Source organism: Leptopilina heterotoma, unplaced genomic scaffold, assembly GCF_015476425.1.
Source record: "Leptopilina heterotoma isolate Lh14 unplaced genomic scaffold, ASM1547642v1 Lhet_38, whole genome shotgun sequence".
In the NCBI taxonomy this organism is placed as follows: domain Eukaryota; kingdom Metazoa; phylum Arthropoda; class Insecta; order Hymenoptera; family Figitidae; genus Leptopilina; species Leptopilina heterotoma.
The window spans coordinates 2,829,144-2,901,232 of record NW_025111054.1 but is presented as its reverse complement, the minus strand read 5'-3'; the positions used below and the strand labels follow the sequence as shown (position 1 = coordinate 2,901,232).

The window sequence follows — 72,089 nt, the reverse complement described above, 5'->3', positions numbered from 1 at the left end:
AAGAAATGAAAAATAAAATATGTTTATATTTATATAATGTAACTATACCTAATATTAACAATATTACTTTATTTCACAATACATTGATTCGAAATAAATTCGAACTCGAATCGCCTTTAGATTCGACTCGACTCGAAGTAATTTTATCGGATTCGACTCGAGACCTAAATTCCTGATTCGCACATCCCTATTAAAATTGTTTAATAAAATTCAACCTTCGCAAAAAATTTTTTTTTTAAATAATCGAAATTTGTTTACAATTTTTTTTGCAAAAATTCAATTATTATCAATATAATTTCACTTGAGACCTGAAAACCCGGGAAAGCCAGAAACAACTGGGGAATAATTTTCTGTTAAATTTATGTAAAATTCCCTCTCTCCTTTTTATAAAATAGAAAAAAAATTCTCTTTATGTTTCTTATTTTGATACTGCGATCTTCACTAAAACTAAATCTAATTAAAATATTGATATTTAAAGTTAAATGGACCCCTTTAAGCTAAACCCTAACTGTTCTTTAATCGATCAGGTCATATAATAATAGGATTTTATTTTACATACACAAAATAGGAACATTCGATAAACATTATTGTCAAATATTCATAGACAATAGAATGAGAAACTAAACTCGCGCTTGAGTGCGTGTTATTTTGACTAATTTAATAAATATAATTTAATGATAATAATATAATATAATTTAATATTTGTGCAACAAAATCCTTTGGATTCTTGATTCGAATTGAGCCCTTATTTTATAGTAATTAACCATTTCTTTCCAGTTTCCTAATCAAATTTTGCCCCTGGAAACCGGCACCTCGTAGGACGGACGAAGAGGACTGCTGGCGTCATGACCCGCGTCTCGTACGGGAGAGTCATCCCAAACTTTATTCCCGAACCCGCTGGTATCAGGAGTATTGCTGGGACGAACCCAGCCAGCAATACTTGTGCCGCGGTTTCTGGGCTCCGGTGAGTTGTAGAAAGATTTATATTTTGTTCAGTACCGAAATGGAAACCAGTGAGTAAAGCAATTCTCCTGGTTTAGTTCAGTTATTTGATGTTTCCTATTCTCTCGTTTTCTTTTAGCGGGATTTCGTGGGCCTATCTGAAATTAACGGAGGTCAAGGCTTTACAAAAATGATTAAAGGACTTTGGCGACCGGGTAGGCGTAATGTTTTCTGGTAAGTGTGTAAAAATTGGTCCATTACCCCGATCTTATGAAGTCAAAAAAAAAACTAATTTAATATTTCCCTTATTTAGTTCCAAACACGCGCTTCCCGATGTTCCTCCGAGTACAGGCTTCCAATCCTTAGAGAGGATGTTGCGTTTGACATTCCGACAGGCGTTTTTCCGGGATAGCGAGGGGTTGACCCATGGGCAGAATCGGTGGGTGCTGGTAAGTGTGGTTGAAAACAAAATCCTTTTATAGCGCGTTACGCGACTTGGTCGTTCTTTTTTATTCTTTTAGTGGATTAACTTCACTGTTAAATTTTTTTTTTAAATTTTATACAAAAATGCTTGAAGCAATTATCACATATAATTTCTGAAAGCTGCAACACACAATTTTAAACACGCGTTTGGAAAGTATTTCATATACAATATTTGTAAATTCTCAATCACTTCTTGTATGAAAGTATTGCAAATTTACAATCTTCTTTAACAGTGTTGTTATAATCCACATTCACATGTAAAATATACCCATTATTATTTTGTCTTTCTAGTCCTTTAATATTGAACCGGAGGAGCAGTGGCAGGAAGTAGATTCAAAGGGTATGCTCCGAAATGGACAATGGACCAAAGGAGGAGACGATTAGGTGTTGGAGCCCGAGCTTTCATCCCCTCTCTATTATTATATATATACTCCTTTTTTTTTAAATCAAATTATGTGTGTTTTTCTTTTTCTCTCGTAGAGAATAACTGAGACTACTTTTTTTCAACAAAAAAACTCTTACGCTCCTTTCTAAATAAAAAATATCCTTTCCATTATTTGTCGCTTATTTTTTTTTAAACCTTTCTTGTAAAATTTTCTTATTTCCTTTTCTTAACTGCCCTGATTCAGGATAATCACTTAGCGGCACCGTGACACAATTACGTGAGTAAAACATAATTTATATACGCAGGGCTCGAACTAGTGTAAGTATTTATATTACGGACCATTTACGGACCAATTGTTGACAAAATATAACTAATCAGAGTAAAATAAGAGAAAGTTTTACTTAAAATATAAATTAACCTTTTCTTTTTTTTTACTATAAAACATGAAGACGATCTAGTGATAAAATTATTATTTTCAAGAAAACCTTTTTAACTCAAACTCTTCTTAGAATCGATTATTTCTATAATTTTCGGAAAAGTTCTCTAACAATTTTTAAATCCATTTGCCTACAATATTTGGGTTTACGAAATTTTAATTACTCGGAAATCCCTCAGTCAAACATACACTAGAAAATACAATTTCAAATAATATAAACAAATTCGCAATAATAAAATTCTCTTTTTTTTTAAGTTAACTTCACAGAATTGTCAGTTAAAGCTTAGAAAATTCAAACCTTCAAAGATCCTGATCCGAAACCCTTTCAAGGTTCAACCATTTCAAAAATTATTATAACAAAATATTTATATATTTTTTTTTACGAAATTCATTTTTAAATTAATTTTTTTTTAATTGTAATAATATTGCGTTACTAATAAGAATTTTATCATTTACCCAAGTAATTAAATCCCTGCGAAAACCCACCATTTATGAAAATAACCGAATGATTGCGGAGAGATAACAAATTTGTAAATAATGAGATCTCTGGAAAATAAGAAAATTTTTTTTTTTAATGTAATGGAAAAATTTTTTTTTTTTTAAAGAATGTAAAAAAAAAATTTCTTTCTTTCCGAACATAATTAAATTTTCGCCAAGAATTTTGTTATTTTTTTTTGAAAATTCCAACAATCATCTTGTAATTTCTCTAAAATTATTAGCTTATATCGTACAATTTACGTACGTTCCGGACCCCTTTTCAATCAAATTACAGGCAAACACTCTGAACAAGGTGCTAGATATGGCAAATGACCTATCTTAGTACACTGTTCACTGTTCGGATTCAAACCACAACGATTTTCTTATTGTATAATTAATGCGCATGGTTATTAAGAGAACGGAAAACTCAACAGCTGTGCTGCGAGAGCCGCCACCGGTCAGGTGCCGACCCAAAACTCCCATAGCTCATGGGTGAACGCCTGTGTATTGTAAATACACACACGTTCACCATTGTTGACTATATGGTAGAAAGGATAGTTTGGCGATTTTGAGGGCGGCCCAAACGGCTGGATAGTCGGTAAGTCCGTGTAAGCCTCCCTCATGAAAATTCTTCCTTTTTTTTAAGGATTAAGTCAGACACGTCCTGACGGCACTGGTGTCGTTGGCGTCTCTCACAGCAACTACATTTGTTATCATGAACGCAAAATATTGTTTGGTACCTATATACTATGTATATGTCATGTATATGTAGTATGTTGATCATGAACCCTAAATATTTGTTCGTTAGTTAGTTGCGGCAAAATAAATTGACAATATTCCTTCTCTCTTTCCTTGAGAGTGAAAGAACAATAGAAATGTGCTGAGAATTGTCGGTGACTGGGTACTGACCCAAAACTCCCATAGCTCATGGGTGAATGCTTGTATATTGTAAGGTACACACATTCACATTCACATTCACTGACTATATGGTAGAAAGGATAGCTTGACGATTTTGAGGGCGGCCCAAACGGCTGCATAGTCGGTAAGTCCGTGTAAGCCTCCCTCATGAAAATTCTTCTCTTTTTGCTTAAAAAAAGGATTAAGCCGAACACGTCCCGACGGTACTGACATCACCGACACTTCTCATCACAAATTACGGATTTCTTTAGATACCTTATATTTATTTGCTAAATAATTACTAATTTTAGTAGTCTAATATTAATGGCTAGTGGCTAATTTTGACAAAAATTATTTAAAATGTTTTTTTTTAAATATTGATAACAAAAAATTTTCTTTTTACGTAAAATTCAACTAAGGTCGGCGAAAGCTTGATAGTTTTGAAACTTAATGAATGAATATGATAATCATAATATAAAGAATATTATTATTATTTTTTTAATAATGGTTAAGAAAATCGAGACTCTACTTGCCAGTTGCGTTTCATATGGGTGGCACCTTTCTTCTGATGATCTTCAGGGTTGTCCCTTTTGAATGACGTTTCTTTGGTGTTGAAAAAGGTTGGTGGTCGTAAAAATTTTCTTTTTCTTTCGGCGTTGTCTTCGGTTGGAGATGGAAAGGTCCAAGATTCTGATCCTTCGATTAGTCATCTGATCTTCCGTTGCTGAGGTTCTTCGAATTTTGCAGACTTTTTCTTTGTTTGGTTGATTGGGCTACCTGAGGCCAATGCTTCTTTTGTTTTTGCTTCTATCTCCCCTTGGACGGATGTAGGTCTGGCTGAAGATGCGGCGATCTCTGTGTATGCTGGCTCGTCTCTTTTCTGCTGGTGAACTGCGGGGCTGGATTTTTCTTGTGTCGACGTTGGTAGTTTAAAATTCTTACTTTTTGCTTTAACGCGGCATTTCCGGGTGAGGTTGGTTATTCCTGATTTGCATGGTATGCGACAAACATACAGTGTGAAAATCATGAACAACAGTATCAATCCTCCATATGATCCATACATCAATATGTGATGTTCTCCTCTTAGGTGACGTTGAAAAGACAGCTCTTGTAGTTGTTGTTCTAAATCATCTAGAGTCTGGAATTGGCTTCGAAGGTGGAGAATTTGGATTCGATTCCGGAACTGAAGTCAACAAGAAGCGCTGTTCCTTCTAACAGGTGACCGTATTTTGCTAATAATGGTGATAGTATGGTTAGGTTTAGATGTAAGGGAAGTGTTCCGGTTGTGGGCACCCTTTTGTTTTTGCCTCATAACATTTGTCCATGTGCATATTATACAAATATATGTGTACGAATTTAAAGCTAGAGGTCTAAGGTGACTGTCAGTGAAGGAATTAAATTGATTCCTTTAAATAAAAAAGTTTTATTAGAAATTTAGTGAAATGGGAATTTTTTGACAAAAAAAATTTTGTACCCGGTTGTGGGCACCCTTGAAAAATCCGCTAAAAATAGAAAAATTTTAAAGGAAACCAACACAAATAAAGAAGAAATGAAAGTTTCTTTATTTTAAGAGAATTTGCTGGGATAAAGAACAAAAATGATGACACGTTTTCACACTATATGCTCATCGCTAACAAAAGCATAATGCTTGCATGTGAAGTAGCTAGTACGCATAACGCACTTCGAATGCACTGAACGACTATATTCATCGCATTTAATGGAGTTTGCGGCTGTCACTTTCCTTGGCAGAAAGTTTAGATAGATGAGACAGTAGTCCTCATCATTGTCAGATGGTAGAGCCTCCTTAACATAAAGGTGCCCACAACCGGGAATGACAGTCATTTTTTAAAAAGACCAACACATTTTGTGATGCAGGATTTTGGTTAAACACGAAGGTAAATCACAAAATATAATGACAACACTGCAAAAAAAAAATTAAACCCTTTTTTTCTGAACGAATCTACACCCATATGTTGCTCTTCGAAAACAATACAAAATTACTTTTTTATTTATTTAATGCAAATTTTCTTTATTATGCTCACAGCTATTACACAAATGCATATATTTGTTTCGTTATCAATACGAAAAGTTCGTATTGTCAACGAACACGACTTGCAATACTTAGATCAGTAAAGTCTGCTTGCCGTCGAAGTTTACGTAGGGGTGCCCACAACCGGCGCACTTCCCCTAGTTCTGATTCAAAAATAAACTCGGATACCCCAGCTTGTGACGTTGTAGCTGGGATAATAGTGTCCTTGGTTTTTAAGGAGCACCCGGGTCCTAGTTTTATGATTCCAACATCCCTTAGCTCGATCTTGGCTGGGCTAAGGGAATGGCAACCAATTGTTATGGTCTCGGGAGCTGCGAAGGAGTAGATCCAACCGCCAATGGTATTCAGCGGTTTCCAGTAGGACTCCTGTTTACTGGTAATTCTTACTTCACAAAATTTTAGGGCTTCCATAGTTGGTTTAATTAAGAGTGAAGCTTCACAGGATGCTCGTTGTTGAAAATCATAGATGGGAGCACCTTGCAGGCATGCATGAAATGACGTCGTTGATTTGCACTGGTCCCAGTCTTGCTCCTTCAACGGAAGGTATGTTCGTTGATCATCGTCGATGATCAGGTATTCATATTTTGACTTTACATACGCTCTTCCAGTACCATTCTCGAGCATCTCTTGGGTGGTGGGGAGCGAGTGAAGCTTAAAGGCCTGATAGTTGTATTTTTCTAGGAGGGGAATATCGATGAGCACATTTAGTTGATGGTTCTCGCAATGGATTGTAACCGTCGAAATATGCATCAGTTCATCTACGCTGATCCTAGGTCCTGTTAGAGGGAATTTTACGTCCTTGAGATTGTCCTGAACTTCCCTGAGAATCGGTTCCAATTGGGCAGAAGTGATGAGGCCCGGATGCAAGTGTTTGCTAACGGATCTCCTGACTTCTCCGATGTACTCGAAGTACATACCGCTGCTGGATTGAAGAGGGATGACCTGGTAACAGTCATTTCCTGTAGGCGTATCTGGTTGGCTTAGGGCTTCCTGCCGGGCTTCTGTCGTGATCGAAAGGAAACATAGCAAGGTTAGGGCAGCAACTCCCATCATCGTGAATTGGTTGATCATCCGCATTCTAGAACAATATTGAATACTAGTGATTGGAATTATATATGGGAAACCATGACTTTGTCCCTATGTTTGGCAAACCTCGTGCCATTTTCGTTTTCTAGGATCACGTTATTATTTTCGGTGAATCCTACAATAGTGAATGGGCCATCGGCTCGTTTATCGAATTTGTTAGTTCGAACCTCTTTATGAACGTAAACCTGATCCCCAATTTTAGCATTTAATGGTCTAGTTTTTCTATCGTACGCTTGTTTCGACTTTTCCTTTGATTGAACCAAATATTTAGCTGCGAGGTTTTGCAGTTCGTTCATTCGGGTGATTAGGTCCTTAAGATAAAAGCCATAGGTTTCGACTTCCGGGCCTTGGGGTAATGAGCTGGGTGCTCTTGCCAAATGGCCGAACACGAGCTCGTATGGTGTAAAATTTGTAGCTTCATGAACTGAGGTATTATAGTTGAACATGGCAAAAGGGAGCAAACGATCCCAATCGTCGAAATCCCTTGCATAATGTTTAATATAATCCGTCAGTTCAATGTGGCTTCTCTCGAGCGCACCATTTGTTTGTGGTCGGTATCCGGAAGTAGTAAGTTGTTTGACGCCAAAAATTTTTTCCAATTTGCGCATCAATGAACTCACGAAACTTGCTCCTCTGTCAGTCAGCACGCATCGTGGTGCTCCGAAGACAGAAAAAAGATTGGTTGCCACTGCGTGGGCAATTGTTTTAGTCTCGATATTTGGGATTGGGACCGCAATACAATATTTGGAAAAATTATCCTGCATCGTGAGGATGTGACGATTTCCATTCGGGGTTGTTTGTAGTTTCCCAACCGTATCCAGCGAAACTTTATCAAAAGGCATCGCTGGAGTGTCGGTGATTAACATCGGCTCCCTAGTTCGCGCCCTAACTAGCTTGTTCTCGAAACAGCTTTTGCACCCGCGAATAAATTGTGTGACGTCGTTGCGCATTCGTGGCCAATGATATCGTTCTCGAATTCTACGGTACGTCTTGGAAATTCCTTTATGTCCACCGATTAGACTGGAGTGGAATTCGGCAATAATCTTACTGCACAAGCTTTCAGGAGGTACTTCGATTTTTCCGTGGCAAAGGGTGATAGTGACGTCGCCACCGCGGAAAATTCCTGTTACGAGTTCAGCCATTTTTCCTTGGGGAATTGCACCTAGCAAATCTCCAGTATTCGCTATTCTACAAGAATTTTGACCATCTGTTTCTAAAATTTTCCTTAAATTTTTAAGTCCCCTAATCACATCATCCCAACTAATTTCGTCGAAATGGTACCTCTTTACTACAATCGAATAAACTCGATATTTTCCGTTACAAGTAATATAAATTTGTCCTTTCACGGGTTTGCTATCCCTAATCTCTCAGAGGTCAATCTTTTCCGTCGCAATTAGAAGTTTCGCGATTGGACTAGTAGGTTAGCAATCTTCCGAAATGAAATGTGCGTAATTGTCACGTCTGTAGGTCAAAGGTTCGGTCCACTGATTTTGGATAAATTCAAAAGGCTTATTATTTTGTGACGAGGGTTCTTGGGGTACACAATCACTATCATTTTCACTTCTGATTTCACTGTCATCATCACTTCCTGATTGGGAAAGGGGAGGATCAATATAGGGTTCTTTAATGTCTAAAAGTGAGTTGCCCGATAGTATATTATTCGATCGCTCCTTATCGGTTATTCCCTGAATTCGTCTTGGTTTCAAGTTTGCTTTTCTATTGATTAAAGCTTCTTTAGAGGTGTCGACGTCACTGTTGAATCGAGTGAAGGGGGTTGATTGTGCGAGAGGGGCTGTTGGAGTTCCTGAAAGTGATAGGTTTGATGCTTTTGATTGTTCATCCTTCGCAGCTTCGAAGACTTCTGGCATTTCCTTGAATCTAACGATGCTCTTTCTTTTGGGTCCTGGCGGGCAGGTAGTCAATGGAGTTTCTTGGGAATAGGCAGGGGTATCAGCGGCTAGTCGATATTCGAGAGGATCGTCGGATTTTCTTCCGGATTTATCCTTAGCTCGGCTCTGGTTGTATTTATCCAGAAATTCCTTTACTCATCTTGAAACTCCATCGTCGTATTCATCAACAGGGTCCTGGGTCCTCAAGTAGTCCAAATGCTCTTGATCATCCTCACCATCGGAGACACACTGTCTTCTGGAAGCGTGGTCCAATCCTTCATAATCCCAGAATAGGGTGTTGTTCGTGAGATTAGAGACACCTGCTCCTGTGGCTGTGAAGGAGTTGAATTTATTAATGGATTCGTTCACTCCCTGGATAAGATGTTGAGTTTCGGTTATAGGACCATCCTTGGGTTGGTCCTCCTGATCACTTGATTCACTGCTGCTGTTGCTGATCCTTCGTTGCCCTTCGATAATTACTTGGTCGGGAGGTAGTTCTTCTGATTCTGACTCAGAAGATGATGATGAATCAGGTTCGGGATCCTTTAAAGTTCCTTCTCTTGCCAGTTGATCAGCATTTTCGTTTCCAGGAATTCCTTCATGACCGGGGACGTGTTTCCAGACTACATCCAAAGGTTTCAGAGTCTTGATCAACTTCTCGTAAACCTTTCGATTCTTTACAGGTTTGTTTTCAGTAGTCTTCCAGTCATTCTGCTGCCATCTGGGTACCCACTCTTGGACGCTCTGCACTAGGTATTTGGAATCAGTGTTGATCCTTAATTTTCGAATTCCTGCTTTTATTGCTTGTTTAGCAGCAATAGTTGCCGCTTCAATTTCTGAGGCGTTGTTAGTTTGCTTGCCTTTATATCGTTGCGAGACGTTGAGGGGGTGATCTTTACCAAACCAAACGCCGACTCCGGCTCTCGGGCTGGATCCACCATTTTCGCAACATGCTCCATCAACGTAGACGTCTGTATATGCGTCCAGGGTTTTGTCTCTGGAAGTGGAGGGTTGAGAAAGGGGGAGGTGAGGTGGAAGGTTGGGAAAGGCACTGTAGGCTTTCCGGAAAACAGGGGGATCAGAATCTTCTTCTGACAATTCCTCGATTTCCTTTTCTGGTTCTTCCTCCGAAGTAGCCTCAGTAGCGGACGATAGTGTAGAGTCGGTGTCGTCAGGGTCTACAGAAATGGCACCCTTGCGTGGGCGCAGGCGTTTGGCGATGCAGCTTTCGTCTGCTGCGGTTAATTTTAATTTTTGAGTGGGGCGGAAAGTTTCGTCGCCTGTAGGTTTCGCTGAGTTTGTGCTGCCTACTGGTCTTCCTCTGCCCCTAGGCTCAGGTTCAGGTTTTGGTTCAGTCTTACGTGGCTGCTTCTTGAGGTCTATTTTAGGTGGGCCAGGTCTGACTTCCAAGTTACTAGGTCTCTTTAAAATAGTTATTTGCCGTTGTTGTCCTTGACTCGTGGATGGTTGTCCAAGATATCCTCCCCTCGCTGCTGGTTTCCTGGTGAGGATGGGGTCAATCACCTTTTGTTTTGTTCCGGCTTTTGCAGGAATTCCTGATTTTGATCCTTTAGGCTTTAATCCTTCCTTTAGGCTTCCGGTTCGTTCTAATTATTGGGTAGGCCTTTGAAGTAACTTTTTCTTGTCTTTCGGATCGTTAGGATTCACTCGCGCACTTTCTTGTTCTTTGCTAGTGGAGGAACGATTAATGGGTAAAGCTCGATAGGCTTTAGGGCTGGGGCTCGCATCATTTAATTGTTTCGACACTTTCGATGTAGCGCCTAGGTTATCCGGATCAGAGGAGGGTAAATCCGACCACTTGGAATCCGAACAAGCTTTGGGCTCACCTGAATGATCAACAGGATTGTTGGATAGTGCTTCAACAATTCTATTGATTTTTCCAGGTTTGCTTTCAAACTTATATTGATAATTCTGCATACGAATCCTCCATCTTTGGATTCGGGCTCCAGGATTCTCAATATAGGTCATCCAGTGAACTGGTTCAAAATCGCAAGCCAATATAAAATCTCGTCCATAGAGATAGGGTCGGAAATGTTCCATGGCGTATAAAGTGCCGAGACACTCTTTTTCTGCCTTCGGGTATTTTTGTTCGTTGGTGTTCAAAATTTTTGAATAGTACGCGACAGGCAAATCGATGTTGTCCTTTTCTTGAGTTAAAATTGCACCTACTGCATACTCGGAGGCATCACAAGTTAGTTTAAAAGTCGCGTTAAAGTCTGGATATTGGAGGACCGGTTCCTTACACAAATATCGTCTCAATCGAGAAAAACTATCTCTTTGTGGTTTTTCCCATTTCTACGCGGTGTCCTTTTTTAGCAATTCTGTGAGAGGGTTTGCATGTTTTGCGTAGTCTTTTATAAAACGCCTGTAATATCCCGAAAGGCCAAGAAAACTTTTAATGTCTCTTGGTGTTTTTGGTGGGGGAAAGTTTTTAATCGCGATTATTTTGTTGGGGTTTGGCTTTACCCCGTCTTCACTAATAATATGTCCCAGGTATGCTACTTCGGTCTTTAGGAATTCGCACTTGTCGGGTTGAAGTTTCAAATTCGCTTCTCTCAGTCTATTGAATAGCCGTCGAGCCCTTCTATCGTGTTCTTCTAAGGTAACTGAATAGACAATAATATCGTCTAAGTACACGAACGCTTCAGAATCTTGCATTGTGTTCAGGACACTATTGAGCAACCTTTGGAAAGTAGGGGGTGCGTTTTTTATTCCCATAGGCATTCGCTTATACTCGAAATGTCCGTTTCGCGAGGAGAAAGCAGTTTTGTGTCTGTCCTCGGGGTGAGTTTCCACCTGGTGGAAACCGCTCGCTAAATCGAACACGGTAAAGTACCGTGCACTTCCGAGTCGGTCAAATACGTAATTTATACTCGGAAGCGGAAACGCGTCATCTATAATACTGTCGTTTAGGGCCCTATAGTCTACTACGACTCGCCATTTCTTTTCGCCCGATGCGTCCATTTTTTTCGGTACTATTAAAAGGGGTGCATTATAAGGGGAGTTAGAATGCCCGATGATACCGCTATCGAATTGTTTCTTTAACTGACTGTCAATTTGATCTAATGCTTCGAACGGGGACCTATACTGTTTCTTGTGTATGACTTTATTGTCTATGGTCGGGATTCTATGTTGTATCAGGTTAGTGCAGGTTAGCATTTCCCCATTTAGGTGAAATATATCTGCGTAGTCCTCTGCCCATTTAGAAACGATCTTACGCTCGTCAGGAGGTAGGTGGTTCAAAAACAGTGCATTTTTTACCTTTATAAATCTCTCTGCATAAGTCGGGCACTGTCCAGGGTCAGGAGTGTCATTCTCTGAATCCGTTGGTTCTTCCCCCGGGAATTTACAAAAATCGAAAGGAATTAGTTCTTGGGGAGGCATACGTACATCAATATCTTCCTCGGTGGTATTAATTGCCATTGCGTGACATATGCCATTGTTATTTGTGACAATGGCTTCACCTAGGTAGAGTCCAGTGGGAGTCTCTATTCGGGGAAGATATCCCTGCTTAAGGTCAGAGGTTATGGCATCGATGGCCACAGGAGTTCGTGTTCGGGATTGAATACGCAGAATTCGCGTGAAAGGTTTAATTTCAGACCTCAGGGCTTTCCTGGCTTCCAGTGATTCCTTATCAACAAAGGGGATAGGGGTCACTGGGTTAGACACTGTTACCAAGGTATTGTGCCTAAAGGAAATTTGCGCCTGTTCTTTCCGTAAGTATGGTCTTCCGAGTATTCCATGTGTGGAAATAGGAAAGCTATCTCGAACCACATGGAATTCCACAGGGTTGCTGGAAATAGTTAAGCTAACCGTTCCCAGTGTTGTTACCACGTGATTTGTTATCCCAGAAATCTCGATGCACTTGTCTTTGACAAGTGTGAGTTCAGGATTCAAAACACATAGTTTAACCAGATTCGAATCTGACCCTGGGTCTACAAGGAATTAAACCTTATCATGCTTGAATTCGGGGGCCTGTAGTAGAACTACTGGGGAGTCCTGGGCCGCTGCTCCTGTTGTAGAGAACCGACAGTGTTCTCGGCGAAATGTACATTCCTCGGACGCTGGGGAGTCGGGCTCGCTGTCGCGTCTTGACGACGAGCCGGTTGATAGTTTAAATTCCCCTGGGGTGCCGGAGAAACAGCCTGTGGCGGTGTCGCGCCAGAGTGATACCCTTGATTTTGTCTGGGATATTGTCCAGGTGTTTGAATTGATTGTTGATTCGGTTGTGGTATTGGCTGTGGAATTGGCTGCTGGAATGTTGGGTTAGGGAAGTATGAGGGGTTATGAGGTGGAATATTCATGGGGGGTGGGGAAGGGTATGGAAATGGGGGTAGGTATTGAGGCATCATTGACCTGTAGAACTGACCCAATTGTTCCGGAGTAAGATGGAGTACATCTGAGGACCGATGATTCGAAGAGGAGGGGGCACGGGACGCAGTTCCTCGTTCTGGGTCAGACCTTTTTTTCCCTCAGAATTGTGTTGTTCTAATTGCTTAGAGTACGGACTGGGGGGGCGGGGTCTTTCTTCTATCTTATTAATGTGATATGAAGTGGAACGTGACCTTTCCGAATAATTTTCACGTTCCTCTGCCTGAAGCGCATATTCCAAGGCCTCCTCCATGTTCCGCTACGTCGGTGATAAAAATTCCGGCTCGTTTTACGGCTTGTACGAAATCTCGTAAGGGGGGGGGGGGTTTCCGTCAAATACCGGTATATCACATGCGCTTGTGCGTAACGTGAACCGGTCAATGGCTGAACTTGCGTCCGCACCCGCAGGGTTCATAGTTCCGTTTAGGACGGCATTTCCGGGTGGCCCTCCACCCGGACGTCGTTCGTTGTTCCTATCCTGTTCGTTGTTCCTATCCCGTAGATCGTCCGGGTCAGAATCACCGTGATCGGACATGATGTGTGCTGTTAAGGTTAAATGAGAGATAGGCAGAGAGAGAAATGTGTAAAATTAGAGATAAAGTTAGTTCTAGGAGAGGAAAATGATACTTGAAATTGTGGGCGTCGCCACCGCGGAAAATTCCTGCAGCTTGGTGCAAAGTCGGCTATGTTCAAGTTAATATTCTTGTTCCTCCCTTTCTAATTCTGCTCTCGATTCTGCATAACCCTTTTTATGATTAAAGCTGTGATTTTTGATTCGAGTTCCTTTTGAACTTTTGGGTGTTTGTCATTAAGGGCTCGGAACTTTATGCATAACCTACAATTTTCACCTTTAGTTATTCTTTCGATAGGTGCTGAGTATGAGGATGGGTTTGATTGAGACAGGGGCATTTTTTTTTAAGAAAAATTATAGTTTTAGGTCCTTTAATAACTTTTCCACTTCGCTCAAGGATTCGGTAAACGAAATAGATTTGTCTTGTTCTTGCGTAATTAAGACGTGTATGAGGTTAATTTTTTCTTCCAGACATTCTATTTCCAATTGGAGGTGGAGATTGGATCTCGCTAAATTCGCGCTTTCTCGGGAGTAGAATATTAATAGGGTCCTAATCTTCCGAATGTTCTCTTCGGAATTGTTAAAAAGGATATTTTTCCACTCGGGTGTCATTACCCCTTTATTACTCGATTTTTAGTTCGTCTAATTTTTTAGTCAAAAAATCCATAGCATATTTTAGCTGACGTGCCCGTTTTTCGACACTTGAAACTAACAGGGATTGTGCGAAAGTAGCTTGTGAAAGAGTGGCCAGGGAGGTGTTGAGAAAATATGCTTGTTTTTCCAGATCAGCTGATCGTTTTACCAGCTCCGAATTCTGTTTCATAAGACATTCGTATCTTTCCCCAATCAAATCTATTCCTTCTGCTAATTCCGACCACTGGTCCTGGGAAACCCAGTAACTATGGTGCTTCTGCGAGGGAACATGAATTATCTTGGAGGAAGGTTGACCTTGACAGTTCCTATTCTTTGGATTTTAAGCTTATTTCTTGGGATTATGGAAACAATGTGAGCGGATGTTATGAACGCGAGAGGGATAGATTTTAATTCCGACTGACTTAATAATTCGGGATCAGATATGGGAAATTTGGGACTATATTCTACAAGGTAGTAAAAATCAGACATTTACTCGGCTTAGTCCAAACGTTGGTTTGCATAGGGGTGATTTCGTCTTCGTTCCCGGATTCTGTTCCGAATGTTTTCCCTCATTTCATCAGTAATGTGAATCACTCCGGGAGGTGGGGGAATAAATTCTGGTTGCCTTGGGAGTATATAAATCGGGGGGGGGGGGGGGGAACAATGTCCGGTATTTGCCTTTGATAACACATTAGATAGGGTTAATTAATAATCATTACATCACTATCGTATTCTAAAGTGGTGTCTGAGTCGTCGTCAGGTTGCGTTGTATTTTGTCGCGGTGCGGGGACTACTCTATTATGATTTTCTTGGGCGTATGCTGTTTGTCGTTGTGTTAGTGCCACTTCGACGTCCAAGTCGATTTCAATAATGGGGATTCGTGGTTGTACTAGAATTGGCTGGGCAGGTTCTGGTTGTCTGACAGTGGGTGCAACCTTACAAGTAGGTCTTAACTTTATCACGGGCTTGGTGAGGCGGTAATAAATTTCCGATTCTGGTGCCCTATTTGTTCATCGATATGTGTCGTTTTCCGGCGCGTTTTCCTCTTTTTGATTTTCCTGGGTTAGAGGACATTTCCAAGTGACATTTTAACTTCAAAAAAAAAATCCCAATAGTGCTCTAAATTACAGATTCGGCACGGGAGCTCTCCTAGGCGGAACGATCGGTTGTCCAACGGCGCTTCCTAGTATAAGGGAAAGAAGAACATAAATTTCCTTATTTCCGAATTCCGGTTAGAATTCTCTAGGATTCGACCAGAAGGTTTACAATCATGCGACCTTGTACCCACAGCCGGCGATTTTGTTTTGCTAGTCGTTAGGACTAATTTTTTACTAATCCCAACAAATACGCATTTAAAGCACTATTATAAATTTTCCTTTTTCTTTTGTAATATTAAGTGTCAGAATTTTATTCGGGGTGACTTAAAGGATAGCCAACTCGATGCAACTCACTCGCCCAAGTATTGCAGGAGTGACTGGCCAGGTATGAGAATAGAAAGAGTCTACGACCTGAAAGCACACCGCTTGGTTTTCAACCTGGAGATATACGAATCCAAGAATATCCACGTAGGTATTATTAATGTAGTCTGCACTTGGATGACCTAAGATAGGGGAGTGGGGTTTTAGGACAGTTTCACAGATATAGTTATATTTATATCCAAAATCTATTGCGACGGTAACTATCTCGTCTTGTAAAATTTCCGAAGTAGCAAGAGTACTACCAAAGCGATAGCAATTTTCGGGAATAGTCATTGGAATAAAATAGTAAAGTTTTTTTTTTGTTTGCGCGGGGGGGGTTATCAGTAACCCCGCTCGATACTGGTTCTTCGTCCGATAATTCCCAAGAAGTAAGACCAGGCGTAAGAATAGGAAGAGTCGATCACTTGAAAACACACTTCCCTATCCTCAATCAGAATATATACCACGCCCAAAACGTCCTTATGAATGCTGTCAAAGTAACCCCCTGTTGGGTATTTTAGTATGGGGCAATCTGGGCTCAAAGCCGTTTGGCAAATGTAGTTATGTTCATAGGACGGGTCTATTAAAAGAATCACTGCTTCATCTTTTAGAAGATCTGAGGTGTATACAATTGTATTCGGGAAATTAAAGTTTTCGAAATTAAACATAACACAAGAGAGAATTGATACGGTTATTCCTTCGATTCTCGTTCCTTCAAAGCCACTTTTACACGCCTCTCGATTTCACGACGCTTATTGTTTTTAATAATTTCGGCCTCAGCCTTGTTTAGAAGGTGTTCAAAAAAATTGGAAAATTCTTTCCAATCACTTAAAGGTTATTTTTGCTCCTTTTTAATGGGTGCAGAAGGTTTCTTGAAAATTTCTGATTCTGAAAATGTTAGAGAAGGATTTTCTTTTGTAACTTTTGGAGAGGGATTTTCTTTTCGGGCTCGTTTCTTAGAACGGTTTCCGCGCAGCCTTGGTTTGTTAGGCATAGCTTAGAGATATTGTAATGGTAAAACAACAAGACTGCAGGTAAAAATCCAGAACCTATTTTGGCAAATAATTTGAAAATCAGTTCTCACGGTGGGCAATTAGAATGAGTCGTCATCTACGACTACTGTCGGAGAGCCAGATTCCAATTTACCGGAGTCGTAGATATTGAAATTACGACCTTTTGGTAAAATCTCGCAAAGAAATTGTCTTTATTGATTGAGTCGTCATCAACGGCATAAGCCGGAGAGCCAAAATCGATTAGGAATAAGTCATCATCTACGACTGCTGTCGGAGAGCCAAATTCGAAATCTGTTGAGACAATTTTCTTGTGAAACTTTATAGTATTGTTTCTTTTCCAAATTATCAGTTCTTGGTGATTATTACTAATCGAAGAGTTACTCGAATTTTAATTCGAATACAAGATCGCAATTGAAGCGAAACTAAATAATTGACAAGCAATCGAAATAAGTTCTGCCACTGAAAATAGTAGGAAAAAGAAGGCTAGTAATGCAGGAGTTATGGTGGTAAAAATTTCTAAGATCATTATACTTAAACTGTTTTAGAATTTGAAATGGTGCCACTGGTAACAGATGTTACCAGGTACATACAAATGCTTATTTTCTTTCTTATAATTTCAATTACAATTTTACCTTATACAAGATTACTCTTAAAGCATATAAACAAAATTACAATATTATATAAGATATCCTAGGATATCCACATGTGATTCCCACGGTATCTAAAATGAATGCATACGGGATATCCAAGGATATCCCAGTGCAAACCCAAAGATATTCAAATCAAAAATTTGTAGGACATCCCAGGACATCCACATGTGATTCCCATGATATCTGAACTAAAATCTATAAAATGTCGCAGGATATTCGCAAGCAATTTTGATGACGTCCAAAGTAAAACGCACGGGATATGCCGGAACACTAATTCACATAATACAATAAATAACCCATGTGGATATATCGGATATTCAATCGCATTCTTCATGATATCCTGATAATAACAATTCTTATCTTATACAAAAATTACCCTTAAAGTATATGCAATAAAATAACAGTAATATTCAGAATATCCCAGGATATCCCAGAGTAATTCCCGTGATATCCATACTAAACATCTATGTGGTATCCCAATATTCTCCAAAGCAATTTCTATGCTACCCAAACTAAAATATGTAGGATATCCCAGGATATCCACACGTGATTTCAATAATATTCGAACTAAAGATGTATAGAATGTCCCAGGACATCCTCAAGCAATTCCCACGACATTCAAATCAAAAATATACGGGATATCCAAGAATATTCCAGGGTAAACCCCAAGATATTCGAACTAAAAATATACAGGGTATCCCAGGATATCCACATGTAATTCCTTATAATTTTCAAAACCAAAATATACGGGATGTCCCAGGATATTTCAGGGTAAACCCCAAGATATCCGAACTAAAATATACAGGATATCCCAGGATATCCACATGTAATTCCTTATAATTTTCAAAACCAAAATATACGGGATGTCCCAGGATATTTCAGGGTAAACCCCAAGATATCCAGACCAAAATTTATAAAATGTCCCAGGACATTCGCAAGCAATCACCACGATGTCTGAACTAAAAACATACATGATATCCCAGGATATCCTGGGGTAAACCCTAAGACATCCGGATAAAATATTGCTCTTACGATATATGTATAAAAATTAAAATAATATTATTTTAATGAGTTCCTGAAAATCATAAAGTTTAATTAACTAGTCTTTTATTTCTAGTTATAATAAAGCGCTTAAATAGCCCAACCTCGTTTCCGGTGCGGTTCTGATGTAGGCTTATGCTTTGTGGTATCTCAGGATATCACCTTTCAGCTGAGCATAGGTTTAAAAGAAATGTGGGGAGGGGACTTTAATATTAATTTGAAAATTAGAAAAAAAATTAAGGAATCAAATATTAATTTTAAATTTAAATTAATGTTAGGTTATACCGTAACAACCTACCGTGAATATTCCGTTTTCGTCCCCGAAAACTAGCCGCGGTGGAAACGAAGTTAGGGTGCGTGTAATTTTATGAGTTTCAGGAAAACAGGCCCTTCTTTGTTCTTTCTCTTTTCGAAGAAAAATTTTTTTTTTAGAGTCGTTAAAAGAAAATTTTTCTAACGCACTATAATGAGCCACAACATATTTCTTATAATGCGTTCTTAGTCACGGTGATTCTATATTTTGGTATAGAATTACCGTGATAAGGGCTCGATGTCGCCGAGGTCCAGACGCAGGTCCCCGCAATTTAGTTCGGTGGCGACCGGGAAGCTAGTTACTTCGAGTAATTCTTTTGTTTTAACCCCTTTTTTTTGCGTTTTCTATCTTCGAAATGGAGAGAATAATTAGCAAATCAGTGAACAGGAGTGAAAGTGAAAGTGAAAAGAAGAACAGGAGTGAAGGTGATTGTGAAGAGAAGAACAGGAATAAAGGTGAAAGTGAAAAGAAGAACAGCAGTGAAGGTGAAAGAAAAAACTTAGGAAAAGGTCTTGGGGAATTAATAATGTTGCTAGAGAGGATGGAGGTGAGGGATACTAAGAGGGCGATGCTTAAAGAGGGCAGGATCACGAACGGGGTCAAAAAATGAATATGTCAGGGAAGGAGGTTTTTTTAGGGGCTTGTGAAGTTTACGAAGCCTTTCCTGGGGAGAAATACAATAATCTCAGGAGGGCAACCTTCACTAAGTGCCTTGTTTCGAGGGGCGAAAATTTTGTGATTGGACCGTCAATGCAGACCAAAGAGGACCTAATTGCAAAAATGGATGTCCACATCGAATTGTTAAGACAACTGGAGGGACAGAGGAACTCTTTAAGGTAAGATAATTTTGTTTCATAGTTGTCATATCGCTTACTAAAGAGCCTATGTCAAACTTCTGAGGAATATTTAAGAATTACTTACTGCGTACACAAACACAATTTGTAGAAAAATTATTTTTCTAATTTATCAGTTTTCAAACTCAAATAAAGTAAAATAAACTAATTATTATAAATTAAATGTAATAAAAACTAATCAGGGTGTCTACTAACCACGAATTCCGGGAAAACTAGGAATTTCCTCCTTTTTTTTACCAAAATTAAAAAATTTACTATTTTAATTTCAAAAAAAATTACTTTTTATTTCAAATTTTATAGATATTTATTCTGTTCTCTAAACTTAAATTAGTTAAGATAATTAATTTGATAGTAAAGAAAAAAAATCAGTCGCCAATTCAAACGTAATATTATGTAAATAAATTTAATAAATATATAGAGTTAATAGAAACATTGTGAAATTCGGCTGAAAATGTGTAATCTAATTTTTTTAAGAATTCCATTAGAAACTTTTTCAACAAATTGAATTTTCAAAGCATTATCAATATAATTTTTAGAAATAGTAAAATTCTTTGCAGAAATCCAACTATTATCATTATAATTTCAATAGGATTGAAAATCCCTCTTTAATTAGAGAGAAAGAAAAAAAATTTGGTCAAAAATTGTTCCAGTTACAGAATTTTTTTTGGCTTGTTTACATTTCTTGGTTTTATGAAACGGGCGGGTGAGAAAGCTGGCTATTAAAAGATTATAAAAAAATCGCAGTGGTAATCATTTGAAGAGAAATAATTCCTCTTTAGTTTCTGACTTTGAAAAAAAAATTTGGTCAAAAATTGTTCGAGTTATGAATTTTTTTTGACTTTTTCACATTTTTCGATTTTTTGATAAAGCGGGTGGAAACGCTGGCTATTAAAAGTTTATAAAAAAAATTGCAATGGTCACCATTTGAAGAGCAGTAATTCCTCCCTAGTTTCTGCTATTGAAAAAAAAATTTGGTCAAAAATTGTTCGAGTTATGAATTTTTTTCGTACTTTTTCAAATTTTTTTTGTTTTTGATCAGGGCGGGTGAGAACGCTGGTTATTAAATTTTTCTTTTTTAAAAACGCAATGGTCACATTTTGCAGAGCAATAATTCCTCTCTAATTTCTGTCAAAGAAAAAAAATTTGGTCAAAAATTGTTCTAATTATGTTTTTTTTTACTTTTTCACATTTTTCGGTTTTTTGATACGGGCGGGTGGTAACGCTGGCTATTAAAAATGAATTAAAAAAATTCACAACGGTCAAATTTTAAAATGCAATAATCCTTCTTTAATTTCTGATAAAAGAAAAAAAATTGGTAGAAAATTATTCGTGTTATTTATTTATTTTTGTACATTTGTATACCCGCGGTCCTGTGCAACCGAGGGTTTTGATTTTTTTTTACTTTTTTCGAAACCAAATATTTCGAATCAAATATTTTATCTTGGGCAGAAATTAAATAGGGATTATTGCTCTTTAAATTGTGCCCATTACGAATTCTTTTTATAAATTTTTAATATTCAGTATTCCCACTTCCGTTATCAGAAAACCGAAAATTAAAAAAAAGTAAAAAAAATTAATAACTTGAACAATTTTTGACCAAATTTTTTTTCTTGGTCAGAAATTAAAGACGGATTAATGCTCTTCAAATTGTGATCATTCGAAATTTTTTTATAAATTTTTAATAGCCTGCGTTCCCACCCGCCTGATCAAAAAATTGAAAAATGTGAAAAAGTCAAAAAAAAATTAATAAGTGGAACAATTTTTGACCAAATTTTGTTTTCTTTGTCAGAAATTAAAGAGAAAGTATTGCTCTCCAAAATGTGACCATTGCGTTTTTAAAAAAGAAAAATTTAATAACCAGCGTTCTCACCCGCCCGGATCAAAAACAAAAAAAATTTGCAAAAGTACGAAAAAAATTCATAACTCAAACAATTTTTGACCAAATTTTTTTTTCTTTATTAGAATTTAAAGAGCGATTATTGCTTTTCAAATTATGTAATCTAATCATTTTTTTTGGGTTTAAAAATTTAAATATAAAAATTTGTTCAAAAACAAAATAGTAACAAAAAATATACTAGTACTATTACAATATCCAGAATTTTGAATAAGTAAAAAAAAATATAAATTTGTCATTTAATTAAAAAAAAAATTAGAAATAAAAAAAAAAGAAAACGAAGTTTGTTTTCGGATATTCAAGAAAAATCATTTTTCTGGCATATTAAAAACAGGAAATTAAAAAGAGAATATTAAATTTACTCTTTCAAATAAAAAGTGCTGACTGAACAAAAAGGGTAAAATTACAAGTTCAAGGTAGTTCTTTGTCATTTTAAAAGGCGTAAATTTAAAAAGAATAATATTGAGACACATTTTAAAAAAAAAAAATATAATAGATTAAGAATTATTAAAAAGAATAAAAAAAAACTATGACAAATTAATTATACTCTAATCCTCATTTTATTTCTTTTAATGTCTCCTACAATTAATAGAATTGCAACGGGTTTCTCTCATGACGATATAAGTGAGATAAAAGAAAGAATAGAATCCGTGGAAGAATTCAGTCAAAGACTGTCTTTGCAGTGTAGAATTTTAGAGTGTAATATCGAAAGGGTAGAAAAACGCGGTAGATTTTTAGTGAAATGGTTATTTGCCTTAAGCGATTGCAGTGACCAACAAAGACAATCAATTGAAGAGATTAAGTCCGATTTGTTAATTAAGCAAGATCAGATTAATAATTTAATTTCGGAATTCAAGAATTTAAAATTAGGATAATTTTATTATACTTTGGTCATATGACACCAGAGTTCTTACATTTATTGCATGAAAATCCTACGGACCTTTATAATAGGCTAGATTCAGCAGTATACAACTTGCATGAAATTTCACAAAAATACTTACTACTAAACAAAAAATTAGAAAAAGCAAAGCGGTCTTTAAATTTAGTAGAGTGTATGATTAGAGGAACAGACTACAGAATAAGAGTGAATAAAAAAGATATAGAACAAATTACTGAACGATTAAATCAACTTTGTTTATAAGAAAGCTTTTAATTTTAGTTTTTTTTTGTCATTAATTTCTGTCGAGGATCTAGAGTTAGTGTTGTTTTAATTTTTATCAGTCTATATTTTTCATGGTTGTAAACGAGAACACACCAGAACGATCTGAAGTAGTTCTAGAAAGCCCAGAAATAATTGGGGGGCAGACAAAGTTTCTAGTGACGAACCAAACAAAACACAACTATATTACGGCAGACTTACTTAGTATAGATTATTGGCCTTGTACTGTAGAATTAGTAACACTTTTTGGAAATCAATATTATCTCGTAGGGGGATTAATAATTGAAGTGCAAGGACACGAAACTTATTTCCAAGTTATAGAACCATTAGATTCAACAATAGAAAATATTAATCGGGCTATAATAGGTTGGAAACAGGCCGAAAGTTTAGGGTGGATATCTCATCCTTCAATATAAGTGAATTTCTGCTATTTCTAAACATACAAGAAGGAGATTTATTTTTGTTACTTTAAAAAATATATATATATATATATATATACAAAATGGACGGAAACGCGCCGCCAAATGGAGGAAATCCACCTCCACAGAATAGGGGAGAAATACAAGAAGTACAGGACCCTCATAATGCAACTGTAGCAGATACAATGAGAAACAGGGTAGATATAGATTTGCCTCGGGTAGTACAGGTTCAGCGACCGGTAGAAGTGCCAATTAATGAAGAAAATGCAACAGTAGTAGTAGTACATTCTTTAAAAAACGATATGTCTTTAGAAAGAGCGATGAAACACATCCCTGATTATGATGGATCGAATATGTTAGTCAAGAAATTTGTTCAAGATGTATATTATGCGGCTTCAAAAATTAGTGCAAATTGTGAAGCCGATTTAATTTCTGAAGTTCTGTGTAAATTGAAGGGTAGTGCCAGGGACTGTACTAAAAATAAAAATTTTGCTAGAATAGGCGACTTAATAGATACCCTAAAGGAACGTTTTGCTCCAGGACAACCATATGAGGCCTATTTTGTACAAATCATAAATTTAAAGATGCGCAGGGACGAAACTGTAGACGACCTTTATGACAGGTTGAGTACGTATTTAAGTGGAACTAAATCCGCTTTATATCCTACTTACAACCAAGAAGAAATTGCTGTCATTATGAGACCCTTTCGACACACTGCACTCAGAGCATTTCTTGATGCGTTACCCGATGACATTTCAGGGTCAGTAGAACGACATGAACCAGAAGATTTAGCAGCAGCCCTCACATTAGCTAGACAAGCCCAACAGAAGAAGATACATGCAAATTTCGGAAATGCAGCAGGTTATTACGCAAACGCAGTAGAAAATACGCCTGGAATACGTAGACCACAATGGCAAAATCCTTCGGGAATCAGTAATAACACTCAACAAACGAACTATAACCAAGCTCAAGGATTAAATTATTCGGGTCAGAGAAATCAACAAGGTGGATTTAGGCGATATGGGGCAGGTTTTCAACCCAGAACAAATTATCGAAATTACAATATAGGGCAAGGAAGGAACCAAAATCCGAACTATAGGGACAAAAGACTCTATAACCCTAACGATACTCAGGATTATAGTGATAGAAGAAACTACAATTATCAAAATGATCAGAGAGTAATAACGAATCCTCCAGTTCATAACCCAATAGTTAATTACGTTACTCAAGAACCAGCAGTGCAAGGAAGAGAAAACATTAATAATGATTTAAACTGGGATCAGGTTCGCCGGAACGACGCGACAGCGAACTCAAACGATCAATTGCGTCAAACAATAGTCAGATTCAGAGATCAGTAGCCATCTTTAAAATTAATGAATTAACATCTGAATCACCTACGGTAAAGATGAAAGGGGATTATATTTTCAATGGAGAAGGAAAATTCTTTGTAGATACAGGAGCAGATATAAACATAATAAAAAGTACAGCGTTAGCAGCAAACGCCCCAGTTAAAACATCGGAAATAACTTTCATGACAGGAGTGACTCTTACAAAAGTATTTACTCTAGGAACAATAGATATCTGTATCAATGGAATACAACATTTATTTCATGTAGTTAGGCCCACATTTCCGATAAGTGTGGAAGGAATTTTAGGAAGACCATTTTTAAGGGAAGAGCGAGCCTCAGTTTCTTTCTTTTACAATGCATTGGTAACACAATCTAAACCAGTAGAACCCATACCTTTTATAGATCCGGAATCTAACCAAGAAAAGATAAAATTAAAGAAAGAAGTAAAGCCAGTACCCAGAATATTAAGAATAAAAGCAAGAACTAAACAGATAGTTAGCATCCCTGTAATTAACAAAGATATGAAAGAAGGTTATCTGCCAAGAATCGATGCCAAGAAAGGATTAATGTTAGGTGAAGCCCTAGTGAAACAAAAGAAAGGTAGTTGTAAAATTATGGCGATAAATACAACAGAAAGAGATATAACCATTTCTATACCTCCCCAAGAAATTTTACCCTACGAATTAATAGATGAAACTAATGCAGAAAATTTTCCGGAATTAAATAAAAAAGGAAACTTAGGAGAGGAGAGATACGAAGCGATTCTCAATAAAATGAAATTAGATCACCTGAATAAGGAAGAATTAGAATACGTGAAGAAATGGGTTCGAATTGGACAAGATCGATTTTTGCTGCCAGGAGAAAAATTACCTATGACCCCATTAGTAAAACACTATATACCGTTAAATGATGACAAACCGGTAAAATGTAAACAGTACAGACAACCTCCAGAATATGAACAAGAAGGAGTAAAATTAGTAATCAAAATGTACGGTGACGATTTATTAGCAAAATCTAATTCTTGTTACAACTCTCCAGTATTGATTGTACCTAAAAAGGCAGATGCACAAGGAAACAAGAAGTGGCATCTGGTGATAGATTTCAGGGCCCTAAACGATAAAATGGAGGGAGACATTAAATTAGAAAATTTAGAAAACGAATTGAGGCAGCAAAGTGAGCATCAACTAGGGCAAAGGAAACAAAATTATTATACACACTCGGTATTAGGAACCACTAGTATAGTAATATTGATAACTTTAGGATATATAATATATCAATGCACCATAAAAAACAGAAACTCGAAAATTTCATTAACTCCTAGTATTTTACAATTCCGAAAAGACGACGATTCAATAATATATTCAATCCCAAACAAACAGAAAGAAAACGAAAACCTAAAAGAAAAAGACGAAACCCAACGAGAAAAATTATTCCAAACAACAGTACAAATAGAACAAATACCTAAACCTAAAAAACGAGACTGTATACAAATATCACCTAACAGTATAGACGTTAACTAAAAAAAAATTTTAAAAAAAACAAACAAACAGAACTACGCGACAAAAATAGCAAATTAAAAAAAAACCTTCTTTTAAATTTAAAAAAAATACAACCCAGGTCAACAGTTCGACCATCGTTGCGGTTGATGAGGTGGCCATACGGCGAGCCTTTATTTTTTTTTGATATCCAAACCATTCTCAAGAATCAAGCCCCAAGCCTTCGACCAAAAGGCAAGACGAAAGAGTGGCAAGGCTTGAAGGACAGTAGACAAGCCTCAGTTTTCTGGAGAGATTCCCCCTCAAGGGAGAAAACGTCCAAACTTCAACAAATAGGATTCCCAAAACGCTCCTTTCGAGTAATTTCGAACTGAAATATATCGATAATAATAAGTAAAAAAAAAGAGGAAGAAAGTCAGTCTAAAATTTTTTTATATAAATATAAATATATATATAAATAAATACATATAGAAACTTACCAAAACAAAAATCTTCATAGGTGAACGATTATTCCGCTTTCCAAAATTTCTTTTAAACAAAATAAAAAAAATAAAAAAAAACAAACAAATAAATAACCATAAATAAACTTCCGTTTTTTTAATCTTCTTTAAAAAAAACAAGTCATTATATCTTTTTAAAAAAATAATTTTTTATTAAAAATTTAATTTAAAAAAAAATTAAAAATTTATTAAAAGCAATTATAAAAAACTTATAATAGATACAAAAATAACAATATATAATAAATACAGATTTATTAAACACGGTTCCAGTTGTCATGAGCCTAAAAAAAACAAAAGGAAAATTTAAAAAAAAAACAAATTATATACCCCAGTCGGTCCGAAACAAAACAAATAAATATGCATAACAAACTAACCGTCGGCAAGTTGTCACGCCCCAGCCAATAATAAACAAAGCTCTCCTCTCCAGTGACTGATACCACCTTCCGCCTATAGAGCCCCATGATCAGCTCATCGTTGGGACTTTCGGAAACTATATAGTTTTAAAAAAAAATACAAAAACCATTATAATTTAACAAGTTTAAAAAAAAACAAAAAAAAAAAAACAACGAAAAATTATCAAAACTCACCGGTACCAACTACGGTAGGCAAGCCCAAAGGGGGGGTGGCCAGAAAACTAATGGCCACAGAGTGTGCTCTACCTATAGATACTAAATTTAAAAAAAAGAAAAATATTAATTATTACTACCTCAAATATATTTTCTAGTAAACATTTTTTTTACCGGGCAACAAGGTATTCCCTCCCGTATCACTAGTGGTGCTCGTGGCCTCGGCTTTCATAACAGCTTCCGGATTAATTGAAACACTCATCTATTTAAAATAAAAAAAAACATATTAACAACACGAAATTTATTTAAAATACAAATAGTTATTAAAAGGAAATTATTGGACTATTACAAAAATTAAAAAAAAAAAACTAAATAAATAATATTGTAGGTAGTCCGAATTGAAAAGTGGATATATATATCTATATATGTATGTATGTGTACGTGTACAAACCATTTGAAGGGCAATTTTTTTGCTTTTAAAATTTTTTTTTTTAATTAATTTTTTAACACATACTGATTTTTGTCATGATTAAGTTTTAAATACATTTAAAAATAACATACCAATTCAAGCAAAATTAATTTTCAAAATAAGTCTTCTAGAAACATTTTTATATTAAGTATTATAAAGATCAAGTATACTCCAAATAATTTGGCGAATTTTTTTTATAATATATTTCCTTTAAATTTGATTTCTTTAATGTATTAAAATTTCATCATTAATTAGTTATAATTCAATGAACTAAGTATTTAATAATTTATTTATAACTATTTTTTATTTTTGCTTTAAAATAACGAAAACATATTTTTCATATCGAACAAAAATTGTTATCATTTTTTAAATTTATCTATCGTTTTAATTACAAAATTGATATTTACTGTAAAGAAATGTTTCTTTTTTATTATAAATTTTGTTACTAGTCTAACCTTCTAATTAACATATTACATTAAAAAGGTTTTTCTTGTATATAAAGAAAAAATAGTTCTTTCTTAATATAAAGCAAAATTTTTTTTTGAAGGTTTAAATATTCGTAAATACTACAAGATTACATAAAGATAAATAATGCTTCATAAATTTTAAATAAATTCAAAAAATTACTCCACAGAGTATAAACAATAAATTAATACAAATATTAAGTCTCATGTTGAAGACACTTGAAGCAATCCTTAAAAAAATCCAACAAGAACATTTTATGCGTATATATATGGGTGATTCTTCTGAGGGTGCCACTTTTGAAATTCGCTTTTTCAACTTATTTTTTTTGTAAATTATATGATTTTTTTATTGAACTTACTTTATTTCATACTTAAAAGTAAGATTTCAAGTTGCGCAAAATTAATTGTTGAAAATATTAAAGTTTTTTTTACAGAAAATTTAATAACTTATGAATTATTTTTAACAGATTTTTTTTAAGATACTTCGGTCGTTTTAATAGATAATAAAGTTATTCACTGAAATTCAATTATTTTGAAGAAATTTTAATAACATTTATGGAAATTTCTTTTTAAAATCCTTTGTTGAATGATAAAGTTCATCATGGAATTTTGATTAACTTTGGAGGCAATATTTTAATTAAATTCTCTCGAAAATGTAATTATTTTTAAAATTTTTTTATTGCAATTTATCAAGAGAATTTAATCTCCGTAAAATTTGTTGATGGAATTCTTTATGAGAATTCAATTTTAACAAACACTAAATTATTCTATAAATTATTTATTCTTCAGGATTAAATAATCGAATTTTTTTAGAATATTTCTAATAAAAATTGATCGGAATATGAAATAACCAAAAATTGGTTTATTTTTTTATAAAAAACAGTTGTATCGTTGCAAAGAAGTTTTGTAACAATTTTAAAATAATTGATTTTTTTCGAAAATTTGCGTTTTTTTAAAAAAAAGTCAATATTTAAAAGGAAATTAGTTATTAATATTTTTGAATTATTTTACAACTAATAAAACTCATAAATAAATTTAAAAGAACATTTTCTTGAGTATCTATTAATTTTAGAATAAATCAGAAAATTTGTTTAAAAAAAAAGAAAGGGTGAGAATTTGGTCTAAATAACAAGAAAAAGCAACATTTTTTTTCTCCTTAACATTTGTGGCTACCTCACAATCATGTTTTCATTATTATCAATACTACTATAATTTACCAGATAAAATGAATTTTTTAAATTTATTATACTATTCTCTCAAATAACATAATACTTCCCGTACTAAAAAAAAATGGTTGTTAATACTAAAAATTGTAGTTTAGAAACAAGTTAAAATTTTAGGTAGCAAAATAAACTATTATAGAAAAGAAAAAAAAAATTTAAAGATTAGTTTTTTTTTACAAAATAATAATAATAAAGGAATAAACTTTAAATCACCACATAATTACATAGAATTTAAAATTTTTTGCAACAGAGAAAAATACAATAAAGACAAAAGACAGAATAGAGAGAAGCAGACAAAAATCCCTAAGTCAGCATTTCTAAAGATAATATAACACGGCGCAAATTGCACATCTCTACTTCACCAAGTAAAAACTCATTACTTTCATTTTAACAAAATTTTTTTAAGGTATTATATATTAATTTCTCAACTTTACTTACTTAAAAGCTGGAGAATTTATCCAAATCTGCAGGAAAGACCAATTTCTAAATAAACTATTTAATGTAAAAAAAAATCAATCACAAACAAATCCTTTATATATATACACTTTAAAAAAAAACTAAACAAACACACCAGTCACACACGCAACTAACATAAACAACAATTAACAACAAAATTTAACGAAAAAATAATGTGAACTATACAAATAATACACACGTGCTAAATGAAGTATATCATGATACTGAAGAACAAAAGATAAGAGGTAAGAATGAAACAATAAGAGCAATGCATCTCGGAAGATGCTGTCATCAGGTGGCAACCAATTCAACTCGCACCAACTAATAAAACTAAACACACGACTTTAACTACAAATAAAAAAAAATATAGGGAAAACAATAAATAGAATTATTACCTGAAATAAACCATTTTTTTTTGCAAACATCAAATTAGAAATTTGCCTACTATAACATTAATAAAAATCCACCGACTCTCAGCACAATTTAACTTCTAAGTAATTTTTACAAAAAAAAACAAATAAACAAACAAGAGTCCACTATTTCACAAAACAAAAATCGTTTTTTTTTTTTTTAAATATATAAATAAATAAATAAAACAAAAGAATAAAAGTTTACAATCAGAATTTATTTTTTATAACTCTCACATATCAACATGAAATTTAGCAATAATTTTTTTTTAAAAAAAATTTTCTTTTATAAAAAAAAAATAAAGAAGATAAAAAAAAAATTACAAATTAAAATAACACTACATTTTTTTGAAAAAAGGGGCATTTTATGCAGGAATCCACGCAGATTCTAAACCAAAGCCCCAACGCTGAAACACACAAAATTATTTCTATTACAAAAATAAAGAAACAATACTCTACAAATAATTTAAAAAAAAAAAATTGTCAAAAAAAATATATAAAGATACAAAGATAACAAAAAAATCTCACCACTTCCCAACCAGAAAAACCAAGAACAAGATCATCCCAATCCTGGTGATATCTCTGGATGAACACCAGCTCCAACAATTCACTACGTGGACGAAAACCACGAGCAAGAGGGTAACCGGGCAAATTTGAAAATGGACTAAAAAAAAAGGAAAGAAAGAAAGAATATATCACACAAATAATATAAAAATTTTTTTAACAAAAAATTGAATTTCTACAAATTTTACACAGAAATTATCAAATTTTAATAACAACAACCAACAAAACACAACATTAATACAATCAAAATATAACACTCACCGAGAAACAATGTTGACACCCAAACAACCCACAATCTCCTCCATAGGTTCCTCCTCCGGAACAACACAAACATTGGGACTTTTAAAATCTGCAGGAACCCAAAAGCACCGGCTCTCATATTTTTTCTCCGCCCAATTCCAGCGGTATTCTTGAACCCAATGTGGGTCATTAAAAACAACATTACTGGTTTCCATCGAACCATTTAAGGGCCATAAACCAACCCCAGCGAGACGTAACGGAGCATCCTCCCACGACGAAAATATAATTTTTCTCCTAGAAAATTACACCAATATTCCCATGACTATTTCTATTATTCTATTTTTTTAATTCAGAATTTAAAATCAATTTTCTAAATCAATAAAAAAAAAAAGTACAAAAAAAATTTAAATAAACTTACCCCAAAAGACCACTATCAATTTTAACCTGTTGATCCACAAGATACCGACCCAACAAATAATTTAAACAAATCGAAGGATTACACACATCCCTCTCCACCAATTCCAAAGCACTTTTAAACAAGGTAAAATCAAAAGAACTCATTTTTTAATTTTTGACACAAAATTAAAACGAACACACAAAATTAAAACGAACACACAAAAAAAACACTTCAACAGACGACAAACGAACCGAAACTGACAACCCACGAAAGAATAAATCTTCTTAATAAAACTACTTTGCAAGCTTGCAAATAAAACCGTGAGAACAAAGATCAAACCGGACGAAGACGATTCCATGACAAAAAAATAATCTTTATTTTATTTTCAGATTAACAAAATATGACAATCTTTCGAAAACATTTTTTTTCTCATATTTTTTTTTTCTCTTTTTCATATATAAAAACACTGTCAAGGGACGACAGCACATAAAAAGGGGGGTATGAAGCAAAAAATCAGAAATTTTCAATTTTCCTTTTATACACAATTTTTTTTCCAGTTAATTTTTTTCTCTCACAACATTTTCTTCTAATGATTTTGTGCAAAATTTATATTAAAGAAACAATGTCACCCAAAAAAAAAAACAAATCAAATTAACATTATTTCTTCAAAAATTCTGCACATTTATATCTATTACAAAATGAGTTTGTTTAAAATTCCATAAATACAACTTTCCTAAATCAAACATATTTTTATATATACATAAAATTTAAATATTTTAAAAAATTTATCATAATTATTGTAGAATGAAGCAAGCCGATTATTGTAACAGATTTGTTATAACTGTTTCATTTAGAAATATCAAATTGTAAAATATTCAATATCAAAAAGTAACTCCTCAAAATAACACTTCAACAGTTGACAATTTAAAAAAAAAATATGTAATAAAAAATTTTAAGTTAAATAATAAATCAAAATCTGTCAATCAACGCAACACTTTGTTATAAAGCACAACATTTAAGATTCTTTGTAATAAAAATTAAAGAATTTATCAAGTTGGAACTTTCAAAACAAAATGGGAAGTAAGTTCAAATTTCAATTTAGAGCTTAAATTTTTCACCAATGTTTTAGCAAAAAAGTTCGCATTTTTCAACTACAACCAAAGTATTAGGCGTCTACATAGAAAATATAAATAATTGAATTTTTTTTTTTAAACAATGTAATCTACAATCTAAGATAATGGTTAAAGTTAAACACTGAAAATCATAAAAGCAAAAATTACAAGAATCATGAATGTTAAATTAAAGCAAATCTCCAGCTTGCTAAAATCAAATAAACGTTTATAAATAATTAAAGTGACATGAATTTTTTTTGAATTAATAAATTAAATGTTTTTTTTTAAGAATATATATTCATTTTAGTAAGCTGAAATTTTGTTTTAAACTTTAAGGGTTATCCTGTCAGATTGAACAACCAATGTATCGACCGTAAAAAGAAACTGTTATTAGTCTTCATTCTAATTAAACTAAAACAAACTATATTTAATTAAAAATCTTCCTAAATAAAAAAAAGAGGAAACGATTATTTTTTTTTTAAGAAAAATTATTTACACAACCAAAAGTTTGTTTCAGTTTAAATAGTACTACTTTTCAACAATACGAGCATTTCGAATTTCTTAAAATAATTGAAAGAATGGCTTATATGTGAAAACTTACAAAAAAATATGTCTAACATGAAGCTGTCAAGGGATGTCAGCCTAAAAAAAGGGGGTATTTGTTACGTCTGAATTCGCAACAAATTTTATTTTTAAATTTAAAAAAAAAAATTTTAATTTTAATACTTTAGAAATAAGACACCTTTTATATTATTTAATTTCAAAGGAAATTAAGGGAATTATTGTCTTAAAATTAAGTGTTTTTTTATACACAATTAATAGAAAAGATATAATTCTTCCCTATTAATTTACTCATCAATTTACTGTTTACAAATTTATTTAAAATCATTCAATCTATATTAAAAAAAAAGAACAACTAAAAACTTCATTCTTTTTTATTTTTCTTTAAATGTTATCGGAATAATATTTTAAAAATTACAAAATATTATAATTCAAAAAATATAAAATCTAAAAAGACATCTATAAGAAATGGTCAGAATCATGAAAAAACAATTTCTCAGGAAAGACTTTTAAATGTATTGGTAAAATACCAAGAAAAAGAAAATACCTACACATTGGCAATATAGAATAGAGAACATCGAACTCTATCACGCCACTTTTAAAGAATTTGCAAGCTTGCAAAAAGCTTGCCTAGCAACAATAAAGTTCGAGGGGCCGTGTGCAACGGAATCTCCCACTTTACCGATTCTGAACCGATTTCCAGGGTGTGACCGATTATTCATATGAAACAATTGTGAGTCTTAATTTGTTTTTCCCGCAAGGCGGTTGAATATATATTACTTGTAAATTTAATTCCCGCAAAAGGCGGAGGTTTATATTTTTGTCCCCAAGATTAAGGGTTGATTCTGAATTTCTATTGATTAATTGATTAAAGTGAATTGAATTGAGAATTTTTTAAAATCTTTTACGCAAGTTTAAAAAAATAAATAATGTAAAAAAAAGAAATACGAATAAAAAAAATTCCAGAGACAAAACCCTGGACGCATATACAGACGTCTACGTTGATGGAGCATGTTGCGAAAATGGTGGATCCAGCCCGAGAGCCGGAGTCGGCGTTTGGTTTGGTAAAGATCACCCCCTCAACGTCTCGCAACGATATAAAGGCAAGCAAACTAACAACGCCTCAGAAATTGAAGCGGCAACTATTGCTGCTAAACAAGCAATAAAAGCAGGAATTCGAAAATTAAGGATTAACACTGATTCCAAATACCTAGTGCAGAGCGTCCAAGAGTGGGTACCCAGATGGCAGCAGAATGACTGGAAGACTACTGAAAACAAACCTGTAAAGAATCGAAAGGTTTACGAGAAGTTGATCAAGACTCTGAAACCTTTGGATGTAGTCTGGAAACACGTCCCCGGTCATGAAGGAATTCCTGGAAACGAAAATGCTGATCAACTGGCAAGAGAAGGAACTTTAAAGGATCCCGAACCTGATTCATCATCATCTTCTGAGTCAGAATCAGAAGAACTACCTCCCGACCAAGTAATTATCGAAGGGCAACGAAGGATCAGCAACAGCAGCAGTGATCAAGTGATCAGGAGGACCAACCCAAGGATGGTCCTATAACCGAAACTCAATATCTTATCCAGGGAGTGAACGAATCCATTAATAAATTCAACTCCTTCACAGCCACAGGAGCAGGTGTCTCTAATCTCACGAACAACACCCTATTCTGGGATTATGAAGGATTGGACCACGCTTCCAGAAGACAGTGTGTCTCCGATGGTGAGGATGATCAAGAGCATTTGGACTACTTGAGGACCCAGGACCCTGTTGATGAATACGACGATGGACTTTCAAGATGAGTAAAGGAATTTCTGGATAAATACAACCAGAGCCGAGCTAAGGATAAATCCGGAAGAAAATCCGACGATCCTCTCGAATATCGACTAGCCGCTGATACCCCTGCCTATTCCCAAGAAACTCCATTGACTACCTGCCCGCCAGGACCCAAAAGAAAGAGCATCGTTAGATTGAAGAAAATGCCAGAAGTCTTCGAAGCTGCGAAGGATGAACAATCAAAAGCATCAAACCTATCACTTTCAGGAACTCCAACAGCCCCTCTCGCACAATCAACCCCCTTCACTCGATTTTGAATTTATCCAAAATCAGTGGACCGAACCTTTGACCTACAGACGTGACAATTACGCACATTTCATTTCGGAAGATTGCTAACCTACTAGTCCAATCGCGAAACTTCTAATTGCGACGGAAAAGATTGACCTCCGAGAGATTAGGGATAGCAAACCCGTGAAAGGACAAATTTATATTACCCGTAACGGAAAATATCGAGTTTATTCGATTGTAGCAAAGAGGTACCATTTCGACGAAATTAGTTGGGATGATGTGATTAGGGGACTTAAAAATTTAAGGAAAATTTTAGAAACAGATGGTCAAAATTCTTGTAGAATAGCGAATACTGGAAATTTGCTAGGTGCAATTCCCCAAGGAAAAATGGCTGAACTCGTAACAGGAATTTTCCGCAGTGGCGACGTCACTATCACCCTTTGCCACGGAAAAATCGAAGTACCTCCTGAAAGCTTGCGCAGTAAGATTATTGCCGAATTCCACTCCAGTCTAATCGGTGGACATAAAGGAATATCGAAGACATATCGTAGAATTCTGGAACGATATTATTGGCCACAAATGCAAGATGATGTAACACAATTCATTCGTGGATGTAAAAGTTGTTTTGAAAACAAACTTGTTAGAGCGCGAACTAGGGAACCTATGCTAATCACTGACACTCCGGCAATGCCCTTGGACAAGGTTTCATTGGACACTGTTGGAAAGTTGCAAACAACCCCAAACGGGAATCGGCATATCCTTACAATGCAGGACAATTTTTCCAAGTATTGTATTGCGGTCCCAATTCCAAATATCGAGACCAAAACCATAGCCCATGCAGTGGCAATGAATCTTTTTTCTGTTTTTGGTGCACCTCGATGTGTGCTAACAGACAGAGGAGCAAGTTTTGTGAACTCATTGATGCGTAAGTTAGAAAAAATTTTTGGCGTCAAACAACTCACTACCTCCGGATATCGACTACAAACAAATGGTGCACTTGAAAGAAGCCACATTGAACTGACGGATTATATCAAACATTATGCGAAGGATTTCGACGATTGGGATCGTCTACTTCCGTTTGCCATGTTCAATTATAACACGTCTGTTCATGAGGCTACGAATTTCACACCATACGAGCTTGTGTTCGGCCACTTGGCGAGAGCGCCAAGTTCATTGCCTCAAGGTCCGGAGGTCGAAACTTATGGCTCTTATCTAAGGAACCTCATTACCCGAATGAATGAGCTACAAAATCTTGCAGCCAAACATCTGGTTTTTGCAAGGAAAGATCGAAACAAACCTATGACAGAAAATCTAAACCTTTGATTGCCAAGGTAGGCGATCAAGTCTATGTATATAAAGAAGTTCGAACAAACAAATTCGACAAACGAGCCGATGGCCCTTTCACTGTTGTAGGATTCACTGAAAATAACAATGTGATCCTGGAAACTGCAAGCGGCACGAGATTCGCGAAGCATAGGGATAAAGTCATGGTTGCCCACATATGATTTCAATCGCTAATCTTAACATTGTTTTAGGGACGCAGAGAGCCTACGGACCCACTATGATGAGAATCGCTGTTATAATCCTACTATGTCTTCTTCCGATCATATCTACAGGAGATGGACGGAGTGTTTTAAGTCGACCGGATATGCCTACAGGAAGTGACCAGTACCAGATCACCCCTTTCCAATCCAGCAGCGGGATGTGCTTCGAGTACATCGGAGAAGTCAGGAGATCAGTCAGCAATTGGAGAATTGCTGTCTTCTTGGATGTTGGAAAGCAGTGCCGATTCTTCGACAACCTGAAGCAGCGCCTGAGGAGGCTGGGAGCACAATGCGAACCTGAAGAAGAATGGTGCCTAGATTTAATGGAATCATACCAATGGGAAGATAGATGGGAGATGGCCTCTGAACTTCAGGAATAGTTCCGAGTCCAAATCGAGGAACTAGAAAATACTAAAACAACCTCACCTAGAAAGATGACCTCTCAGTTGCGAACAAGGCGAGCGGTTCCCTTACTCGGATTCCTCGGAAAAATCGCAGGACGAATCATTGGCGTGATGACGTATGACGATGGAGAAAGGTATAACGCAGCCATTCAAAACTTGAACGAAGCCCAGGCAAATCTATCGCACCTCGTTGGAAAACAGACCCATGTTGTCAGATCACAACTTGACTTGTTACATAGCCAAGTGCAGCGACACGGTTCCCTGCTGCAACATCTACAGGAACAACTCCAGATGCTGTTTGACAAGGGTCTCACAAAATCGAATGCTGAGATGGAAGAGATGGAAGAAAGGAAACCTGCACCCAGGCCTCATCACATCCGCGCAGCTGGAACCTATTCTTCGTGAAGTCCAGGACAATCTCAAGGATGTTAAATTCCCTTTAACAGGACCCAGGATCAGCATAGACGAGCTGATGCGCATCTCTACGGTCACGATTCTCTGTGAGAATCACCAACTTAAGGTGCTCATTGACATTCCCCTACTGGAAAAATATAATTATCAGGCTTTTAAGCTACATTCGCTCCCCACCATCCAAGAAAAATTTGAGAATGGCACAGGAAGAGCATATATAAGTTCAAAATACGATAATCTAATCATAGATGAGGATCAAAGGACATACCTTTTACTAAAGGAACGAGAATGGAACCGTTGCAAAATGACGACGTCATTCCACGCATGCTTACAAGGTGCTCCTATTTTTGATTTCCAACAACGAGTGTCCTGCGAAGCTTCACTCTTAATTAAGCCAACCTTGGAAGCCTTAAGGTCCTGCGAAGTAAGGATCACTAGTAACCAAGATTCTTATTGGAGGCCGCTAACTACCATTGGAGGATGGATGTTCTCTTTTGCCACCCCAGAAACCGCTACGGTCGTATGCCATTCTTTTAGCCCACTTAAGATAGGACTAAATAATACCGGCATTATAAAATTAGGCCCTGGTTGCTCTTTAAAAACCAAGGACACCATCATACCAGCCACTACCTCTCAAACCGGAAAATCTGAATACATCTTTGAATCAGATTTGCATCTAAATCTAACTAAACTGTCACCATTACTTGCAGAATACCACCATTTACTAAAAAGATCAGAACCCCAATATGAATCCGGCCCTCGAATTGAGCCCAAATTTTCCATCTTCGAGGCAAATTCCAAGACATTAGATGGTCTAGAGCAGCAACTACAGGAACTGTCCCTTCAACGCCACCTAAAAGGAGAACATCGAATTTTGACGTATGGATCATATGAAGGATTGATCCTACTGTGTACAGCCTTTTTATTGTATGCATGTCGCACCCTATTTAAAACTGGAGTCAACAACCTAATTCAAAGACTTCGTTTCAAAGAAAAGGGTGAAAGTTTCGAATTACCAACATCAACGCAAAGGAAAACTAACCCCACAGTCTGCCAACAGGAATATATGGATTCATTATACGCAGAGATTGCTTCATCTTTAAAAGGACCAGCCTCTGCCCAAAAGGAAACAACAGTAGCTACAAGGACATCAACTTCTGCCCTCTCGATCGTTGGTCACAGCGATAAAAAGTTTGCAACAATTGAAGAGCCCCAGCAACGGAAGATCAGATGACTGATTGAAGGACCAGAATCCTGGACCTGCCACACCCTCACTGCAGACAGCACCAAGAAGAAAGGAAAGTTTTCCGCAACTACCATATGCTCCCACCATTAAAGGACCATCATCCCAAGGACAACCTCGAAGATCGTCAAAGGAAGGTTAGTTTCAACGCGAGGCGCGGTTGGCGTTAAGTTGAATTAGATTTTAACTTAAATTAAAATCAGATTGAACCAATAAAATCGGTATTCGAAGCAAATACACGAATTAAGAAAAAAAATAATATTTTTAGTTATTTCAATTAAGATTTTCTCTCTCTTAAAAAAACGATAGCTATTCTAGATATAATTTTACTATAAAAAAAATATATATATCTTTTATTTTTAATAAGGAATAATATTTATAATATAATAACCTTCAGTTCATAATAATACCATAATAATAATGGTAACGAATAATTATAATGGCACCGCTTGTAAAAATTATATATTATAGTGAGAAGTGTCGATGACGTCAGCGCCGTTGGGACGGGTTCCGGCTTAATCCCTCTTTCGTAAGAAAAAGAGAAGAATTTTCGTGAGGGAAGCTTACGTGGGCTACTTCTGGCTACTTCTGGGCTACTTCTGGGCCAACTTCCTGCCACTGTTCCTCTGGTTCGACATTAAACGACTAAAAAAAAGAGAGGAAAACAAAAAGTATACTCAATTCCAAATTACAATCAAGACAACTCCCCTAAGGGAGAATTAATTAATTAAATATTACTTCGGATAAATTTAAAGATATTACAGTTACTTCAAACATAGATTGAGACTGAATTTAAATTGTTTTTGGCGAATTTCGGATTTAAAGAAAAATTTTTAAAACTAATTCTAAAATCAAGTATTGGCAACTTACCAACACCCATCTACAACACCCTTTCGGCTCTTTCTTGTAATTCCAGAAAAATGCCTGCTGATAGGTTAACCTCATCATTTTGTCCTCGGGTTGATATCCCACATAAGGGGGAACAGTCGGTAGAGCGCGTTTGGAACTAAAAAAAAAATATATATATATATTTTAGAATCCACAACTTCCCTCATAACTGTCCTTTTTTAATTCAAACTAAACCTTACTATGTTCTTCCCAAATGAGGTTGCGACCATCGTCTCGACACTTGCCTTGCAGCATTCTGGCACTTCCTTGACCTTTGACGATTTTCGTCAGTCCAACGAAGTTCCGCTAACGGATGAGAGAAGCCATTAAGTAAATTATACAATAATCCAGAATTAATTTCGATCAGAGTATAACTACTTATATTTACCGTCGCCCAGAATCCGCGACACATGTATCGCTGGCGAGCCTCGTCCCAGCAATACTCTTGATACCACCGGGAACGAGAGTAAAGTTTTGGGTAACTTTCCTTTACAAGCTGGGGATCGTGGTACCAGTTCTCAGACTCCTCCTTCCTATAAGGAGCCACTTTCCACGGCCCAAACTTAACTAAAAATCTAAAAAAAAAAAAGAGAAAAAATTATACTATAGAAACTGATTAAGATATGTTTTGCACTTATATATTTTCAAGCTATTTGTTATATAAAATATGTTTGTATTGATCAAGTTAAATCAAATACATTTAAAGAAAAATTTTCAAAATATTGATATACTTGTAAAGCGCAGACACAAGTTTCAAAGTGACAAATGCAAAGTACCAGAGGAAATTCCAAGTAGAATTTTGTGACCTAGAAGTATTTGCAAAGAATTAAGACGAAACTACGGATTCCTTAAGAATTTTATTAAAATCCCTAGAAATGCTAAATTTGCTCTCTACAAATAATACTAATTCATACTTTATTAACTTAGTAGATACTTCCACTAAATTTCCATTATTATGGTTCTAATAAACAAACAGATTAAATTGCAATTGACTGAAAGAATAGAATTAAAATCGATTTAATTATATAAATTTATTCAGTTCTAGTTTAATCTACATTCCTAACAATCTTAGCTACAAATTAAATTAATAACTATTGTATCCAATTTATTTATAAATTATCATATATATATATGGGGCAAAATTTCTCAAGTGTACCAATGTCAAAATTGCAAGTTGTTGTATCGGGCTAATATTTTCACAGTATCTAGTACTATGTATGAGTACTTCAACCACCAAGTATTATGAAATTTTATAACAAATTGTAGAGGGGGGAGGGGGTTTAAGATTTTGGATAAGTATGAACAGTGAGTTTTCTAAAAAATCGTAGCTTCTATATAATAAAGCAAAAAAAATGTTGACCTATATGTTTTTGGTAGGTTTTTTCACGCTCTTTCAAATGGTGAAAATTTTTTTTAAAAATTTTTAAAATTTAACCCTTTTTCTTGAAAATTAAAAATTTTTTTGATTTTTTTTTCAAGAAGGACCCTTTTTTTTCTTCTTTTTTGTACCAAAAGAAAGCTTAAGATGTGTACTTTCAATAACTAAAACGAAAAAAATGACGTTTTTTTTGTTTTCGAATTATTAATTAATTAATTATTAAAAATTATTAAAAATTGAAATATTTTGCAACAAAATAAAGTTAACGCAATTCTAAAGTTACTACTGTAAAGCACTACAAAATCCGCGTCCAACAAGTCCAATATGAAATATTTTGGATAAATTGACGTTTTTTAAATAAATATTTATAAAAATTAATTAACAAATGAATATCATTTATAAAAATAAAAATAAAGTGTTAGTTTTTTTTTACACAAATGTTTATACAATTCTACTTTTAAAAAAATGTATTCCAGTTATTTGCAACAATTGTTTAAATAAAATATTCATCACCTTATGCGTGTGTTGCGCTGCATAACTATCTTCCCGGCTTAATATTATTTCACATTTTTTATAGAATATTTTTTTATTTTTTACATTTTTGATGTAAGAAAAGATTATTTCTTTTTTATATCAATAATTTTTTATTATTTTAATATTATTTATTATTATTAAATTATTTTGTAATTAATTTATTAGGAATTACGTAAAAATTTCTTGTTGATATTAAAATAATAAAAATTTATTAATGTAAAAAAGAAACCATCTCTTCTTACATTAAAAATGTAAAAAATAAAAAAATATTCTATAAAAAATGTGAAATAATATTAAGCCGGGAAGATAGTTATGCAGCGCAACACACGCATAAGGTGATGAATATTTTATTTAAACAATTGTTGCAAATAACTGGAATACATTTTTTTAAAAGTAGAATTGTATAAACATTTGTGTAAAAAAAACTAACACTTTATCTTTATTTTTATAAATGATATTCATTTGTTAATTAATTTTTATAAATATTTATTTATAAAACGTCAATTTATCCAAAATACTTCATATTGGACTCGTTGGATGCGGATTTTGTAGTGCTTTACAGTAGTAACTTCAGAATTGCGTTAACTTTATTTTGTTGTAAAATATTTCAATTTTTATTAATTTTTATTAATTAATTAATTAATAATTCGAAAAAAAACGTCATTTTTTTCGTTTTAGTTATTGAAAGTACACATCTTAAGCTTTCTTTTGGTACAAAAAAAAAGAAAAAAAAGGGTCCTTCTTGAAAAAAAAACCAAAAAAATTTTTAATTTTCAAAAAAAAAAGTTAAATTTTAAAAATTAAAAAAAAAAATTTCACCATTTGAAAGAGCGTGAAAAAACCTACCAAAAACATATAGGTCAAATTTTTTTTTGCTTTATTATATAGAAGCTACGATTTTTTAGAAAACTCACTGTTCATACTTATCCAAAATCTTCAACCCCCTCCCCCCTCTACAATTTGTTATAAAATTTCATAATACTTGGTGGTTGAAGTACTCATACATAGTACTAAATACTGTGAAAATATTAGCCCGATACAACAACTTGCAATTTTGACATTGGTACACTTGAGAAATTTTGCCCCATATATATATTTCTATGTAAAAATGGTTAATAGATTAAATAATTAATTTTATTGTTTGTAAAATTATTATACTTTAAATAGATTTTAATTACCTAAAGAAAAATATATAATTCTAATTCTTTGACAGTCAACAATTCTGGATAAAATTAGAATAGAATATTTTTTTTTCTCCTTTAACAAAAATATTTGTTTTAGTTTATTCATATTTTACTAGTTCATAATTAAAGGCTCTAATGTAGATTTTTCATATATTTAATAATTAAAAGCTTACACAGAAAATCTAATTCAAAATCACCTGAATCAGGGTTGCCCCAAATAATCAATCTTATTTTCCCTGACTTTCCCCCGATCTCCAGGTAAATTCTCACTTTTCCCTGACAATTTTTATTTTGATTCACTCAGAAAAAGGGGTATATCCTATTACGTTTTTGCTATCTTACCAATAATTTTACTCATTAATAAATTTACTAATCTTACTAATAATTAAGTTAATTGATATAAATAATAAATTTAAAATTGATAAAGTTAATCACAATTCTGTTTACAAAATTCTATCAATTCTATAAATTCTATTATTCTAATTATAAAAACCTTTTAAAAAAAAAGAAAAATATATATCCTTAAAAAAAAGAGAAATTCTTAGAAATACATTTTGGTATCAATTCGTTACAATTTGATACTTTTGTGCTATCAATGATGGATTTGATTGAATTTTCATTTTCATTGATATAAAATTAATGTTTGAATTATTGTTTAATATTGATAATGTAATTTGATACAAATCATTATTTATATCAATAGTATAAATTTAAAGTATTTCAGATTATATTCTTCCTAAATAATTCATCTAACCGTTTAAAATAAGTCAAGGTTAGTGAAACACTATTTGCGCATTCACTGGTGCAGTGACCCTAATTTCCTTCTCGAAAGATTAATTGCCTAATATATTTATATTGTTTCTCTTTTATTGAGCTTTCATCAGTTTTATAGTTTCTCCGCAAAATGGTTTCACTATTTCTCCTTTAAAAAAAAAATTTATTAACTATACTAAAACCATTTAAAATTTACTATATACGGGACATTCCACGTCAACACGGACAGAGCTCTAAACAAAAATTGCTTTGATGGATTTAAACGTTCTAGGGCTTAAAAGATTTCTACGTTTATGTACTTTAAGATGCCGATGGGCGTTTTTTGCAAAATTCCATTTCCGATGCCAATAGAACTGTCAAAAGTCAAAAGGTCCAAAAATCTCAAAATACTTTTATGAATTAAAAGCAAAAAACGAGGTAAATTATTCTGTAACTCATTCTTTATCAGTTTTTAGGGTTCCCAAATATAAATCTAAAGTTTTTTTTTAAAAATCCAAAATAGCGAATTCAATATGGCGGACAAAATTCAAATTTGATCAGATTCGATTAAAACTTGTTACTCGGGGGTTTTTAGGGTCGCTGATTACGAATCTGAAGTCACTTTTTAAAAATTTAAAATGGCGGATCCAATATGGCGGAAAAAATTTTCAAATTTGATCCGATTCCCTTAAAACGTGTTACTCGGGGGCTTTTGGGGTCGCAGATTATGAATATGAAGTTACTTTGTGTTTGAGACTTCAAATTCATAATCAGATACGCTAAAAACCACCGAGTAACACTTTTTAATTAAATCTGATCAAATTAAAAAATTTGATCCGACATTTTTTGAATTTCTACAAAGTAACTTCATATTCATAATCTGCGACCCCAAAAGCCCCCGAGTAACACGTTTTAAGGGAATCGGATCAAATTTAAAAATTTTTTCCGCCATATTGGATCCGCCATTTTGAATTTTTAAAAAGTGACTTCAGATTCGTAATCAGCGACCCTAAAAACCCCCGAGTAACAAGTTTTAATCGAATCTGATCAAATTTGAATTTTGTCCGCCATATTGAATTCGCCATTTTGGATTTTTTAAAAAAAACTTTAGATTTATATTCGGGAACCCTAAAAACTGATAAAGAATGAGTTACAGAATAATTTACCTCGTTTTTTGCTTTTAATTCATAAAAGTATTTTGAGATTTTTGGACCTTTTGACTTTTGACAGTTCTATTGGCATCGGAAATGGAATTTTGCAAAAAACGCCCATCGGCATCTTAAAGTACATGAACGTAGAAATCTTTTAAGCCCTAGAACGTTTAAATCCATCAAAGCAATTTTTGTTTAGAGCTCTGTCCGTGTTGACGTGGAATGTCCCATATACAAATAAAACCTAACCATGCGTCATTGCATAATTTTATTTTCATCGCATAATTTTAAAATAATATTTAGGTTCTTCATTGCATAATTTTAAAATAATATTTAGGTTCTTCATTGCATAATTTTAAAATTTTCATTGACCCAAAATCGTGTCTCTAATAATTTTTGTCGAAAATTTGTATTTTCTATATAAAAGAAAATTTCCTTTCTGTGTATAAAATTTGGAGTTAAAATATTTAATATATTTGGAATCCTTAATATTTATAATGAAATGAGTTACCGAAGAACATTTTGCTACTTACAAAACCGTACAGATAACTTTCATAACTTACTTTTTTTTTTTTACTTTTGATAACTTTCATATCATTTCCATTAAATTTGATCTATTCACAAAATTATTAATTACAATTCTGTCAAACGCTGTCAAACGCACTCACTTCATTCTTTCATATCAAGAACGCAACTTGTTTCCTATCGTCTGTTCACAACCAGACACAAGAAGAAACTTTTATTACAATTTTAGTTTTATTTCTTTCTAGTAATTTTCAATCATCAAAATACAATTTTTCTTTAAAATGAATTTTATTTCTCTACTGTAAATGATCGTAAATGAAAAGCAAAGAAACCAAGAAAATGGACGTATTAAAAAAAGAAAATTAAACTGTTTAATATTTTTAATAAAAAAAAAGAAAAACTAGAAAATTGTTAATAATGGAAAATTTACACGTAAACTGTAAATTTTCTATGAAATTATTTTCTCATGCAGTTTCTAATTGATTGGTTAATTTTTTAAAAGAATTTTTGAATTTGGATGATTTTGACGATAGAAATATTTATAAAATTAAGTTCCTATCTAAATTATAAGATTATTCGAAACATCAATGATTTCTTTCAAGTAAATATTTAATCATTAGTACGTCTGTAGGAGTTAAAGTTCTTCATGTTTTGTTATAATTTGAATTACCATAAATTTGTTCAAAGAAAATTTTATTTTTTTTTACTAACGGCGGTTTTCGCAGGAATTCAATTGTTTGGAGAAGATTGTAGTGGGATTCGTTGCAGCGACTCAATTGTTTTCATAAACGAATAAATCAATTATTCGGTAATTCATTATAATCAATTTTATCAGAAAACATTCAAGAAGAATTCAATCATTTAATTACAAAAAAAAATATATAAATATTGAACAATTAAATGTTCGTTAAAATTGAATTCTCATAAAGAATTTACTCAACAAAATTTCAAATAACTCGATTATTTTAACGAATTTTAATAAAAATTTTAAGAATAACTACGTTTATCGAGGAACTTCATTGAAATATTGTATAAAGAACCTTTATTTAATATCTTGCAATGAATTTTATTATCTATGAAAGTAATTAAAAAAAGAGGAATTTTATTTTGTACATATTTCCATTTTTATGAGATTTATAAGCTACACGAGTAATTCAATAACTGAATAGTAAATTACTTCTACAAGAAACTTTTCTGAATAAAATCTCAGTCCCTGATACTTTAAGAATATAACAGGGTGTCCAGCGATTTTTAAAAAAGAAATTTCAAGGACTATCCAAGGTCTTCAAGGTGCCAAATAATTTATTTTAAGGTCCATTTTAGGGTACTAATCCTCAAAATATTTGTTATTTATAGTAAAGTCTAATAGAGTAAGTCTCTTTATAAGTTTTCCTCAATAACTTTATTTCAAGTAAAATTTTCACTTACTCTCTGACTTTAAATACTAATTTAATTTAGTGGATGACCTTTACTTTTGAATGGGTAAATTTTACTGATAAATAATCATTTCTGCTAATTTTAGTGAAATTTGCTAAGTTAGAAAGCAGGAAGTCGGTGACTGATTCAAATTGGTAAATATTTTCACTAATTGAAATTTAGAGAATACTTAAACAATTTATTAATTTCTACATACATACAATAGTTATTCATAAACAACTTTAAATACAATTTATTGATAAAATATTAGAAATATAAATAACATAGATTTAAGAAACATCAATCAAAATTGTTTAAAACAATTGAATTCTTTTGGAGATTTCGATTAAAAATAATTGATACACAAATTATTAAATGAAGAAAATTTTGGCACTAATTAAAATTTTGCAATGAGGTCTATTTAAAAAGATTTTGAAATAATTGAATTCTCGTGATGAATATTGTTATTCAACAAGATAACTGAAATATTGACGAGCATTCAACTTAAACATCGAGAAAATAAATCTCACTTTTATGAATTTAAAATTTTCAGGGTATTGTCATAAAATTCCAGTACTTTTCAAGGTAGCTGGACACCCTGCATAATCTTGTATTTTCATAGGTAACCTTCCTATGTTTTATTAAAATAAGAAACAAAAATATGCACAAGGTTGACAGTAAAAGACAAAGAACAAAATTTACTTACCCTCGGGTCGAATTCAGCTCTGATAAGATCCGAAAGGATGTTACGGCATCATTGTATTTAAGCAGCCCAATTACTGCTTCCACTGAAGGGCCTCGTTGGGCATACTCCCTCTTTCGTCTTTCCCTCTCCAACAAAATAGAGGTAGCAGTGGAGTTAGCACCACCGCAAGCCTCGTCAACAACACCTTGTTCGTTATTCCGGACAGAGTTCTCAGTAAGGAGTATCTTCAACAATTTGCCCCTCCTGGCCATATGCCTCTTTTCGGGATAAATTTGGAAGATTACTCCAGCCCTCCAAAGAGTATCCTGAAAATCCTCCGCGTCGATGGGATCGGGCTCAGAATCGGAAAAGGCCTTAGAGCAATCCAATTCTTCCACATCACACACACTTAAGTTAGGAAGGGACATAATAAAAAAATAAAATTATATACTATACTTTGTAGTAATAATAAAAGGAAAGGGAATCCGAATTTACACTTAATTCACTTTCAGACACTACACCACTCACGATAACCAAGCGCGCTCGCGTAAAACAGGGAATACTCAATCACCAGCTTGAGTTAAGAGCGTCGACGATAAGACTGACTGGACCACGATACCTTGCGACGCCGTGAACTAATCGCGTGACGGACTCTAGGCATTATGCATGGTTGCCACATTGTGAAGGATCAAACTCAATATACTATCAAATATAGTCAAATTAAATGGTCCACAATGATAATCTGCATACCTCATTCCCGCAATAAGTAGTATTTTTATTTTACCAAATTATTGGTATTTGCTTATCGCTACTATTTGGTTACCAATTATCAATATATTATTGTTCTTGTTGTTAAAATTGTAATGTTCAAATGTTCAACTATCAACTTAATTTTGACAACAAATAAAACGAAAAAAAAAATTTTCTTTTATGTTATATAAGACAATAAGATTACCTGATAGGATATTCAAGAATTTCGAAAAAAAAAGGGAAAAGAACATTGTACAATAAGCACCTTCATATTGTTTTTCAAAAAAAAAAATTTTTCCTTTGCCCAAAGAAGGTATTAAAAGAAATGAAATAAATACTAAAAACATTAGTAAAACATAAAAGTTAAATATTATTGAATGCAACGAATCTTTTAAAAGAGTTTTAAGTCTCACTCAAAGTGAGATAGTTAATTGCTAATCCTTATGCTAACAAAACGCAACATATAGTTCTTTTAACATAAGTAACGTTTCTGTATTCATTACTAATAGTAAGTGGTCGTTTAACAGTAAAATAAATAAAAATTGTCTCAATAATTTTGTCATTTCACATAATATATATGTTGTTAAAATAATTCAATGGATAAGTAAAATTTGCTGCTATTGTTAGAAAACGAAAATTTTTTAGAAAATTATTTGTTAGTAAAAAAAAATTTTTTTGTCGACATATTACTATTATTATTACTAAAATTTTAATACTATTTGAAATAGTATTATTCTTACTATCCATTTTATTATTTCTTATTAATTGAACAAACCGTTAGGTACATTCTAAAGGAATTGAATTGATTCAGGAAGTTGCTTTTGGGGACAAAAGCGGGAATTTTTGCGGTGGATTGTTACACATTAGAGGTTAATCTGGCAACGTTGCACAATTGTCAAAATTCTTTAGCTTCAAGACTTGCTATCAAGCAGCAAGCCTTGAAGTTGGAAACATGACACCCTGATAAGCCGAGCTTTGTCAGCATTGAATGTCCACGTTCGTAGCCTTCAACCAGCACTAAATGAAATCATAAAATATAAATTTAAAGTTCCTAATTTTGTCTCCAAAATTATTTTATGCATTACAGAATTGAAATGAGGAAATGAAACGTTAAAATTACGGATTGTTGCAGCAATGTTGCGAAGCCAAAATGGCGATAACCAACATTGTAGCAACATCAAAATTATGGAATATTGCAGCAATGTTGCGAAGCCAAAATGGCAATAACCAACATTGTAGCAACATAAAAATTATGGAATATTACAGCAATGTTGCGAAGCAAAATATGCAGCTCGAAAAGAAAAGAAAGAGGAAATTATTTTATAAGAAATGAAACCAAAATCATATTCGTCATAAGTACATGCACATGTGGTTGAATGATTGTAATGACGCACACATGCATGGATTTCTCGGCATATAGCATACACTGATGCTCTCACGGACTCCGTTCGTTATAAGACTCACAACGACATACGAACTTTCAGTCACGCACACCAACACATGCTCCATGCTCGCCTCTACTCGCTGTTTTCTTCTTATAAAACCCTCCCCTTTTCCCTCAGGCCCACAAGCTACGCTGCAATATAATAACAAACGCACGTGCGTTTTGACAGTCTGACTCAATTGGCTGATTTTACGCATCACTAATCGATCAACTTGTGATCGGAAATTACATACAACTGAGCAACTCCACCAATTTAATTGTTAATTCACACAATTGTATGGTTGTTAATTAATTTAAACAACCATCACAATTGGGAAATTGTTGTATTTAATAAAATGATGAAATTATTTTTCATTAATTATGAGGAGGTATTTTCAAAAAAAATATCAAATGACGGTCGTTTCCGTTCACACGAAACTGTCTATGCATTTTAGAATCAGCGAAAAATTGCAACGTCCAATGGGCCGCGAATTCCTTCCTACTCCTGAAAAATAAAATTTCCTCGTTTGCAAAATTGTCCCACTCTGGAGGTAAAACAAGGACTAGAGGCTAGTCAAAATCTTTTAATCGAGGCAGTACAACTTCTCGTTTCTCTCGAGCAACATCTCTCCTGGCTCTAGCTTGGCAAGTGTTGTGAGAAATAAGAACGCCGCGACTTAGCCCGTCTGCGAGTCGGACCCCCGTGTAGAACTTATTAAGTAGAACGCGAAAGGCGGACGAAAAATTAAATTCTTCTAACCGACGGAGTCCTTCGAGAATTGTGTCGGAAGAAAATCGGTTATAATTATTAAATTAATTATAGCAGATTTTGTTTGTGTGAAAACCGGCCAGCCCGAGCGTGTAGCGCCTGCGCCGTTCCGATACAACGGCCTTGATATAAAAAATTTGTTTTAAATACATTTTTTTTGAATTTCTTAAATATAAAGAAAAACATTTAAGTTCAAACTCTCAACTTGAACTTAAAGACTAAAATTACGTTGTGTGCCAACAACAACGGAAGTTTGTTTCGCCCGACGGCAGCTGATTGTGACACCACTGTCGCCGGTAGAGTAAGTAATGTATCGTTCTTAATTTTGCACCACACAAAAATAAACCTCTTTATTTTCTCAAGCTAATTTTCTCTCTTTTACTCACCTTTATTCCTCACACAAACATTCTAAAAAAGCAGTGCGTATCTTTTAAAAGTGGAAAAACGGACCTACAATTCAAACAAATTCCCGAGAGAATTTGGCAGCTTGGTGCCTCCCCAAATTCAGAAATAAAAAAGGGGCCATCTCAAAAGCCCAAATTAAATATTTATTCTGGTTTGTAACAGTTAAAGTATAAGAAATAACGTAAAAATTTTTTTTTTGTTTAAAATTTGTATAAATAAAAATGAACAAAGAGTCATTATGTGATACATTTCTCATTTAGAAAAGTTCTAGGTTAAATTAATTTTTAATATGTACGAGACTTTCGTTGAAAACCGAGACAAGACTAATATAAGTCTCGGTCTCGCCTCGATTTTTTTTGTCGTCTCGTCTTGTATGCAACCCTAAGAGTCAAGGAAAAAAAATAAAAAAAATACAAATTAAAAAAAATAATTGTTTAAAATTAATAACTGATAATAATATAATAATAATTTTATACTTGGGGAATTTAGAAGAAGAATAAAATGAATTAAAATAAATTTGGTCAAATGTCCTTTAACAATATTATATAAGAATAATAATTAATATTAATTATGGACACCAAACTTTAGACTAGATGATAAGATGATTTAGTTAATTAAAAATTTAATCCCATATAATAAAATTAAACATTGAGAACAGGAATGCGTCCTGTAAATTCTATATAGGTACCTAACCGTTAAAAATATTTTGACATTGAAGAAAAAGATAGAAATGCCGATACCCCACAAAATTTAATTTTCAAAGCAAACAAATGAATGCAGATAATTTGCTAACGGAAGGGAAACTTACGATTATTATAATGACTGGGAAAAATTATTATTGAGATTGTTATCAATGAACTGATATTTGATCAACTAATCATAAACCAGCAAATAACACGCGCGCTAGCACGCGGAACGCAGCATTTAATTTGCAATGCAAACTACAATATTTTTAGTAACGAACATAAAGTTTTGTTTTGTCTTGTTTTTTTTTAATAGTTCGAATTATTTATATTTCTCCATCAACGTTTTTCTTTTAATAATAACGATTCAAAAAAAAGAACAATTACCAAATTAAAATTAATTGATTTTATTTAGTTTCTTTGCTTTGCCGTACCAAGTTCCGAAATAAAGCCCGAATTGTAAACATTCACAAAATGTATGAGGATAAAACTGACACCCAGTTGTCAGCACCCGCAAAAAAATTTTTTTTTTAGATCTTCGTCCGACTCCATTGCTAGGCATAGGGCCTCCCTTATGACACGCCCCCGTCCAATCGAACGGCTTCTGTGGTTTTATTGGGCCTGGCCGCGGGCAAATGAGAAAACTCCCCGCACTGAGAAAATTGTTTAATTTTCTGATTTATCTGTGGGATATTTCAACTGACTCGGATCAGTTATTTAAACAAATAGCGTCCTTTTATGATGTAGACAAAATAACATTATATTATTCTTCTTTTGAATGTTTGCTGGAAAATTATGCTTTTCCCCCTTTTTTTTAATTATGCGCATTAAGGAAATTCCCTACCTCTTTTTTTATTATTCTGTGGTTTCAAGAAAAAAATAATTCGATAAAACAATATTGATTATCCATAATATTATACATAATATGACAGATTATAAAGAAAAATAATAAAATCATTCATTTCCAAAAAAAAGTTTAAAATATTGAATCACTATTTACTTTTAAGTTATTAATTTTTTTTCCCTTTTTTTTAACGTTACCGATAAAAATAAGTTATAATGACGTTGTCATCGACTAAAATCGTAATAGAAAGTAATTTCGAAACTGACCACACATATTCCGAGCGCTGACAATCAAAATCAAAATACGTAACCTAAAAGGACTGAAAGTGTCAAATATATTGAAATAATAAGAAATAATTATGAATATATATATTAAGTGAAAAGAATACTAGGTTTTCAAACTATTTTATTGTAAGTATATAACTGCTGAGTTTTCAATATGATTGTCTTAAATTCAGCACATTTAAAGTGCTGAAAACCAGCATGCTTGCTCTTGAATTTCAGCCAAAAATATGATTTGAAATTAAACACAGGCTGCCTTAAAATGTTGCATCTTAAATTAAGGTATTCCTTATGCCTTAAATTAAGACTTTCCTTTTAATGTGTATATCTATCTAGTTTTATAACTGTCTACTATTATTTGTAAAATAAGTAATTGCAGGCTTCTCACTCTTTTCTGAATTCAAAAATAGTAGGAAAAAGTAGCTTTTAGAGGTTCAAATAGTAGGAAAAAGTAGCATTTAAAAGATTAAAACAGTAGGAAAAGTAGTAAAGTAAAAGTGTGAAAAATAAGTTTTTTTTGTACTAATATGCCAAACATAGGAAAAATAATCTAAGTTTTCTAAATAGCAACAATAAGTATAAATAAGTGACACATGTTTGTAAGGGTTTTTGAGGCCACTGATTACGAATATGATGTTAAATAGCCAATTTGACAGTTGACAGCTGTCAACTTCTCTAAAAAGTGATCGTTGTTTTTTTATATGTAAAAAAGTCAGTAATAAGGTTTTTGAGGTCTCTAATTACGAAGAAGATATCAAATTTGAATTTTTTTTTTTTGAATTTTTTTTTCAAAATAATAAAAATTATCGTCTTCCTTATTTTAACTTTTATAATAACAAAGAAATCAGTTTTTTCATATTTTTACTCTTGTTTCTTTTGACTTTAAAAATTTTTTTACATCACTTCTAATCAACTTATGACTTTTTTGTTTTCACCATCTTTAAGAGCGTTTCAAACTTTATACGAATCAAAAAAAATGTTTTTCTGACACGTAAGGTCCCTTCTCATAGACCAGGTCACATATATAATTATTTGAATCTTTTTCTATTTCATGCTTTACTTTCGCAAACGATATTCCCGAATGTATTGTGCACTGAGCTTTAAACGATGGAAAACTGTAAATCTGTATTTAAAATATGTATATTTCAGAAAAATATTTTTCGGAAATTTATTGAAAAAAAATTTCGACTCATAATTTCTTGAAAAAGTAGCTTTTAGTAGCCTTTCATTGAAAAAGTAGCAAAAAGTAGTAAATAGTAGAGGAGTGAGAAGCCTGTAATTGTGTAATAAGATAAAATAATATATGAAATCTTATTAATTAATTACTAAATGTTGTAAATTATCGCGGAAGAGAATTAAGTTTCTAACTAGGTAGGAAGATTTTACAATTTGAATAGAAAATATTCATAACGAATAAAAACAAATTCCAACTGTAATTGAGAAACAGTTCACTGCAAAATGACAGTACATAATATAGCAATCCCGCAGCAAATAAATACTGTAAATTTATAGGACTTCACATTAATAAGACTATGCTGCAAAACCAACAGATCATGTTGTGAATTCGCAGCACTTCGGGAAAAGTAGATTCACATCATCACCCTGTTGGATAGTTCTTTCTTATACTTTCGTTGCAAAATCACAACAGAACTTTCCAATAGCGTACACCGTTAAGAAAGAATTGAAATTCACGTTATTAAATTTTCACGTTTGTGTTATTGAATTTTCATTTTTATATTATAAAATGTTTGACACGTATGAAATAAGACATAATATTATTTCGTGAAATATTATTTATTCTCTTATTTAAATTTTATTTAATTATTTAATTAAATTAAATAGTATAGGCATCATTTACTCATTTTTCGAAAGAATTCATATCTTCCTCTAAAAGAATTTTTTTTTGATAGGGAAAATAATTTTAATGTCAGTAAATTGTCAAAGAAATTAATAAACTGAAACTTGAGATCGTATTGTATATTATATTAAAATTAAATCATTTTTTTTAACTCTATACAAGTGATATAATAAAAATTTTGAATTATATGTGCAAATTGTATGAACAAATACTTTTGTTTTTCTTTTTAGGTTTTAAATATTTTTTTTTTGAAAATTAATACTTGTTTTTTTTTTCTTTACTTGTAGTTGACTCTAGGGTGATTGTATTACCACGAATGTGCTTAAAGTTTTACGCGTAATTACTACGCCATGCCTATCAAGGTCCGTGAATTATTAAGGACGTTCCAAAATCTAAGTTTTGTTACTATATTTTATAGTTTATTGTTTGTCAATTAAAATTACATCTTAGCAAATTTTTTTTTATTGAAATTATTTGATTATTATTAATAAAAAAAAATAATAATTATTTTTTTTAGCAATTGCAATGAAGATTTTACAAGCGCTTGCGCGCGTGTATCCTTGCTAGTTTTAAATAAATTTTGCTTAATTAAAATTAGTTTGTAAATTCAATTCCGGTATAGAAGATGTCCATTGTTTTGATCGAATAGTATTATTTGTTTATATAAATACATCATTTCTTTAACCCTCGCGGGCTCGAGCCGGGTCCGAGGGTTAAATGGACCAAAACATATTGTAGTTAATCTTAAATGTGTTTGACTGTGCACCAATAATTTCCCCTTTTTTTATTAGGATTGCAGTAGAATATGGCCCCTGGGTTCCAGCGCCCGAGCGGATAAATTCCACCTTGGGATGGGGTTTTATTGAAAGGCTGCTATGGAATAGTCCGCCCAGGACATATTCGCGAATGATTTGGCGTCAGGAATATTTCTGGCGCAAAAGCACAGGCGAATACCTACATAGGGGATTTTGGGCAACGGTAGATAATTGATTTTTTTCTTAAAATTCTTTTCTCTTTCTCTCCCTTTTTTTAACACAAGGAAAATTTCAATCTATCCATTTACCCTTTCTCTCTCTTAAAAAAAATTTTTTTTAGAGCTCCTTCCGGGATCCGGCCATGCTAAAGAGTGAGGATGGCCACATGAAAATTATGGTCGGAGGGGAAGTCAATTGTGTTGAAGAGGAGGAAATGTATGTAAATTTCCTTTTCCTTTTTTTTAATGTTAGTTAGAACTAATGCATGAGTTTTAACTCTATTGACGAGGTCTCTCTTTTCTTTTTTTTTTAGTTTCTTGCAGGATCTTTTGGCCCGTTACCCACCGCGTTTTGGGGCCTATGCCGTTCGGGAGGAATATTTCATTTCGTTTATAGAAGAGTTCCTCCCCATAAATGGAGAAATGACATGCTTCAGATTCCGGTGGCAGTTGGTGAGGATGAATAAAACAAACTTTTAAATAATTTGTTCATGAATTCGTGTTGCCAGTGAGTTCATAAAAGATTTTTTTTAGTGTTATAATATTCCTGTTGACAAGGCCTGGGAGACAATAGGCCATCGCTCACTAGCGGAGGGGCGACAGGCTCGGTGGCAGATGAGGAGGAGGGCTTACCTCCTTAGACGAAGAGAGGCAGACATCCGGGGGGGACTTCCGCGACATTTAGGGGTTTAGGAGAAACCGTAGTCCCTAAGACATCCTTTCTCTTTTTTTTAAATAGTATACATATACACTCATGAAATCCATCCACCATAAAAGCAATCCCTCCAAATAATGTCCCTTAACTGTTGGCAAAAATAATCTCATTGTGAAAGGAATAATTTCAATTGATTTGACAATTGTAGACATGTCAAATAATTTGAAAAGCTTAACTATTTATCGAACAATACCAGGATAATTTACATAATTTTTTTATACAATAATTAAAAAAAAGTATAAATTTAACAATTAATAATAAGAAATAATAAAAAAATCCCTTTTTTTTAGTAGTGAACAAAATCATTTAATAATTAAGAATATAACTAAAAGGAATTTCCTTTCGATAGAGAAGAATTCTTCCTAGACAAATGTTAAAAAGAAAATCCACCCACATAACAGGATTCCCTTCCACCTGAGTAGACCGCTTTGTGAGTTTCTTTCAATTATGTCTTAAGTAAAAAAAATCCTCTTTATTTTTTTTTACGTTGTAAATTCGAAAAACTTTAGCGAATAAATAAGTATTGACAAGTTATTTGAACCGTTCATGGAGTTTTATTATTTACCGGAAATTAATTAAATGACAGTTACTTTGTTGATTAGTTGAATTCTTCATGAATCACGCATTAATTTAAAACAAATAAAAAAAATTAAAAACATTTTTCTTTTTAGGGAGGAAAGATTTTGTGCTATGAAATTATAGGAATCAGAATTGTGTTAAATTATTAATGCGATTGGCAGGGCAATCCTATAGAGCAAAGTAGGTGATGCCAGCGAAGATGCGAGTCATTTTTTTTTATCATTGGAAGGAAACATTAAGTAGTGGCGACAGGAGGATAGAACGAAGAGGATAGAAGATAGAGCTCGAAGTTGAAGATAGAAGAAAAGCAATTAATATTAAAATTTTACGATTTTAGATTTTTCAAAAAGAACATATGCTGCTTTCTCATTTCTTCTTTAATTTGCGCAAAAAAAATTTACTGGCATTAAATGAATCAATTTTAAAATTTCCAAGAGAGCATATGCTTGTTTTTTTTTGAAGTTTTTATTAAATTCATCCATTATGGAGGCTGATCAAAAAAAATAACTACCGTAAGTAAAATTTTAATTATATTGTAATTTCTTAAGTAAATTGTTATTTCCTAAAAGGAAATTATTTTGATAGAACTCAGGTAGCTTTAGAAAATTATATGGTTCATTGGTTATGTTTTGTCCCGTTTTATCTTCATTGTTGATGGATGTTGACGGAGTTATAATTGTAGGTCATTACTGGATGATCGCAAGGGGCATGGTGAAAATAGGAGGGATGAAAATTATGTTCGCCTTAAAGAGTGTATTAAAAAAAATTATATATATAATTTTCCCTTTCTCTCTTTTTTTTGGCTCCATCCTATTTTCACCAGAACAATATCAATTCATAGTAAAATGGGGGTTATGATTATAGGTCGTTACAAGATAATCGCAAGGGGCATGGTGAAAATAGGAGGGATAAAAATTACATTCGACTTAAAGAGTAAAAAAAATCGCACATATATTTTTCCTTTTTTTTAACTTTATCCTATTTTCACCAGAACAATATCAATTCATTGTCATAGTAAAAATGGGGTTATGAAACAGTTTTCAGAGAGGATAAAGAGGCTGATCTTTTAAAACATAGATTTGCACCAAAAAGGGGGCCTTTTTCTCCCTCCTCTCAGGAAAACATAATCTTCCAATCAGGACAATCGAAAAGAAAAGAGGAGAGGGAAAGGTAGGGCGGGGCAAATCGATTATTTGAAACATCGATGTGTTCCCAAGTAAAAAATCAACTGATTATTATTGGAGTCTTATTAGGTTTTTAAGCCCTCCCTTCTCCTCTTGTCCACTCGAGCTTAGTCAATTAAAAACATGGGGCATTTTTAATGTCAAGGCGGAGAGCAAGTCAATCAATACATTTACCAATCAACTTAGATTTTATAACCAAATTATAAGAACAAGTTGAGCGGACGAAAATAAAATCGAAAGCTTCTAGGCGAACGTTAACAGAAGTAAAAACTTCAATTCGACGAAATGTAAAGAAATGAGAGTCGTTACCTTAAACGAGCTCAAAATTAGGGATTAATAAAAACTTTCCTGCTCTCCTCCTTTTCATTTTAGATCAAGGGGGAATATGATCTTGGGATGTTTTTTTTTGGTATCAATTTTACGCTGGTTGGAGCTTCTGTATTGGGAGTTGAATCCGCATGTTCACAGTGGTCTTCGGTGAGGCAAGGAATGATACTCGTGTGGATCGAAGAGCATCTTTCAATTCTGCCTTCTTGACCTGTTGAAGTTGTTCGAGATGTTGTTTTGGTCTGGGCGATGTCAGTCATCTGATCTTCCGTGATGATAACTCTTCGGACGTAGCAGACTTATCTCCTCTCTCAATGACAGAATATAACTCTTTTGATTCTAGAGTTAATCCTGAAATTGTTGGTTCCTGTGCTTCGACTATTTTGTCCTCGGGCAGGCTGATTCTTCTTCTCCTTCTTCTTTAAACTTCAATATGGCTCTTTTTTGACTTTCTGGACAAGAAACCAACCAATTTGGAGATTATTGTTCTCGTGCGTAATTGACAAAGACAAAATATGAGGAGAATGCATAGTAACAACAGTCCTATATAAGATGAGTAAACAAGGACTGTTTGATTTTTTCCAATGTGCCTTTTAACGGCAAGATCCTCCAGTTGTTGTTCCAGCTCATCCAATGTTTAGGAGTTTACCCTGAAGGTGGAAAATTTCAGATCAGCCACTTCTTCCTTTTGATTGTTGTCTTTGGTCATGGTTAACAAGTGACCGTAGTTGAGAATTACTGGGGATATTTTAGTCAAATTCAGATGTAAGTCGGGTTCATAGATGATTTCTGTTTGTCCAACTTGAGAAATAGTTGCTGGGATTATTGTGTCCTGGGTTCTTGCCATGCAGCCAGGTGCCAATTTCAAGATACCGGTTCCATTAAGGTTAATCTTGATAGGGGTCATAGAATGACAAATAATTACTACATCTTCCATCTTAGAAAAAGAATATAACCAGCTGGAAAGAGTAGTTAACGACTTCCAGAAGGACTCAGAATTAACAGTAATTTGAATCTCACATGTTCTTAGATTGTCGATAGTTGGATTAATTAAAAGCGATGGTTCACAGGCTGGTCTCTCGTTCAAATCGTAGATGGGAATTCCGTTCAAACAAGCGTGGTATGATGCTGTTGATTTGCAGGATTTCCAGTCTCGCTCCGTGAGTAGAAGATAGGTGTGCTGCTCTTCATCAACAATAAGATAGTCATGTTTGGTCTTGACATAAGCTCTTATCGTTTTATTTCCTATTGCCTCTTGGATGGTAGGTAGGGGATGCATTTTCAATGCCTGATAGTTGTATTTTTCTAGTAGAGGGATATCAACGAGGATTTTTAATTGACGATTAACACATAAAATGGTGACGGTGGAGATCGGTATCAATTCTTCGATACTAACTGCAGGTCCAGGTAAGGGGAACTGTACTTCGGTAAGATGATCCTCGACGTCACGTAGGATGGGCTCCAGCTGCTTAGATGAAATCAGTCCAGGGTGTAATTTTCCTTGTCTGGCCGTATGGACCGCTTCCAGCATGGTTTGTGTGACTCGAATGTTGTGGTAAATTATTCTGTAACTCATTCTTTATCAGTTTTTAGGGTTCCCAAATATAAATCTAAAGTTTTTTTTTAAAAATCCAAAATAGCGAATTCAATATGGCGGACAAAATTCAAATTTGATCAGATTCGATTAAAACTTGTTACTCGGGGGTTTTTAGGGTCGCTGATTACGAATCTGAAGTCACTTTTTAAAAATTTAAAATGGCGGATCCAATATGGCGGAAAAAATTTTCAAATTTGATCCGATTCCCTTAAAACGTGTTACTCGGGGGCTTTTGGGGTCGCAGATTATGAATATGAAGTTACTTTGTGTTTGAGACTTCAAATTCATAATCAGATACGCTAAAAACCACCGAGTAACACTTTTTAATTAAATCTGATCAAATTAAAAAATTTGATCCGACATTTTTTGAATTTCTACAAAGTAACTTCATATTCATAATCTGCGACCCCAAAAGCCCCCGAGTAACACGTTTTAAGGGAATCGGATCAAATTTAAAAATTTTTTCCGCCATATTGGATCCGCCATTTTGAATTTTTAAAAAGTGACTTCAGATTCGTAATCAGCGACCCTAAAAACCCCCGAGTAACAAGTTTTAATCGAATCTGATCAAATTTGAATTTTGTCCGCCATATTGAATTCGCCATTTTGGATTTTTTAAAAAAAACTTTAGATTTATATTCGGGAACCCTAAAAACTGATAAAGAATGAGTTACAGAATAATTTACCTCGTTTTTTGCTTTTAATTCATAAAAGTATTTTGAGATTTTTGGACCTTTTGACTTTTGACAGTTCTATTGGCATCGGAAATGGAATTTTGCAAAAAACGCCCATCGGCATCTTAAAGTACATGAACGTAGAAATCTTTTAAGCCCTAGAACGTTTAAATCCATCAAAGCAATTTTTGTTTAGAGCTCTGTCCGTGTTGACGTGGAATGTCCCATATACAAATAAAACCTAACCATGCGTCATTGCATAATTTTATTTTCATCGCATAATTTTAAAATAATATTTAGGTTCTTCATTGCATAATTTTAAAATAATATTTAGGTTCTTCATTGCATAATTTTAAAATTTTCATTGACCCAAAATCGTGTCTCTAATAATTTTTGTCGAAAATTTGTATTTTCTATATAAAAGAAAATTTCCTTTCTGTGTATAAAATTTGGAGTTAAAATATTTAATATATTTGGAATCCTTAATATTTATAATGAAATGAGTTACCGAAGAACATTTTGCTACTTACAAAACCGTACAGATAACTTTCATAACTTACTTTTTTTTTTTTACTTTTGATAACTTTCATATCATTTCCATTAAATTTGATCTATTCACAAAATTATTAATTACAATTCTGTCAAACGCTGTCAAACGCACTCACTTCATTCTTTCATATCAAGAACGCAACTTGTTTCCTATCGTCTGTTCACAACCAGACACAAGAAGAAACTTTTATTACAATTTTAGTTTTATTTCTTTCTAGTAATTTTCAATCATCAAAATACAATTTTTCTTTAAAATGAATTTTATTTCTCTACTGTAAATGATCGTAAATGAAAAGCAAAGAAACCAAGAAAATGGACGTATTAAAAAAAGAAAATTAAACTGTTTAATATTTTTAATAAAAAAAAAGAAAAACTAGAAAATTGTTAATAATGGAAAATTTACACGTAAACTGTAAATTTTCTATGAAATTATTTTCTCATGCAGTTTCTAATTGATTGGTTAATTTTTTAAAAGAATTTTTGAATTTGGATGATTTTGACGATAGAAATATTTATAAAATTAAGTTCCTATCTAAATTATAAGATTATTCGAAACATCAATGATTTCTTTCAAGTAAATATTTAATCATTAGTACGTCTGTAGGAGTTAAAGTTCTTCATGTTTTGTTATAATTTGAATTACCATAAATTTGTTCAAAGAAAATTTTATTTTTTTTTACTAACGGCGGTTTTCGCAGGAATTCAATTGTTTGGAGAAGATTGTAGTGGGATTCGTTGCAGCGACTCAATTGTTTTCATAAACGAATAAATCAATTATTCGGTAATTCATTATAATCAATTTTATCAGAAAACATTCAAGAAGAATTCAATCATTTAATTACAAAAAAAAATATATAAATATTGAACAATTAAATGTTCGTTAAAATTGAATTCTCATAAAGAATTTACTCAACAAAATTTCAAATAACTCGATTATTTTAACGAATTTTAATAAAAATTTTAAGAATAACTACGTTTATCGAGGAACTTCATTGAAATATTGTATAAAGAACCTTTATTTAATATCTTGCAATGAATTTTATTATCTATGAAAGTAATTAAAAAAAGAGGAATTTTATTTTGTACATATTTCCATTTTTATGAGATTTATAAGCTACACGAGTAATTCAATAACTGAATAGTAAATTACTTCTACAAGAAACTTTTCTGAATAAAATCTCAGTCCCTGATACTTTAAGAATATAACAGGGTGTCCAGCGATTTTTAAAAAAGAAATTTCAAGGACTATCCAAGGTCTTCAAGGTGCCAAATAATTTATTTTAAGGTCCATTTTAGGGTACTAATCCTCAAAATATTTGTTATTTATAGTAAAGTCTAATAGAGTAAGTCTCTTTATAAGTTTTCCTCAATAACTTTATTTCAAGTAAAATTTTCACTTACTCTCTGACTTTAAATACTAATTTAATTTAGTGGATGACCTTTACTTTTGAATGGGTAAATTTTACTGATAAATAATCATTTCTGCTAATTTTAGTGAAATTTGCTAAGTTAGAAAGCAGGAAGTCGGTGACTGATTCAAATTGGTAAATATTTTCACTAATTGAAATTTAGAGAATACTTAAACAATTTATTAATTTCTACATACATACAATAGTTATTCATAAACAACTTTAAATACAATTTATTGATAAAATATTAGAAATATAAATAACATAGATTTAAGAAACATCAATCAAAATTGTTTAAAACAATTGAATTCTTTTGGAGATTTCGATTAAAAATAATTGATACACAAATTATTAAATGAAGAAAATTTTGGCACTAATTAAAATTTTGCAATGAGGTCTATTTAAAAAGATTTTGAAATAATTGAATTCTCGTGATGAATATTGTTATTCAACAAGATAACTGAAATATTGACGAGCATTCAACTTAAACATCGAGAAAATAAATCTCACTTTTATGAATTTAAAATTTTCAGGGTATTGTCATAAAATTCCAGTACTTTTCAAGGTAGCTGGACACCCTGCATAATCTTGTATTTTCATAGGTAACCTTCCTATGTTTTATTAAAATAAGAAACAAAAATATGCACAAGGTTGACAGTAAAAGACAAAGAACAAAATTTACTTACCCTCGGGTCGAATTCAGCTCTGATAAGATCCGAAAGGATGTTACGGCATCATTGTATTTAAGCAGCCCAATTACTGCTTCCACTGAAGGGCCTCGTTGGGCATACTCCCTCTTTCGTCTTTCCCTCTCCAACAAAATAGAGGTAGCAGTGGAGTTAGCACCACCGCAAGCCTCGTCAACAACACCTTGTTCGTTATTCCGGACAGAGTTCTCAGTAAGGAGTATCTTCAACAATTTGCCCCTCCTGGCCATATGCCTCTTTTCGGGATAAATTTGGAAGATTACTCCAGCCCTCCAAAGAGTATCCTGAAAATCCTCCGCGTCGATGGGATCGGGCTCAGAATCGGAAAAGGCCTTAGAGCAATCCAATTCTTCCACATCACACACACTTAAGTTAGGAAGGGACATAATAAAAAAATAAAATTATATACTATACTTTGTAGTAATAATAAAAGGAAAGGGAATCCGAATTTACACTTAATTCACTTTCAGACACTACACCACTCACGATAACCAAGCGCGCTCGCGTAAAACAGGGAATACTCAATCACCAGCTTGAGTTAAGAGCGTCGACGATAAGACTGACTGGACCACGATACCTTGCGACGCCGTGAACTAATCGCGTGACGGACTCTAGGCATTATGCATGGTTGCCACATTGTGAAGGATCAAACTCAATATACTATCAAATATAGTCAAATTAAATGGTCCACAATGATAATCTGCATACCTCATTCCCGCAATAAGTAGTATTTTTATTTTACCAAATTATTGGTATTTGCTTATCGCTACTATTTGGTTACCAATTATCAATATATTATTGTTCTTGTTGTTAAAATTGTAATGTTCAAATGTTCAACTATCAACTTAATTTTGACAACAAATAAAACGAAAAAAAAAATTTTCTTTTATGTTATATAAGACAATAAGATTGCCTGATAGGATATTCAAGAATTTCGAAAAAAAAGGGAAAAGAACATTGTACAATAAGCACCTTCATATTGTTTTTCAAAAAAAAAAATTTTTCCTTTGCCCAAAGAAGGTATTAAAAGAAATGAAATAAATACTAAAAACATTAGTAAAACATAAAAGTTAAATATTATTGAATGCAACGAATCTTTTAAAAGAGTTTTAAGTCTCACTCAAAGTGAGATAGTTAATTGCTAATCCTTATGCTAACAAAACGCAACATATAGTTCTTTTAACATAAGTAACGTTTCTGTATTCATTACTAATAGTAAGTGGTCGTTTAACAGTAAAATAAATAAAAATTGTCTCAATAATTTTGTCATTTCACATAATATATATGTTGTTAAAATAATTCAATGGATAAGTAAAATTTGCTGCTATTGTTAGAAAACGAAAATTTTTTAGAAAATTATTTGTTAGTAAAAAAAAATTTTTTTGTCGACATATTACTATTATTATTACTAAAATTTTAATACTATTTGAAATAGTATTATTCTTACTATCCATTTTATTATTTCTTATTAATTGAACAAACCGTTAGGTACATTCTAAAGGAATTGAATTGATTCAGGAAGTTGCTTTTGGGGACAAAAGCGGGAATTTTTGCGGTGGATTGTTACACATTAGAGGTTAATCTGGCAACGTTGCACAATTGTCAAAATTCTTTAGCTTCAAGACTTGCTATCAAGCAGCAAGCCTTGAAGTTGGAAACATGACACCCTGATAAGCCGAGCTTTGTCAGCATTGAATGTCCACGTTCGTAGCCTTCAACCAGCACTAAATGAAATCATAAAATATAAATTTAAAGTTCCTAATTTTGTCTCCAAAATTATTTTATGCATTACAGAATTGAAATGAGGAAATGAAACGTTAAAATTACGGATTGTTGCAGCAATGTTGCGAAGCCAAAATGGCGATAACCAACATTGTAGCAACATCAAAATTATGGAATATTGCAGCAATGTTGCGAAGCCAAAATGGCAATAACCAACATTGTAGCAACATAAAAATTATGGAATATTACAGCAATGTTGCGAAGCAAAATATGCAGCTCGAAAAGAAAAGAAAGAGGAAATTATTTTATAAGAAATGAAACCAAAATCATATTCGTCATAAGTACATGCACATGTGGTTGAATGATTGTAATGACGCACACATGCATGGATTTCTCGGCATATAGCATACACTGATGCTCTCACGGACTCCGTTCGTTATAAGACTCACAACGACATACGAACTTTCAGTCACGCACACCAACACATGCTCCATGCTCGCCTCTACTCGCTGTTTTCTTCTTATAAAACCCTCCCCTTTTCCCTCAGGCCCACAAGCTACGCTGCAATATAATAACAAACGCACGTGCGTTTTGACAGTCTGACTCAATTGGCTGATTTTACGCATCACTAATCGATCAACTTGTGATCGGAAATTACATACAACTGAGCAACTCCACCAATTTAATTGTTAATTCACACAATTGTATGGTTGTTAATTAATTTAAACAACCATCACAATTGGGAAATTGTTGTATTTAATAAAATGATGAAATTATTTTTCATTAATTATGAGGAGGTATTTTCAAAAAAAATATCAAATGACGGTCGTTTCCGTTCACACGAAACTGTCTATGCATTTTAGAATCAGCGAAAAATTGCAACGTCCAATGGGCCGCGAATTCCTTCCTACTCCTGAAAAATAAAATTTCCTCGTTTGCAAAATTGTCCCACTCTGGAGGTAAAACAAGGACTAGAGGCTAGTCAAAATCTTTTAATCGAGGCAGTACAACTTCTCGTTTCTCTCGAGCAACATCTCTCCTGGCTCTAGCTTGGCAAGTGTTGTGAGAAATAAGAACGCCGCGACTTAGCCCGTCTGCGAGTCGGACCCCCGTGTAGAACTTATTAAGTAGAACGCGAAAGGCGGACGAAAAATTAAATTCTTCTAACCGACGGAGTCCTTCGAGAATTGTGTCGGAAGAAAATCGGTTATAATTATTAAATTAATTATAGCAGATTTTGTTTGTGTGAAAACCGGCCAGCCCGAGCGTGTAGCGCCTGCGCCGTTCCGATACAACGGCCTTGATATAAAAAATTTGTTTTAAATACATTTTTTTTGAATTTCTTAAATATAAAGAAAAACATTTAAGTTCAAACTCTCAACTTGAACTTAAAGACTAAAATTACGTTGTGTGCCAACAACAACGGAAGTTTGTTTCGCCCGACGGCAGCTGATTGTGACACCACTGTCGCCGGTAGAGTAAGTAATGTATCGTTCTTAATTTTGCACCACACAAAAATAAACCTCTTTATTTTCTCAAGCTAATTTTCTCTCTTTTACTCACCTTTATTCCTCACACAAACATTCTAAAAAAGCAGTGCGTATCTTTTAAAAGTGGAAAAACGGACCTACAATTCAAACAAATTCCCGAGAGAATTTGGCAGCTTGGTGCCTCCCCAAATTCAGAAATAAAAAAGGGGCCATCTCAAAAGCCCAAATTAAATATTTATTCTGGTTTGTAACAGTTAAAGTATAAGAAATAACGTAAAAATTTTTTTTTTGTTTAAAATTTGTATAAATAAAAATGAACAAAGAGTCATTATGTGATACATTTCTCATTTAGAAAAGTTCTAGGTTAAATTAATTTTTAATATGTACGAGACTTTCGTTGAAAACCGAGACAAGACTAATATAAGTCTCGGTCTCGCCTCGATTTTTTTTGTCGTCTCGTCTTGTATGCAACCCTAAGAGTCAAGGAAAAAAAATAAAAAAAATACAAATTAAAAAAAATAATTGTTTAAAATTAATAACTGATAATAATATAATAATAATTTTATACTTGGGGAATTTAGAAGAAGAATAAAATGAATTAAAATAAATTTGGTCAAATGTCCTTTAACAATATTATATAAGAATAATAATTAATATTAATTATGGACACCAAACTTTAGACTAGATGATAAGATGATTTAGTTAATTAAAAATTTAATCCCATATAATAAAATTAAACATTGAGAACAGGAATGCGTCCTGTAAATTCTATATAGGTACCTAACCGTTAAAAATATTTTGACATTGAAGAAAAAGATAGAAATGCCGATACCCCACAAAATTTAATTTTCAAAGCAAACAAATGAATGCAGATAATTTGCTAACGGAAGGGAAACTTACGATTATTATAATGACTGGGAAAAATTATTATTGAGATTGTTATCAATGAACTGATATTTGATCAACTAATCATAAACCAGCAAATAACACGCGCGCTAGCACGCGGAACGCAGCATTTAATTTGCAATGCAAACTACAATATTTTTAGTAACGAACATAAAGTTTTGTTTTGTCTTGTTTTTTTTTAATAGTTCGAATTATTTATATTTCTCCATCAACGTTTTTCTTTTAATAATAACGATTCAAAAAAAAGAACAATTACCAAATTAAAATTAATTGATTTTATTTAGTTTCTTTGCTTTGCCGTACCAAGTTCCGAAATAAAGCCCGAATTGTAAACATTCACAAAATGTATGAGGATAAAACTGACACCCAGTTGTCAGCACCCGCAAAAAAATTTTTTTTTTAGATCTTCGTCCGACTCCATTGCTAGGCATAGGGCCTCCCTTATGACACGCCCCCGTCCAATCGAACGGCTTCTGTGGTTTTATTGGGCCTGGCCGCGGGCAAATGAGAAAACTCCCCGCACTGAGAAAATTGTTTAATTTTCTGATTTATCTGTGGGATATTTCAACTGACTCGGATCAGTTATTTAAACAAATAGCGTCCTTTTATGATGTAGACAAAATAACATTATATTATTCTTCTTTTGAATGTTTGCTGGAAAATTATGCTTTTCCCCCTTTTTTTTAATTATGCGCATTAAGGAAATTCCCTACCTCTTTTTTTATTATTCTGTGGTTTCAAGAAAAAAATAATTCGATAAAACAATATTGATTATCCATAATATTATACATAATATGACAGATTATAAAGAAAAATAATAAAATCATTCATTTCCAAAAAAAAGTTTAAAATATTGAATCACTATTTACTTTTAAGTTATTAATTTTTTTTCCCTTTTTTTTAACGTTACCGATAAAAATAAGTTATAATGACGTTGTCATCGACTAAAATCGTAATAGAAAGTAATTTCGAAACTGACCACACATATTCCGAGCGCTGACAATCAAAATCAAAATACGTAACCTAAAAGGACTGAAAGTGTCAAATATATTGAAATAATAAGAAATAATTATGAATATATATATTAAGTGAAAAGAATACTAGGTTTTCAAACTATTTTATTGTAAGTATATAACTGCTGAGTTTTCAATATGATTGTCTTAAATTCAGCACATTTAAAGTGCTGAAAACCAGCATGCTTGCTCTTGAATTTCAGCCAAAAATATGATTTGAAATTAAACACAGGCTGCCTTAAAATGTTGCATCTTAAATTAAGGTATTCCTTATGCCTTAAATTAAGACTTTCCTTTTAATGTGTATATCTATCTAGTTTTATAACTGTCTACTATTATTTGTAAAATAAGTAATTGCAGGCTTCTCACTCTTTTCTGAATTCAAAAATAGTAGGAAAAAGTAGCTTTTAGAGGTTCAAATAGTAGGAAAAAGTAGCATTTAAAAGATTAAAACAGTAGGAAAAGTAGTAAAGTAAAAGTGTGAAAAATAAGTTTTTTTTGTACTAATATGCCAAACATAGGAAAAATAATCTAAGTTTTCTAAATAGCAACAATAAGTATAAATAAGTGACACATGTTTGTAAGGGTTTTTGAGGCCACTGATTACGAATATGATGTTAAATAGCCAATTTGACAGTTGACAGCTGTCAACTTCTCTAAAAAGTGATCGTTGTTTTTTTATATGTAAAAAAGTCAGTAATAAGGTTTTTGAGGTCTCTAATTACGAAGAAGATATCAAATTTGAATTTTTTTTTTTGAATTTTTTTTTCAAAATAATAAAAATTATCGTCTTCCTTATTTTAACTTTTATAATAACAAAGAAATCAGTTTTTTCATATTTTTACTCTTGTTTCTTTTGACTTTAAAAATTTTTTTACATCACTTCTAATCAACTTATGACTTTTTTGTTTTCACCATCTTTAAGAGCGTTTCAAACTTTATACGAATCAAAAAAAATGTTTTTCTGACACGTAAGGTCCCTTCTCATAGACCAGGTCACATATATAATTATTTGAATCTTTTTCTATTTCATGCTTTACTTTCGCAAACGATATTCCCGAATGTATTGTGCACTGAGCTTTAAACGATGGAAAACTGTAAATCTGTATTTAAAATATGTATATTTCAGAAAAATATTTTTCGGAAATTTATTGAAAAAAAATTTCGACTCATAATTTCTTGAAAAAGTAGCTTTTAGTAGCCTTTCATTGAAAAAGTAGCAAAAAGTAGTAAATAGTAGAGGAGTGAGAAGCCTGTAATTGTGTAATAAGATAAAATAATATATGAAATCTTATTAATTAATTACTAAATGTTGTAAATTATCGCGGAAGAGAATTAAGTTTCTAACTAGGTAGGAAGATTTTACAATTTGAATAGAAAATATTCATAACGAATAAAAACAAATTCCAACTGTAATTGAGAAACAGTTCACTGCAAAATGACAGTACATAATATAGCAATCCCGCAGCAAATAAATACTGTAAATTTATAGGACTTCACATTAATAAGACTATGCTGCAAAACCAACAGATCATGTTGTGAATTCGCAGCACTTCGGGAAAAGTAGATTCACATCATCACCCTGTTGGATAGTTCTTTCTTATACTTTCGTTGCAAAATCACAACAGAACTTTCCAATAGCGTACACCGTTAAGAAAGAATTGAAATTCACGTTATTAAATTTTCACGTTTGTGTTATTGAATTTTCATTTTTATATTATAAAATGTTTGACACGTATGAAATAAGACATAATATTATTTCGTGAAATATTATTTATTCTCTTATTTAAATTTTATTTAATTATTTAATTAAATTAAATAGTATAGGCATCATTTACTCATTTTTCGAAAGAATTCATATCTTCCTCTAAAAGAATTTTTTTTTGATAGGGAAAATAATTTTAATGTCAGTAAATTGTCAAAGAAATTAATAAACTGAAACTTGAGATCGTATTGTATATTATATTAAAATTAAATCATTTTTTTTAACTCTATACAAGTGATATAATAAAAATTTTGAATTATATGTGCAAATTGTATGAACAAATACTTTTGTTTTTCTTTTTAGGTTTTAAATATTTTTTTTTTGAAAATTAATACTTGTTTTTTTTTTCTTTACTTGTAGTTGACTCTAGGGTGATTGTATTACCACGAATGTGCTTAAAGTTTTACGCGTAATTACTACGCCATGCCTATCAAGGTCCGTGAATTATTAAGGACGTTCCAAAATCTAAGTTTTGTTACTATATTTTATAGTTTATTGTTTGTCAATTAAAATTACATCTTAGCAAATTTTTTTTTATTGAAATTATTTGATTATTATTAATAAAAAAAAATAATAATTATTTTTTTTAGCAATTGCAATGAAGATTTTACAAGCGCTTGCGCGCGTGTATCCTTGCTAGTTTTAAATAAATTTTGCTTAATTAAAATTAGTTTGTAAATTCAATTCCGGTATAGAAGATGTCCATTGTTTTGATCGAATAGTATTATTTGTTTATATAAATACATCATTTCTTTAACCCTCGCGGGCTCGAGCCGGGTCCGAGGGTTAAATGGACCAAAACATATTGTAGTTAATCTTAAATGTGTTTGACTGTGCACCAATAATTTCCCCTTTTTTTATTAGGATTGCAGTAGAATATGGCCCCTGGGTTCCAGCGCCCGAGCGGATAAATTCCACCTTGGGATGGGGTTTTATTGAAAGGCTGCTATGGAATAGTCCGCCCAGGACATATTCGCGAATGATTTGGCGTCAGGAATATTTCTGGCGCAAAAGCACAGGCGAATACCTACATAGGGGATTTTGGGCAACGGTAGATAATTGATTTTTTTCTTAAAATTCTTTTCTCTTTCTCTCCCTTTTTTTAACACAAGGAAAATTTCAATCTATCCATTTACCCTTTCTCTCTCTTAAAAAAAATTTTTTTTAGAGCTCCTTCCGGGATCCGGCCATGCTAAAGAGTGAGGATGGCCACATGAAAATTATGGTCGGAGGGGAAGTCAATTGTGTTGAAGAGGAGGAAATGTATGTAAATTTCCTTTTCCTTTTTTTTAATGTTAGTTAGAACTAATGCATGAGTTTTAACTCTATTGACGAGGTCTCTCTTTTCTTTTTTTTTTAGTTTCTTGCAGGATCTTTTGGCCCGTTACCCACCGCGTTTTGGGGCCTATGCCGTTCGGGAGGAATATTTCATTTCGTTTATAGAAGAGTTCCTCCCCATAAATGGAGAAATGACATGCTTCAGATTCCGGTGGCAGTTGGTGAGGATGAATAAAACAAACTTTTAAATAATTTGTTCATGAATTCGTGTTGCCAGTGAGTTCATAAAAGATTTTTTTTAGTGTTATAATATTCCTGTTGACAAGGCCTGGGAGACAATAGGCCATCGCTCACTAGCGGAGGGGCGACAGGCTCGGTGGCAGATGAGGAGGAGGGCTTACCTCCTTAGACGAAGAGAGGCAGACATCCGGGGGGGACTTCCGCGACATTTAGGGGTTTAGGAGAAACCGTAGTCCCTAAGACATCCTTTCTCTTTTTTTTAAATAGTATACATATACACTCATGAAATCCATCCACCATAAAAGCAATCCCTCCAAATAATGTCCCTTAACTGTTGGCAAAAATAATCTCATTGTGAAAGGAATAATTTCAATTGATTTGACAATTGTAGACATGTCAAATAATTTGAAAAGCTTAACTATTTATCGAACAATACCAGGATAATTTACATAATTTTTTTATACAATAATTAAAAAAAAGTATAAATTTAACAATTAATAATAAGAAATAATAAAAAAATCCCTTTTTTTTAGTAGTGAACAAAATCATTTAATAATTAAGAATATAACTAAAAGGAATTTCCTTTCGATAGAGAAGAATTCTTCCTAGACAAATGTTAAAAAGAAAATCCACCCACATAACAGGATTCCCTTCCACCTGAGTAGACCGCTTTGTGAGTTTCTTTCAATTATGTCTTAAGTAAAAAAAATCCTCTTTATTTTTTTTTACGTTGTAAATTCGAAAAACTTTAGCGAATAAATAAGTATTGACAAGTTATTTGAACCGTTCATGGAGTTTTATTATTTACCGGAAATTAATTAAATGACAGTTACTTTGTTGATTAGTTGAATTCTTCATGAATCACGCATGCTTGTTTTTTTTTGAAGTTTTTATTAAATTCATCCATTATGGAGGCTGA

General features: G+C 33.1%; 3 protein-coding genes across 3 annotated transcripts; 2 read left to right on the top strand and 1 right to left on the bottom strand.

Moving 5' to 3' along the window:
• Positions 1-15,734: 15,734 nt before the first annotated feature.
• On the top strand, positions 15,735-55,774 carry LOC122505927. The gene is made up of 4 exons (XM_043617812.1): positions 15,735-15,806; positions 54,834-55,020; positions 55,138-55,232; positions 55,330-55,774. The coding sequence occupies exons 2-4, from the start codon at positions 54,949-54,951 to the stop codon at positions 55,493-55,495; spliced, it is 333 nt and encodes a 110-aa protein (XP_043473747.1). The 5' UTR covers positions 15,735-15,806; positions 54,834-54,948; the 3' UTR covers positions 55,496-55,774.
• Positions 55,775-58,457: 2,683 nt separating this feature from the next.
• On the bottom strand, positions 58,458-59,396 carry LOC122505895. The gene has a single exon (XM_043617765.1). It carries the CDS (start codon positions 59,394-59,396, stop codon positions 58,458-58,460), a length of 939 nt encoding a protein of 312 aa, XP_043473700.1.
• A 10,984-nt stretch (positions 59,397-70,380) lies between these two features.
• Positions 70,381-71,457, top strand: LOC122505926. Its single transcript, XM_043617811.1, has 3 exons — positions 70,381-70,703; positions 70,821-70,915; positions 71,013-71,457. The coding sequence occupies exons 1-3, from the start codon at positions 70,632-70,634 to the stop codon at positions 71,176-71,178; spliced, it is 333 nt and encodes a 110-aa protein (XP_043473746.1). The 5' UTR covers positions 70,381-70,631; the 3' UTR covers positions 71,179-71,457.
• The last annotated feature ends 632 nt before the right edge of the window (positions 71,458-72,089 follow it).

What these genes read in the sequence shown, in the direction of transcription:
- LOC122505927 (XM_043617812.1), top strand. Translation starts at nt 54,949, where the DNA reads ATGATTTGGCGTCAGGAATATTTCTGGCGCAAAAGCACAGGCGAATAC. An exon ending in ATAGGGGATTTTGGGCAACG is followed by an intron (nt 55,021 to 55,137) that starts GTAGATAATTGA and finishes AATTTTTTTTAG; the next exon opens with AGCTCCTTCCGGGATCCGGC. An exon ending in TGTGTTGAAGAGGAGGAAAT is followed by an intron (nt 55,233 to 55,329) that starts GTATGTAAATTT and finishes TTTTTTTTTTAG; the next exon opens with TTTCTTGCAGGATCTTTTGG.
- LOC122505895 (XM_043617765.1), bottom strand. Translation starts at nt 59,396, where the DNA reads ATGAGTTACAGAATAATTTACCACAACATTCGAGTCACACAAACCATG.
- LOC122505926 (XM_043617811.1), top strand. Translation starts at nt 70,632, where the DNA reads ATGATTTGGCGTCAGGAATATTTCTGGCGCAAAAGCACAGGCGAATAC. An exon ending in ATAGGGGATTTTGGGCAACG is followed by an intron (nt 70,704 to 70,820) that starts GTAGATAATTGA and finishes AATTTTTTTTAG; the next exon opens with AGCTCCTTCCGGGATCCGGC. An exon ending in TGTGTTGAAGAGGAGGAAAT is followed by an intron (nt 70,916 to 71,012) that starts GTATGTAAATTT and finishes TTTTTTTTTTAG; the next exon opens with TTTCTTGCAGGATCTTTTGG.